The following is a 66,123-nucleotide window of genomic DNA, read 5'->3' on the forward strand; positions in this document are numbered from 1 at the left end:
ACCAGGGACAATTTATAGTGGCCAATTAACCCATCAACCCACATATCGTTGGGATGTGGGAGGAAACCGGAGCACCCAGGGGAAACCCATGCAGTCACAGGGAGAGCGTGCAAACTCCACACAAGACAGCACCTGAGATCAGGATTGAACCTGGTTCTCTCACACCGTGAGGCAGCGGCTCTCCTTGATGCACCGCTACGGTCTCTAACACTTCGAAGAACAAAGTGCCTGGGAATAGAACCATTTCCATTTTCCACATCCTGACTTGGAGAGATATTTACCCCTCTGAAAATTGTGGTCAACCCAGCAAAGTACTCTGGAATACCTTCAGCTCCTGGGCCAAGGAGGCAGCTCATCACCAGCATTTTAAGGGTAACTATGAAGATAAAAACTACATTTTAACCTTGCTGTTGAAGACCAACTCCATCTATGAACAAAGGAGTTAATTAGAATACCGGGAATACCAAAAATTGCTTACCCAGTCATTGTTGCATGAGGGATTTTCTTGTGTACAGACTGCCTGCTTTGTTTTAGCAAGGCATAGCCATCTATCCCTTTGTGGTAAATGTTTGGTGAGGCCCATTTCATACACAGGGAGATGGGTGCGACTTGCTTAACAAAGCAACGAGTCTGTGCACAGGAAGATCCCTTAAAAACAGTAACTGCGCAAGTGATATTTTGTCAGCTTTCTGAGGCAAGCCACATTGTTTCACATTAAAAACAACCATTTTCTTCCTTGTTGTTCTCATTTCACAAGAGCAGGTTATATTTAGTCAGATTGTTTGTGGAGTTAGGAAGTTGTCAGATCAGCAGGGGGTCAGGGATTCACATCCAATTTACACTTCCCCTTTTTGCTTCACCCGGAATCTTGAATTGGTTCAGTCTCAGACTCATCACTTCTGGGATGGTCTCTCAGTTCCTGACCTTTCTAGTCTACAGGCTCTTCGTGTGACACCTCTTCTTCAAAGCCTCCTCCATCCAAAATGAAGAAATGTTTTTGCGATGTGGACCTGGAGTTTACCGTCCCAAATGTGCAGCATATCGTTGGAGAAGAAGGACCCCAATGCACACTGTGCATCCGGAATCCACAGTCCTCGTTATAAACCTGGAACGTGCTATTTGTGGCACGTAGCTGAGTGCACAGTCCCAGTGATTACTGGACATCAGGAGCTCCTGAATCCCAGTGTACACTTGGAGCAGCCAAATCCAGTCCTCGACACTTGTCCAAACTCACACCTTGTATAACCAGCCTCCATTGCATTCCCGACATGCCTAGTTCCACTGTGCATTTGGAAGCACAGTTGACACTGGGAACCTGGAACCTCAGATCCAACAGTATACCTCCAATACCCAGTATTCATGAACTGCTCAACACCTGGAATGCTGTGGGTATTCTACACCAAGAGTGTCCAATCCTCACTGTACACACTGAGTACCCAGTCCCCACTGTACACCCGGCGTATCCAATCCTCACTGCACACACTGAGTACCCAGTCCCCACCGTACACCCGGCGTATCCAATCCTCACTGCACACACTGAGTACCCAGTCCCCACTGTACACCCAGCGTATCCAATCCTCACTGCACACACTGAGTACCCAGTCCCCACTGTACACCCGGCGTATCCAATCCTCACTGCACACACTGAGTACCCAGTCCCCACTGTACACCCGGCGTATCCAATCTTCACTGCACACACTGAGTACCCAGTCCCCACTGTACACCGGGAATATCCAATCCTCACTGTACACACTGAGTACCCGGTCCCCACTGTACACCGGGAGACAGAAACACACATGCACACACAAACACACACACACACACACACACACACACACACACAAACAAAAATACACACACACAAAGGTACACCTGGATAATTTTTCTGGTCCTAATAAAACTGTGGGAAAATGTAACGGAGGTGAGGCATGTGAAGAGCAATGTAACGAAAGAGATGAAAAGTTTGAAAATTCGAGAAAGTGTTTGGCTTTGAAGAGAAAGTACAGCGCTGTATTTCGAAAGAATGGATTTATCCAAATGGGGAAGAGGAGCGGCTCAGACTTGTGGGTGTTGTGTGTGATCTGATTCTGAGCAACAAAGCTGTGAAACTTTCCAAAATAACTTGTCTGCCTGAGACAACACTCAGGCTGCAAAGGAACTTTTCCAATGGAAGTGAGGTGGAGTGGTGCCTCAACAAAACTACCACATCCTGCACCAGTGACCAAAGGAGGCCAGTTAAAAGTGATATGTACGTCTTGACTCATCATCATGTTGCCAAATACAAATATTTTCACACTTAATAAAATTGTGAACAACTGATACCTTCGTTTAGTGTCAAATGTGGATCTTCAACAATGACTTCAACAAGAACCAAGTGCTGAAACAGACTGAGAACTGGAAAGAAGCCCTGGGTATCCTTGTCTAACATTTGTCCTGGATCATGGCAGAAAACCTATTAGGAGGTGAGATTGAATCATTTTGTTTTAAATAAATAGTCCATAACACGCACATGTAGAATACTAAGGAGAGAGCTTGATCTTGTTACTATTTGAAGTCAAAGTTAAATTTGAGTTCATTGCCACATGTCCATGTGTGCACAGGTGCAATGAAAAACTTAATTGCAGCAGCATCACAGGCACATGGCATCAGATAAGCAGCATTCACAAGAAAAACATAAATTAAACAAAAATTATTCACAGTTTTTACAAGAAAAAACATAATTAGAACAAAACAAAACAAAGTCCATTATAGTGCAAGGTGATCAAAGTGGTCATAGTGTTGCTAAACTGTATTGATCAGGGTTCAAGAACCAACCCATGCCTTTAAACCCATGTGGTCACAGGGAGAATGTCATCGAGAGTCATAGAGTCATACAGCATGGAAATAGGCCATTCGGCCCACCAAGCCCATACTGACCAATGGCCACCCATCCATATTAATCCCATCTTCCAGCACTTGGTCCATAGCCTTCTACACCAAGGCAATTCAAGTGCTCCTCTGGACACTTCTTAAATGCTGTCAGCAACTCTGCTTGCACCACTCTCTCAGGCAGTGCATTCCAGGTCCTCACCACTCTCTGGGTGACAAAGGTTCCCCTCCAATCCCCTCGATAGCTCTTACCCCTTTCCCTAAATCTGTATCCTCTAGTTTTATCGACTACTGATCTGTGGAAAAGTTTCCTGCAGTCGACCCTATCTATATCCCTCACAATTTTGTAGACATCAATCATGTCCCCTCTTAATCTCCTCCGCTGCAGGGAAAACAGACCCAGCCTCTCCGGTCTCTCCTCATAACTGAAACACTCCATCCCAGGCATCATCTTAATGAGTCTCCTCTGGACCTCTCCAGCGCTATCACATCCTTGTGGTATTGGTATTGGAATTGGTTTATTATTGTCACTTGTACCGAGGTACGGTGAAAAACTTGTCTTGCATACCGATCGTACAGGTCAATTCATTACACAGTGCAGTTACATTGAGTTAGTACAGAGTGCACTGAGGCAGTACAGGTAAAAACAATAACAGTAGTGTCAACAGGTGTCACAGCTACAGAGGAAGTGCAGTGCAGGTAGACAATAAGGTGCAAGGTCACGAACTCAGAGCTGTGTGGAAACAGAACTAGTTTCTCCAGATGAAGGGTCCCGATCTGAAACATCGATTGTCTGTTTCCCTCCCTAGATGCTGCCTGACCCGATGAGTTCCCCCGACATTTTGTGTGTTGCTGCAGATTCCAGCATCTGCAGCCTCCTGTGTCTCCACTAACCTCTGTGCCACTGTGCTGCCCTGGTACCAAGCACTCTTGATCACACAGACACATGTTTGCACACACACTTGCTCACACTTATATGCAGGCAAGTGTGGATAAATTTTGGCATAGACACAGACAGATTGCAAAACAAATTCACACAGCAACACACATTCAGATACATTCACCCATCGCCCTTTCACATGGGTACAATCAATGTCACACACAAATATCCTGTCACATGCATATGTTAACAACCCAGCCACACACAGCGCATCAGCAGCATCTGAAAACTTCAACACACAGGTGCAAGTGAAGTTACTATTTGAAGAGTTATACTCCAGTCAAAAGATCTGCCCTCTGAGAGGAAATGAGAAGTCTTTAGAAAAAATGATACTTCATTTCAAGAATCGGGGAAAGCACAGAACTTTTTTTCGGGGTGTAGTTTGGGTGTGCTGGGACTGATGGACGAAATGCAAATACTTTTTAAAAATTCTGCTTGTGCTGCAGCTTTGGCTCAGGGCAATAAATGCCAGAACCAAGCACACAGGAACTGTCCTTCAGCAGCTGGGGGGTAGGTTGCAAGGAAATGAAACATTCCAAGGTGAAATGCGAGCCGTGTAGATGGTTAAAGCAGAAAGGAGAAGTCCTGTACAGTCCCCACTACATACATCATTCACACATCACCAACAGGTGTCAACACTGGGTTAAAACAGTAACCATTTCCATTGGGCTGGGTGTCATTTGCAGAAGAGTCACTAATAGCACTGCAAGCGAACAGACTATTTTGGGCATATTGGAAGCTTTTGCTCTTTTATGCTTACCAAGATGTTACCAGAATCTTTCCTCTTTATAGAGTCAGCCAGTGCAGAATGAGTCTGAGATTCTTCACTTTTCGAAAGAGCTATGCAACTGGTCTTAAACGCCTGTTCTTTCCTCATGTTCCTGCAACGTATCTCTTTTCTAGTGTAAACTCCCTTTCGATTTAATGCCATCATGCTTTCAGTTATGACAACTGGCCATGTATAAAAAAAAGCCTCCTTATCTCCTCTCTCTGTCTTCTGCCAAATACCCTAAAATATATGTCTCCAGGTCACAGTCGGTCAGTAGACACATCTGCGTATTATTTACCAAAACCTTTCATAATTTTAGATGTTTCCATTAGAAATCTCCCCTTGATGTCTCTGCTGTTACAACTAACCCAGCTTCTCCAGTCTTTCCACGTGGTCTGCAGAGTGGCGCAGTGGGTAGAGCCACTGCTTCACAGCGCCAGAGACCCGGGTTCAATCCTGACCTCAGGTGCTGCCGGTGTGGAGTTTGCATGCTCTCCCCGAAAGTTCCCTCCCACATCCTAAAGAACAGCAGGCTGACAGGTTAATTAGCCACTATAATTATGTAGGTGAGTGGTCGAATCTAGCAGGTGATGATAAGAATGTGGGGAGGACTAAAAATATAGTGTAAATGCGCAAATGAGTCGGTGTGATCAGCACGGACTCGATGGGCCGAAGGGCCTGTTCCCCTGCTGTATCTCTCAATGACTGAAGGATCACCTCTGGCATTACAGATAAACCTACCCTGCAGCCTCTCCCATAGTGAACTAGACACAATATCCAACCAGGATTTGATTGGCTAGATAAAGCTTAAAGGCACAAGCTATCTCTCGAACAGCCTCCATGTATTGTAGGAACTAACCAAGCATGCAAGGACACATTCTATGAGAGCAAATAATTGGGCAATCCATAACACTGGGGAGAGATTAGACGTGTAAAATGAACAAGGTGATAAAGTGAGGCTTCAGGGAGGAACTTGAGCCACAGCTGTTCCTGGTGCGCCTTAAATAATCAGCCCAAAGCTTGATTGATCCTGAACCTTGCCACCATGATGTAAGGATGTCATTGGTCCATTCAAATGAGGCTCACTGGTTGGGGCTACAAGGATACTGGGCAGCTCCCACAGCCAGCCAAGCCATAGGTAGGTCCAGCTGGAGGGGGAGGTGTGAGCATTGGGGCAGATGGGAATGGGCTTGCACCCAGGAGAATGTGAGTTTGTAGTCCCTTCACAGTGCGGAAGAATTGGAGCTGACGTGCTTTGCAAACCAGGCCAAGTTGCTCACCAGTTTCAGTCAGAGTCCTAGAAATGTAGAGATGGTCAACAGCTTCAAGTTCCTTGGCATCCATATCACCAGCAACCTCTCCTGGTCCCTCCATACTGATGCAGTGATCAGAAAAGCACATCATACATACTTTCTTAGGCATCTGAGAAGATTCGGCTTGTCCATGAGGATTCTCTCAAACTTGTACAGATGCGCTATGGAAAGTATTCTGACGTGTTGCATCTCAGCCTGGTACGGCAACTGCTCTGTCCTTGACCGACGGAACCTGCAGAGAGTGGTAAACATTGCCCAGTCCGTCACAGGCTCGTCACTTCCTTCCATCCAGTCCATCTTCACGGTGCGTTGCATCATGAAGGCTAATAATATTATCAAGGTTGCCTGCCACCCTGGCTATTCTTTTTTCTCTCTTCTACCTTCTGAGAGAAGATACAGGAGCTTGGAAGCCTGCTCATCCAGATTCAAGAACAGCTTCTTCCCCACTGCTGTCAGACTCCTGAACCAAACACCTCCTTCACACCCCCTTCCCATGTTCTTGAACCGGCACGGTAGTGTAGCAGTTAGCGCGACGCTATTACAGCGCCAACGATCAGGGTTCGATTCCCGTTGCTGTCTGTGAGGAGTTTGTATGTTCTCCTGTATCTGTGTGGGTTTCCTCCGGGTGCTGCGGTTTCCTCCCACATTCTAAAGACGCACGGGTAGGTTAATTTTGGTTTAAAATGGGCGGCGTGGACTCGTTGGGCCGGAAGGGCCTGTTACCACGCTGTTAAGAAAAATAATCCTACCTCTCTTGGTTATTCCATCATTGTCACTTTAACATTTCTTTTTGCACTACTTCAGATTGTACAGCAATCCTTGCACCATTCTGCTGTTTTGCGTTTGTCGTTGTATTCGTTGCTTCATACGAACAAGGAATTTCATTGCACTCTGGCATATATGACAATAAACTAATCTAATTTAATCTAATCTAAATAGCACTAGAACCCCAGATTGTGTGTGTAAGGATTGGGTAACTATTCCAGACAAGTGCCAACTCACCTGATAATCAGCAGCTTCCAGTACAAGTTAGTCATCAATGGCTAAACTTTCTACTCTCCGAAAGGAACTGAATAAAGTGAGTCTGAACCTTTCACTCAAGGTCTGACGTAGAATCAGCTCAGTCTGAAAATGAGCGCCTACTGAAGTCCGATAGTGCTGCTGAGAATGTTCAGACCTGAAGCTCAAAGGTGCAGGGGAGCAAGGTGAAATAGTGACCCTGAAAATACATCCAAATCAGCGTCATAAGAAAGATATCAGCAGAGAAAGAAACGTTTGATTGGTTCTGAAGAAAAGCGAGTGTGTTGGTTGGATGGAACCACTGTCATCCAGTAGATGTGCCTTTGTCGCAGGAGCTGGAGTGTTGTGGCCAACAGTATTTCAGGTGCCATTGACTACGAAGGATGTGACCACAGAAAGGGAGCGGGTTACCAGTCTAGTAGCAGGCGTGAGATATGTGCACAGAGTGGAGGATCTGGAAAGGAATGTGCAAGAGCAGTGCTACGGGGAATCAATCAATCAGACCAGCCATAACAGAAAATACTCAGCAGGTCAGGCCACATCTGTGGGAAGAGAAACAGAGCTAACATTCCAGGTCAAGCACCCTTCATCAGAACTGGGAAGGAGACAAAAAAAAGGAGACACCAGCCACTGGAATCTGGAGCAACAGACGATCTGCTGGAAGAACTCCGCGGGTCGAGCAGCATCTGTGGGAGGGGAAAGGAACTGCCAACCCTGTGTGAGGACTCAGAGAAAGAGAGAGAGAGGTACCGATGCACGGCGGAGATGGTGGAGCGTAGGACACGGAGAGAAAACCGTCGGGGCAAGTGATGAATTGAATGCATGTACCCGAGATCCTGGCTGGTGCCAAATTGGGAGTCTTGTAAGCCATGTGCATCAAGATGGCGGTGAAGCCAGGTACTGAGGAAGGATACGTGGCTGCAGTCGTGAGTCTTGGCAAGAACGTGGTCAAAGAGCCAGAGAGCAGTGGAAAGCACAGATGGGGAGCGATGAGAGAGAGTCTCACAGAACTCCCGTCGGAGACAGGAGGGAAACAAGTTCGGCACACCTTGAAGAGACTTCACAGTGGAGCAGTACTTATGGAGACACAGGAGACCACAGACACTGGAAACTGGAGCGACACACAATCTGCTGACGGAACTCAGCGGGTCGAGCAGCATCTGTGGGAGGAAAGGAATTGTCGACGCTTTGGGTCGATATGCTGCATCAAAGTCAAAGTCAAGTTTATTGTTAAATGCACAAGTACATGCGTGCACAGGTGCAATGAAAAACTTACTTGCAGCAGCATCACAGGCACGTAGCATCAGATAAGCAGCATTCACAAGAAAAGCAGAAATTTTTACGCAATTTTTACAAGAAAGAACACAATTGGAACAAAAATAACCAACCATTTTAGTGCAAAGTGGTCATAGTGTTGATAAACTGTAGTGGTTAGAGTTTTGCCAGTCGGTTCAAGAACCACATGGTTGAAGGGAAGTAGCTGTTCTTGAACCCGTTCAAGACTGGGAGACAGAAAAAGCTTGTTAATTCACGGGGGGTTGGGGGGGGGAAGGGGGTTATGTCTCTGATGGGGTAAAACCAGCGAGACCATGGGGATAAGTTGTAAATAAGTTGTCAGGTCAATGAGTGAATGGGAGCAGTTAGAGAGCGAGAACACAGACAGGAGAACATGGGAGTTGTGAAATGCAGAGCAGGAGGACGTGCCCGGCAGGTTCTTCTGTTGATGTTCTCACTCTCCAGCTGCCCCCACTCTCTCGTTGACCAGATAATCTGCTTACGGCTCTTCCCCATTGTCACCCAGGTTTTACCTGCTCGGAGGCCTCTCTTCTTTCCCACCCTCCCTGCAACTTAAGGAACTTTATCTTCTTCCCAATTCTGATGAAGGGTCTTTGACCTGAAACGTTCACTCTGTTCGTCTTCCCTCAGATGCTGCCCAACCTGCTGAGAATTTCCAGCATTTTCTGTTTCTGTTTCAGTCTCCCAGCATCTGCAGAATTTTTAATCAGCTGATGAGAAATTAAAGGGATTAATCATCCCCTTCCAGGACATCACTACAGGAGTCCCTCTGGGCTGTGTCTTCAGCTGCTTTATCAATGACCTTCCACGGTAAGGTTAGAAGCGGGATTGGTCACTGATGACAGCACAATGAATGTTTTTATTTGCATTTCCTGCAAGCAGCAGGATCTAGACAGCACTCAGGCATGGGCTGGTAAGTGGCAAGTGATATTTGTGCTGCACATGTGCCAGGAAGTGACCTGCTTCAACAAGAGAGTGTGTCCAACCACCTATCCTTTGTATTCAGTGGCATTACTTCACTGAGCCCCCAGTATCAACACCTTGGGGGAAGGAGGGTGAACATGCACCAGTCTACATGGGGGGATCGGTGGTGGAGAAAGTCAGCAGCTTTAAATGCCTGGGCGTTAACATACCGGATGACCAGTCCTGGGCCCAGCACGTAGAAGCAATCACAAGGAAGGCACACCAGCCTCTTTACTTTCTCAGGAGGTTAAGGAGGTTCAGCTTGTCACCGAACACTCTGACGAACTTCTACAGATGTACTGTTGAAAGTGTCCTGACTGGTTGCATCATGGTCTGGTACGGCAATTCGAATGCGCAGGAATGTAAGAAGCTGCAGAGAGTAGTGGACTCAGCCCAATACATCACGGGCACGTCCCTTCCCACCATTGGTAGTATCTACAGGAGGCGCTGCCTCAACATCCATTATCAGAGATCCCCACCATCCAGGCCATGCCATCTTCTCACGGCTACCTTCCGGCAGGAAGTACAGAAGCCTGAAGTCCCACACCGCCAGGTTCAAGAACAGCTTCAACCGTTTGCTTCTTGAACCAACCTGCATAACCCTGATCAATATCTCAGTATAGCAACACTATGACCACTTTGCACTACAATGAACTTTGGTTTTTTTTGTTCTAATTGTGTTCTTTCTTGATTAATTTTGTACAATTTATGTTTAATTTATGTTTTTCTTGTGAATATTGTGTCCCTAATGCTATGTGCCTGTGATGCTGCTGCAAGTAAGTTTTTCATTGCACCTGTGTATACATGTACTTGTACAGATGAGAATAAACTCAACTTTGACTTTTGACTTTGACTTTGACCATTGAGAGGAGACTAGGACTTTATTCCCTGGAACGTAGGAGATTGAGGGGTGACCTGATAGAGGTGTATAAGATCATGAGGGGCAGAGACAGGGTGAAAGCACACCGTCTTCTTCCCAGGGAGGGGGTGCTAAAACCAAGAGGGCACAGGTTTACTATCAGAGGTGAGAGATTTAAAAGGGACATCAGGGGCAGCTTCTTCACGCAAAGGGTGGTGCATATTTGGAATGAGCTGCCAGAAATAGTGGTTGAGGCGGGCACATTAGTAACATTTAAAAGCCACCTAGGTAAGTACATGGAGGGGAGAGATTTAAAGGGCTATGGGCTAAATGCGGGCAGATGGGATTAGTTCACTGGGCAACACAGTGGGCTAGGAAAGTTGGGCCGAAGGGCCTGTTTCTGTGCTGTATGACTCCATGAGTCTATGACACTTGCCTGGACAACTGGAGCTCTGTCAATATTCAGGAAGCTTTACACAATCCAAGACAAATCAGCCTGTTCGATTGGCACTCTGGTCACTGCCTTAAACATTCAATCCCTCCAGACTGGCACACAGGGGCTGCAGTTACTCCCCCAGTCTACCTCCCAACCCCACAACATCTCAGCCAGCTCCATCACGGGCACAACCCTCCCCGCCATCGAGACATCTTCAAGAGGCGGTGCCTCAAGAAGGCGGCATCCATCGCTAAGAACCCTCACCACCCGGGACGTGTTCTCTTCACATTGCTACCATCAGGGAGGAGGTACAGGAGCCTGAGGACCTGCACTCAGTGATTCAGCAACAACTTCTTCCCCTCCACCATCAGGTCCATGAACACTACCTCATTATTCCTTTCGTTTGCACTATTTATTTTTGAAATTTATAGTGATTTTATGTCTTTGCATGGTACTGCTGCCACAAAACAACAAATTTCATGTCATCTAAGTCAGTGACAACAATTCTGATTCTGATCCGTCTCTCCTGTGACATCAGGAGAGTGGTATCTGAGTGTGGCATAGGGGGTGTCGCTTCTTGCCTGGTAATTCCCTGAACAACAGCCCTCCTGTTCATAGAACATTATGTGACAACTTAAAAATAATGAAAAAGGAACTGGGCAGTTTCTGCAACGGGCGCCTCACTTCTGACGCCGGCTCTTTGCACTTGGGCTAACTTAACAGTGGCGCTACTCGCCGCCACCCAACGACCCCTTCACTCACTGCCCCGGCCTCCCCGCCCTGGTTCGTTCCTCACTGAGCTCGCTCTATAATCAAAACTGCTGGCGTGTGATCTTTTCTCCTCCTTCCCCAGAACATCTCCCATATTGGCTCAGAGGTCAGTGGTGGTCCTGCTTATCAGAGGGGAAGCAGCAAGTAGTTACAGGTACCTACACTTGGTGCCAACATGGGTGATGTACAACACCTGACATGGACGGACACCTGGGGAGGCAGCTACCTTTATATATGCAACTAAATAAAACTTTTCACTTGCCTATTTCATACTGCCTACTGTGGTACCTCATTCTAAAGGAAAGTTAACACACAAGAACCATTATCTTGTTAACCCAACGATACTCTCAGAAAGCTAAGCTACTATCTGAAAGGACAAAGATATTCACAGAAGGATCACTCTGCCAATCAATAAACTGGTGCAGGACCACTATGAAGGACAAGGGTAAAAGGTGCACGTGAACATGACCACCTTTAGGTTCCCCTCCAAGTCACACACCATCCTAATTTGGAAATGGGTTGCTGGTCCTCCATCATTTCTGGGTCTAACCCTGAATTTGCCTACCCAACACTTCTGTACTTTCACCAGAAGAACTATAGCGTCAAGAAAGTGCCTCACCACCACCTTCTCAATGGTAATTAGAGATGGGCAGTAAATGCTGGCCTTGCCAGCGACGTCCATCGATCTTGATCTCCTTGTGGAAGTGTACATAATGGTGCATAATTCAGAAGACAAGTGAAATGTTTATCTCAAGAGAGTTGAAGAATAAGTGGAAGGATGCCTTGCGGTGGCTTGGGTGAGATCACACATTGACGACTGCATACAGTTTTGGTTTCCTAGTTAAAGAAATCTAATTGACTTTGAGGTGGTGCAGAGGAGGTTCACTGGGTTGAATCCTGGAATGAAGGAGTTGGTTGATAAGGAAGGATAGAGCTAGTTGGGCTTATTGGAATCAGAAGTGTGAGAAGTGATGGTAAAATATATAAGGTTCTGAGTGTGCTTGATGGGGTAGATGCTGAGGGGGTGCTTTCTCTGGTGGGGCAGACTAAAACTTCGGGACGTAGCCTTAGGGTAATGAGGACATGACTTCTCTCATGGTTGTATGAATCTCTGGAATTCTCTCACTGACAGCTGTGGATGCTGAATCCTTTTGTATATTCAGTGCTGAGATGGATTTCTGGGTGACAGGAGAATCAAGGATTTTGGGGATTAGGCAGGAATTTGCAGTTGAGGCCAAAAATCAGGTAAGCCTTGATCTTATTGAAATACAGAGCAGACCCAGGAGCCTATTTCATGTTGGTTTATTCAATCCTTCCACCCATTACCATAAATCTTGGGACCCTCATTACAGGCCACACCAATAAGAAAAATATCCAGTATATCCAGGCCTGTCAGTTGGTGGCATCTGGAGCCTAACATTGCAAACGAAGCAATCAGTGTGATATCTTTAGTGATCTTTAGAACATCTGGAGTGTTGTATCTGGAATACGACAGCTGAAAAGTATTGTGTGAAGTGTAGCATTTGGAGTGTCACATCAGTTCCCAGTACAACACACTGCTGTTAATATAACATTGTGCGTCAAATTAAAAATAACCTAAAGGGAAACTTGGCAGTTTCTGTAATGGGTGCCTCACTTCCAACACTGGTTCTTTGTACTTGGGTTTAATTAACAATGCTCCCACTCTCCACCACCCTGCAACCCAATCACCCATTGCCCCAGCCTCCTCACCCCGGTTTTGGCTCAGTTCATTCTGGTTGAGTTTGCTCTATAGTCAAAACTGCTGGCGTGTGATCTTTCTTCTTCCCTTTCCAGAACATCTTCCATATTGGGTCAGAGGTCAGTGGTAGTCCTGCTTATTAAAGAGGAGGAAGCGAGTAGTTACTGGTACAGACACTTGGTGCCAGAATGGGCGATGTGCAAGATCTAACCTCAATAGACTCCTGGGGAGTCTGCTACCTTTATACGTACAACTAAATACATTAGTTTACTTGCCCCCCTGTTTTATACTACCTATTGTGGTAACTCATTCTAAAGGAAATTTAACACACAAGAATCATTTGAAGCTGCTCTGTGTTTCCATGTTAACCCAGTGATACTCTCAGAAAGCCAAGCTACCATCTGAAAGGTCTTCTCAGAAGGACCTCTCTGACAATCAATAAATGGCCCAGAACCCCTACCGTCATCCATCAGTCAAATGCACCTGGGTACCATCAATCAAACAATAAGATCTCAGCCCACTGTCAATCAATCAGATCCCACCTACTGCCAATCAATCAATCCTAACCCTCTGTCAGATCAATCAGATCCCACACAACTATCAATCAATCACACCTGGTCAGCTGTCAATCAATCACATGCTACATGCTGTCAATGGATCAGATGGAATAAAACAGGGAGTGGTGAAAATAGCCAGCAGGTCAGGTAGCAGCAGAGGTGAGGTTTCCTTTCTGTCCGTGTTTTAGATTTCCAGTATCTGCAGTGTTTGCCTTTCAGGCTTGAGCCACCACCAAGTGAAGTGCCGCTCATATCCCAGAAAGGCACAGCAGCATTGGAAAAATCACCAAGTCCTCAGATCGCTCAATAGTAATTTCTCCCTCATACCCAGAAATCTATGCATGAAAAACTTCCCATGGAAACTCCCCATTATTTCCTGTCTGTCTGTGTTACAGAGTGCAGGGTAGCACAGCGGGTAGTGCTGCTCCTGCACAGCTCCAGCAGCCTGGGTTCGATTCTGAGCTCGGGTGCTGTTTGCGTGGAGTTTGCACGTTCTCCCCCTAGCCTCACTGGTTTGCCCCAGGTGCTCCCAAATCCCAGAGATGTGCTGGTTGGTTAAGTGGCCACTGTAAACTACCCCTGGTGTAGATGGGGGAGCAGGATAATCAATGTGTGCGGTAAAGGGCATGTGAATAGCTTATTCCCTCTAGTTTACAGGGAAAGTAAATTAGGGAATGGGATTGACGGGAATGTTCTGAGAGCTAGTATACACTCGTGCTGAATGCTCTCCTTCTATATGAGTGATTTAACATGTTAAATGAGATTGTACACAAAGATCTTGCACAACATCTTACAAACATTTTACACAAAGATCAACCCACCTGGCTTAAACAGTGTGAGAACATATATTCCCCCCTACTATTTCCTTCTAACTCAACAAGGGATGTTTTTTGTTATGTATTGGGGCAGGCACGGTAGTGTAGCGGTTAGAGCGACGCTATTACAGCGCCAGTGACCCGGGTTCAATTCCAGCCAGTGTCTGTAAGGAGTCTGTACCTTCTCCCCATGTCTGCGTGGGTTTCCTCCGGGTGCTCCGGTTTCCTCCCACATTCCAAAGACGTACGGGTTAGGAAGTTGTGGGCATGCTACGTTGGCACCGGAAGCGTGGCAGTGCTTGCGGGTTGCCCCCAGAGCACTCTACGCACAAAGGTGTGTTTCACTGTGTGTTTCGATGCACTTGTGACTAATAAAGAGATCTTATCTTAATAACTTAAATGAGAATGTAGGTGGCATGAGGAGTAAATTTTCAGATGATACTAAAACTGGTGGTGTAGAGCGTTGTCTAAGGTTACAATAGGATCTAGATCAACTGGGAGAGTGGGCAAAGAAATGACAGATGGAACTTAACTCGGACAACTGCAAAGTGATGCAGGACATACGCCGTGAATGGCAGGTTCCTAGAGAGTGTTGTCGAACAGAGAGACCTGGGGCTAGAAGTACATAGTTCCCTGAAAGTGAGGACACAGGTAGGCAGGGTGGTGAAGAAGGTGCGTGGCATTCTTGTCTTCATTAGCCAAGACACTTGAGTACAAGAGTGTCATGTTACAGTTGTGATAATGTTTGTTAGACCACACTTGTGTGGTTCCAATTGCCACACTGTGACAAGATGTCATTAAACTGGAGAGGGTACAGAAAAGATTCACAAGAATGTTGCCTGGACTGAAAGGTTTGAGTTATAAGGAGAGACTGGACAGGCTGGGACTGTTTTCTTTGGAGTGAAGGATGCTGAGGGGTGACCTTATAGAGGTTTATTAAATCATGAGGGGCATATGCAGGCACATGGGACTAGCTCAGATGGGCAACTTGGTTAGCATGAAGGTGTTGGGCGAAGGGCTGTATAACTCTATGACTCTAAGGGGCAGCACACAGTAGAAACAGCTGTCAGCTGTGTTGCCGTGTCGTTGCAGTGACTAAAATGGACCGACTTTCGTAACTTCCCCTCCCCGTCAAGCTTCCAGGAAGGGAAACCGCATGAAACTGAAAACAAGAGGATGTTGTAATGAGACCTCATTCCTCCCCCAGCTCCCCGCCGCTGAACCATCGGCACTCCGAGGCACCAGGGACTTCGCTGAGCTAGGTGGGAGAGTTCCAAGGACAGCAATCACAGGCAAGGTATGGATCAGATAGTGGGAATATGTAGCACCCTTCGTCTGAGTCCAGGACCCGTGAGGCTCCCAGGGATAATCTAGTCAACTGTTTTTGCTGAAGTCTTGAATGCTCGGGTTTTCGATTAAGGTCTCATCTCAGCTGGTAGCTCTTTTGTCGTTGAGTTGGAAGGTTGTGTGTTCAAGTCCCAGTCCTGACACGAGAGCCTGTTATCCACCTCTTGCACCAGTATGGTACTAAGGGAGTGTTGCGCTCCTGTCCCCCGGATTACTCATTGAACCAAAGACCTTGTGTTCTCTCTTGTAAAAGATGTCATGGTGCTTTTTCTAAGACAAGCAAGAAAATGAAATGGAAAATATTTCTCCCACAACAAGATTACCTGCTAATTATCCCGAGCGCCCAGCAGCTGCTGTTTTGTACATCACAACGATGACTGTGTTTCTAGTAGTAGCTTTTACTGGGTGTGAAGTGGTAGGCTCAGCCTTGCTGTATCAGATGAGCTACAGAAATGCAGATCCTTCCTTTCAACAGAACTAGGAATAAACAGAATGAGCGGTGGAGATATACGGCAAGTCTTAAAGTAAACTACTGGTAAAATAGGACCTGGGTTAAAAAGGTGGGGCGTTTGGTGGCATTGAAGAAAGGAGCCATTGGGCTCATCATGTGCTAGCCCTCAATCGTCCATTCCCCCTCCCTCTCCACAAAGTCGTGTGACTTTTCCTCCTTTACCCAGTTATTGAATTCTCTCCTGAGATTCCCTCCTAAATCTGCTTCAAGACAAGGTCTGGTGTGGAAATAATGGTTTGCTTCTCCTGGCTTTGGATCTTTCATAATTACTGTAAATCTGTTTCCTTTGATTGCGAATCCTCTCAACAGCCGCAAATAATCTGCCAGAGGAATTCAGCACGTCTCTGTTTGCCCCTTTTTTTTGTCTGCCTCTGTCTGTCACCCACCTGCTCTGTCTCCCAACCGCACCCCTCCCCCTCCCCTACCTGGCTCGATCCGCTTATCGCCCTTCACCCGTCCTCAGTCCACCATTCATCCACTGACCCTCGTCTCGGCCCTCCCCTTCTCCTCTCTGTACCGGCCATCTCCCCTCTCCACGTTCAGTCCTGATGCAGGGTTTTGACCTGAAACGTCGACAATTCCTCCACCCACCCCCACCCCCACACACACACAGACGCCGCTCGACCCGCTGATTTCCTCCAGCAGATTGTTTGTTGCTCCAGATTCCGGCATCTGCAGTCTCCTGGTGCCTCCTCTCAACAACTTCACTGCCCTCTCCCCTTCACCAGAACCCTGCAGAGCGTTTAATATTACCGTTAAATCTCCCTTTAGCCATTGCTTCTCTAAATAAAACAGTGTCAGCTTCTCTGTATGCTCCGTGCCACTGAAACCCCATTCTTATTCATTTATTTAATTAGTACAACACAGGAGACCACTCCTATAACCCTCCTCTGTGCCCTCTCCACATCTGGGTCAGTTTAAGATTCAGTCTGGGTCCAGAATATTTCTCAGAATTTCTTAAACCAGAGGTAGGTGGATTCTTGACAAGCAAGGAGGTGAAAGGTTAAAGGTATTAAAGTGGCAGAGAAAGTGGGAGGTGGAGGGGAGAGTAAGAGGGGATGTGATGAGGTGTGAGGCAGAGAGATTAAATAACCATTGGGGTACGGGATGGGAGAGGGCGGCAGTGGGCAAATAGGTAGAGAGAGGAGGACAGAGACGGAGGGGTATGGGGAAATGCAGAGCCAAGGTAACTGTCAGATGAGGCATGACCTCACAGAATGCTGGGTTAGAGCGAGCGACTGGCTAACGCCTGCCCCTAATTCATGCGCTAGTACGTGTGCATGTTCCTCCTCATGCATCAGTCCTGCATCCAAGCACGCTAACTGCGTCTCGCCCAGTGAAGGGGCTCCAGCCATAACTTCCAGCTGCCCAGTTATGCCCCTCGCACACCCTGTCTTCAGCGGATGGGGCTCTGAGCACATGAGGTGGGATGTCATGTGACAGCTGTGCAAGGCGGCGGTGAGACCGCACTTGGAGTATGGTGTGCAGTTCTGGTCGCCCAGCTATGGGAAGGGTGTCATTAAGCTGGAAAGGGTGCAGGAGAGAATGTTACTGGGACTGGAGGGCTTGAGTTACAAGGAGGGACTGCATAAGCTGGGAATTTTTCCCCTGGGGCGTAGGAAGCTGAAGGGTGACCTGACAGAGGTTTATAAAATCATGAGGGCCATAGATAAGGTGGATGGTCACAGTATTTTTTTCCAGGGTAAGGCAAGTCTAAAACTAGAGGGCATAGGTTTAAGAAGAGGGGGGAAAGGTTTAGAGGGGACCTGAGGGTTATCACACAGAGGGTGGTGGGTCTGTGGAAGGAGTTGCCAGAGGAAGTGGTAGAGGTGGCAATATTTAGACAGGTACATGGATAGGCTAGGTTTTGAGGGATATGATCCAAATGAGACTGGCTCAGGTCAGCATGGACGAGTTGGTCGCAAGGATCCGTTTCCATGCTCTATGGCTGACCTGTTCTGCGATCCCAGGACTGACAGCTGATTCGAGCCATCCGTCTGGTCTTGTGATTGACGGCATTTCTCCAACGTGCCACGGTGTTACTGAGGGCTTGTGTGCAGGTTCATGGCGCCGGCTTCAGCAGGCGGTGAGCTTTGCAACCTTGTGCTCAGGTTATTCAGAGTGGGACTGCCCAGGACGGCTGTCAGGGGAATTCCACCATTCTTATCACAGGCTGGCGAGGCAGGGGGATTTGCTGCACAGAGATTGTTTGGGCGGAAAGGGGTTTCACCTGGCATAGCTGTTGGATGGCAAATACATGGCCACTAAACAAGATATTCTTGAACGTGGAAACATGCAGGGCTATAAGCTAAGGGTGTGGGCATTCTATTCATTGGAGAGTTCCACATGACCAGTATAATGGTCTCTCTCTTTCTGCTTTAACATTCAACAAACGTTACAGTTATTCACTGAGACTGATATGAATTGTTTATTGCTGAACATGCATTCATTCACACCAGACATGGTCATTCAGCTGAGGGACAGAGGGTTTGATTTTATAATTCACTGGCTGTGAAATTGGCCAGCATATAAAGATACACACTAAGGTCGTCCTTGGTGAAGACCCTCACAAGTTACTTGTGAGGTGTCTGGAAGTGATTCTCATAGCCCCACAACATACATGGGCATAGGCTGTGAGATTTGCGACCCTCCGACAAGGTTGAGGGGATTAGTTATATGCGATGTTGAGAGATGTCTGGGAAGAGTGGAGATAGAACTGTACAGTGCCTTCACGGCTTAGAGCAAATGTTCTCAAGTGGAACCCGTGCTCCACAGAGTGGGGTGGCTTTGAGTTAACTGCACCGAAAAGTACTGGAGGGAGATGGGCTGTGTGTGGGGTGTAGTACTGGGGGAGATGTGTGTGTGGGGGTGTGTGTAGTACTGGGGGAGATGTGTGTGTGTGGGGGGTTTGTGTAGTACTGGGGAGATGGGTGTGGGGTGTGTAGTACAGGGGATATGTATGTGTGTATATGTATGTGTGTGTGTGTGTGTGTGGGGTGTGTGGGGGGTGTAGTACTGGGGAGATGTGTGTGTGTGGGGGGTGTGTAGTACTGGGGGAGATGTGAGTGCCATGTAATTAATATTTAAATTAATAGTAAATTAATATTTACTACACTATATTAATAGCAAATAGTATTTGCCTCATTTAGATTGTCTGGAATTTCAGGATAGATGAGCAGCAGATACCTCAGCAGAAGTGGTTCTCGATTTTGAATGAGATGTTAAACCACATCAGGGGAAATATGACCCAAGTCTAGATTAAGTCATATCTACCCAAAGGCCCCAGGAGCTGGCGTTCTGACCTATAGGTCAGGGTTCACTGAGGGTCACATGAGGGACTTGAGCTGAGGTCGGATACAAGTAGCAGGGTGATGTCAGCCACAATACCGTGAGGTGGAGCAAATGCCCAGAAAACAAGCCTGGTGATAGAAGCAGGCCGAAAGTGGTTTGTGTGTCTCACTTTCTTGGTGTTGGGACTTCATGGCATATCTCTCTAATGCTGCTTTAAAAACCCTTAAAAGATGGCAATTTTATGTAGAATATTTGAAAACTAGTGTTGTTGGGATCTCATACTGTCTCGGGAACTGCAAGGTTAATGAAAAACTCTTGATCAACTGCTCGCAGCTGCCAGCACTTGGTAAGCAGCTGAGAACTGTTCAGTCACTCCTCATAGACACGAGTACACAACAAACCCTGGACACTCCCCCATCCGCAGGTTCCTCAGGGCTGGGGGGGGGATGGGGTGCGGGGAGAGAGAGAGAGACCATCACACAACCTGCTCAAAGAGGCAGTGGATACCTCCCCTGAGCAGGCATCCCGGCAGGAGGCTGCCATGTGTGGTCTATGACCTCCCGCACCTTGACTTGCCCACAAAGCGACAAAGCCCATGGTGAGTGCACCTGCCCCAGCAGGCTGATGGAGAGGAAGTGAAGCCCGGCCTGGTGGGGTCAATGAGAACCCCCCCGAATGAGGCAATGATCAGCAGACGGCGACACGTGATGCACATCAGCAGATGTGGAGGAGTGATCCTGCGGGCAGTGCAGGCACATGTGTGAGCTTCTACTTGAGGTTACATAAGGTGGTGGATGTGAATGAGGGCACCTCATGGGTGTAGGGTGAGGCAACATTTCTCCCTGAGCTGTAGGGAGGAGGTGGTTCCATGTGAAGGCTGGGTGGTAAGGTGTTGGAACATCAAGATGCTAAGAGGCATAGATCGAGTGGACAGTCAGAGACTTTTCCCCAGGGCGACAATGGCTAACACGAGGGGACGTAATTTTAAGGTGATTGGAGGAAGGTATAAGGGGGATGTCAGGGGTAAGTTTTTTACACAGAGAGTGGTGGGTGTGTGGAACGCACTGCCGGCAGAGGTTGTGGGGGCAGATACATTAGGGACATTTAAGAGATAGTCACATGAATGATAGAGAAATGGGGGGCTATGTGGGAGGGAAGAATTAGATAGATCTTAGAGCAGGATAAAATGTCGGCACAACATTGTGGGCCGAAGGGCCTGTACTGTGCTGTAATGTTCTATGTTCTAACACAGGGACAGGTCCTTCTGCCCACCATGTCTGCACTGACCATGGTACAGATCTAACCAATCCTATGGTCTGTATCTCTCTATTCCCTGCCGATTCATGTGCCTGTCTAAATACCTCTTCAACATGATGAATGTATCTGCTCCAACCACCGCCCCATGCAGCACGTTCCAGGCAACTACACTCTCTGTATAAAAAACTTGCTTCATAAATCTCCTTCAAACTTTCCCCCCTCTCCTTAAACCTGTGCTCTCCAGTATTTGACATTTCCACTCTTTGAAAAAGAGTCTGACTTTCTACCCTATTTATGCCTCTCATTAGTTTAAATACTTCTCTCAGGTCCCCTCGCCCCCACCTCACCACCCACCACCCCCCCAGCCTCCGACGCTCCAGAGAAAACAATCCAAGTTTGTCCAACTCCTCCTTATAGGTAATACACACCAATCCAGGCAACATCCTGGTGAACCTCTTCTGCATCCTCTCCAAAGCCTCCACATCCTTCCTATAGTGTGTTGACCAGAATTGCACACAGTACTCCAACTGTGACCTAACCAAAGTTTCATACAGCTGCAGCATGACTTCCCGACTTTTATACTCAAGCATGCCGTATGCCTTCTTTACCACCCTATCCACCTGTGTTGCCACTTTCAGGGAGCTGTGGACTTGTACCTCAAGTTCTCTCTGTACATCAATGTTCTTAAAGGCCCTGCCATTTACTGTATACTTTCTTCTTCCATTTGACCTCCCAAAGTGCACCACCCCTCACTCATCCGGATTAATCTCCTTCTCCCATTTCCCTGCCCAAATTTCCTACTGATCTGTATCCTGCTGTATCCTTTGACAACCTTCCTCACTATCCACAATTCCACCAATTTTTGCATCATCTAGGAACTTACTAATCAGACCAATTACATTTTCATCCAAATCATTCATATGTATCATAAACAGCAGAGGTCCCAGCACTGATCCTTGCAGAACACCACTGGCCACAGACCTCCATTCAGAATAACACCCCTCTACCATAACCCCCTATCTCTGTGACTAAGTAAATTTTGTATCCGATGTAACTTAATCTTCTGAACCAGCCTACCATGAAGGACCTTGTCAAATGCTTTCCTAAAGTCCATTGTAGACAACATCCACTGCCCTACCACATCAATCATCTTTGCTACCTCCTGACCTCCCCCTCATAAAGCCACACTGACTTCCCCTAACAAGTCCATGCTTTCCAAATGCAAATAAATCTTGTGCCTGGGAATCTTCTCCAGTAATTTCCCTCCCACTGATGTAAGGCTCACCAGCCTATAATTTCCTAGATTATCCCTGTTGCCCTTCTTAAACAAAGGAACAGCATTGGCTATTCTCAAGTCTTTTGGCACCTCACCTGTGGCTAAAGAGGATACAAAGATCTCAGTCAAGGCCCCAGCAATGTCCTCCCTTGTCTCCATCAGTATCCTGGAATAGATTCCATTAGGCCCTGGGGACTTATCCACCTTGTTTTTCAAGAGACACAACACCTCCTCCTTCTTACTATTGACATGCCCTAGAATATCCCCTCCCTGATCTCACTATCATCCATGTCCTTCTCTTTGGTGAACACTGATATGAAGTACTCAGTACCTCTCTCATGCACGAATTCTCTCCATCGTCCTTGAGTGAACCTACCCTTTCCCTAGCTACCCTCTTGCTCCTAATGTGCATAGAAAATGCCTTAGGGTTCTCCTTAATCCTACCTGCCAAGGACATTTCATGACCCCTTTTAGCCCTCCTTGTTTAGGTTCTTTCCTGATTCCTTTATATTCCTCAGGGGCCTTGTCTGATTTCAGCTTCTTAAACCTTCCATATGCTTTCTTTTCCTTTCTGACTAAATTTACAATATCTCCTGTCATCCAAGGTTCCCGAACTTTGCCATCCTTATCTTTCATCCTCACAGGAACATGCTGGTCCTGAACTTTAACCGGCTGGTCTTTAAAAGACCCCCACGTGTTAGATGTGGATTCACCCCTGACAGCCACTTCCAGCTCCTGTGACCCAGTTATACCTGCACATAATCCGTGAAGCAGGGAGTAGGGTCTGGACAAAGAGCGGTGGCAGTTTTGGCTGCAGCAGAGTGAAGATACCAGAGGGGTCAGTGTTGAGTGCTGAGTGTGTAGGGTGAGTTCTGAGTGTGTAGAGTGGCATGCAACAGGCTGGCTCTCAATGTTGGCCTTTAATAACATTGTTACTGAGTCTTCGATGTTGGTGAAAGCTGGTTTCCCAGTGAGTGAACAGCAGGTCTTGGTTTTCGGACCAGTGTGGTTAGACGTCTCACTTATGAACTTTTTGCATTGCACAACCAATGACATCATTCCAGCAAGTTTGACTTAATAGGTTCATGGAAACAGGCCTTTCAGCCCATTGATTCCACACTGATCATCCACACCCATTTACACTAATCCTACACTAATCCCATTTTATTCTGTGCAGCCCACATTCCCATTAAGCCCTCCATATTCTACCAGTCACCTACACACCAGGTTCAATTCACAGCAGCCAATCAACCTACCAACTTTTGGGGATGTGGGAGGAAACCGGAGCACCCGGAGGAAACCCACGCCGTCATGGGGAGAAGGGGCAAACTCCACACAGACAGCACTGGAGGTCAGGATTGAACTGAGTCTCTGGAGTTAGTCACCGTGCCGGCCACAGTCTTAATGAGTGAACTCGACCATGTTGCCCAAGGCTGAGAAAGCAGTGTTAGTGACTGACACCGGGGCACTTTGAAATGTACAAAAAACATCTTCACACTACATCAATGAGACTTTCGTAAATTGCAATGCATATTTTTTGTGGTTGCAAGGATGGATCTTGTGTCCAAGAAATGTCATTTTGTAATGACTAATTTTTGTGGAATATGAGTCATATAAGAATCTAATGAAAGAAACAGATATGAAAATAATGACAAAGGATCTAGCAACTTCCTCAAGATGTGGGAAGATTCCTGTGACATATAGAATAGCCAATTGGATAAGGGCAGGTTGTCACCCAGGGAACACAAAGAGTCACTGCTTTATAATGTGTCACTTACAGAGTGTCAGATATGTACACTCAGTACTGCCTTTTGCAAATGACTCATCAGTGGGTTGCAGTTTCCAAGTTCTCTCTTTTTCTTTCTTTCTTTTGGTGCTTGAACTTCCTTTACCATTTGACTTGCAAGTACAACTATAAGAGATGCACCACGTTTCTAAATACAAACTTTCCACATTGATGTCATAAGCTGAGGGACGAGATTTTGCATTGCGCTTCTATAATGAGAACCAAAGACCTGTCTTATCCCACTGTCCCATTCTCTCCCTATGACCCTGCATCAGTTCCAGACTCATCTCAGTCCCAGCCTGTGTATCAAAGCTAACTGCCCCAATGCTCTCCCCTCAGTGCTGTACCTATTCCAACTATGTCTCCACAGGCCTGCATTAATTCACACCAATCTCCCTCTCACCTCATCGTGTGTCCCTTCCAAACCAGTGCCTTGGCCCTGTTCCCGTTCTGTAATTCTGAATCAAACTCTGCCTCAGATATTTAAATACACTTCCCTTAAACATTGTCTGTGCTTCCATTCTTCCGTTGAATTGTTCAGTGCTCCAACTCAGGCCTGCGTAAAGGAATTTCTCCTTACCTTGGTGTTAAAATAAATGGACTTTCTGGCCAGTAGAAATGGATTTCCCCATTCACCATTCAGATGGCTGTCACATTAGTTGACAGATAATCCATCAGGGTGATATTGATTTCTCTAGCAAACATTTTAGGCAGCATGAAGGCAAATGAGATTTGAAAGAGGAGTTCTTACAGTATTTGATACCAAGTGCACTGAATTAAAAGATTTGTGTGCAAGCTGACAACACTCAGGATAGCAAGGTGTAAGTCAGCAGAAACAGAGATTTAAAACTTCCACTGCCATTTTCCAACTCCCCACTCTCACCACTACCCTGGCTAAGTGCGACATTACACCAATATAAAGAATCTAGGTTACCTAAAGAATTCCAGTAAATTTAAACATTATTTCCTGAACTGCATCTTCTGGCTGCTGGAAGTTTTGTACCTATATTTGTTCTAATGAAGGATCCTGAACCTGAAACATTAACCACAGACGCTGCGCAACCTGCTGAGTGTTTCCAGCATTTTCTGGTTGAGTTTTATTCACTTAACGTTTATGTTTTCTTTACTTGGCTAATGTCTGTCAAGTCTGCACGGTGTGGTCTTGCCCTTTCTGCACTACTTCCTCTCAGTAACTGGTCACTTCTACTAAAGGAAAAATCATCTTACTTTCAGCTTTGGCCAATGTTTGAGATGTCATCACTTGGTGAACAGATCATGAATGAAATCAGCCAGTTGCTGCAATCCTAAAGCAGGGCAAGGACTGCATTGTCAGTGGCTGACAATGTGATCAGGACTCTTAATTTGCTTCTTGCTTACTGTAAAAACCCACTTGGGACACAAATGTCCTCCAAGGGAGGAATGCTGACATCTGTACTCAGACTGGCCAACATGTGACTCATGACTCACCCCTGTGATTGGTCCTTGAAACAGCCTGGCAATCGATGACAGTGACACCCAGATTCCCCCAAAAGATAGATAAGAACAAAATTTCACCAGGTCATTGCCTGAATTAGAGAGTATTAGCTACAAGGAGAGGTTGGACAAACTTGGATTGTTTTCTCTGGAGCATCAGAGGCTGAGAGACAACCTGATAAGAATCTATAAAATTACGAGAAGCAAAGGTAGAGTAGAGAGTCAGAATCTTTTTTGCAGGGTGGAGATGTCAAATACTAGAGGGCATAGATTTAAGGTGAGGGGAGAAGTTTAAAGGAGATTTACGAGGCAAGCCTTTAACACAGAGAGTGGTGGGTGCCCGGAACACACTGCTAGGGGAAGTGGTGGAAGCAGATACAATAACCATGTCTAAGAGGCATTTAGACAGACACATGAACAGGTAGGGATCTAGATGTCCTGCAGGCAGATGAGCAGTTTAAATTGGCATCATTGTCGGCACAGACATTGTGAGCCAAAGGGTCTGTTCCTGTGCTGTACTGTTCTATGTTCTAAAAGATGTGAACACAAAGATATACATGGTTCCCCTGTGACATAGGGTACCATTGACTGCACTCACATTGACCAACCATTTACCTCAAGTAAGAGGGATTTTATTCCCTCAATGTGCACTGTCTGGACAAATGTGGGCAGGTCATTATGTAGGATGCGATCCATCCTGGGAGTGGAGAACTTTAGTCTGGTCCCTTCTCTCTCAAGTCTAAGGCTGGTTACTCCTCATGACATGGTTCATGACTCCAGTAATGAACCTCTGTGCACAGACACACCCAGGTTTATGTTGAAAGCACTGTTCCCACAAAGAACATCACTGAACACACCATTGCCTCCCCAAACATCACTTGCACTGTGTGGAGACTCTGCTGTACCCAGATGAGTGGACCTTAGGAGGTGTGGTGGCTTTCCTTAAGCTGCACTCCTTGTTTTTATGAAGAAACAACCGATTGCCACTACCTACTTCAAATGTTAGACTGTTGTCATGGTGCAGAGAGAGGGGATGGTGAACAGTGTCTGTTTCGGGCATCTTCACACGTAATGGCTTTCAGATGAGCTGTGAAGGGGAGGTCTCAGTCTGCTCCCTCGGGTAAAAGCCCCTTCTTCTATCTGGAAGAGCAGGAGGGTTTGTTCAGTATCCTTGGGTAATATTTGTCACTTGGTCAGCATCACATGCGCAGACTGTCCACCATTACTACTCCACTGTTTGTGGGAGCTTGCTGTGCACACATTCAGAGCTTTGTTTCTCACGTTACCACACAGTCTGCATGGCTAAAAATATCTCACTGACTGTATTGGTATTGGTTTATTATTGTCACTTGTACCGAGGTACAGTGAAAAACTTGTCTTGCATTCTGTTTGTACAGATCAATTCATTACACAGTGCAGTTACATTGAGTTAGTACACAGTGCATTGAGGTAGTACAGGTAAAAACAATAATGGAATAGAGAGTAAAGTGTCAGAGCTACAGGGAAGTGCATTGCAGGCAGACAAGGTAGATTGTGAGGTCAAGGTAGATTGTGAGGTCAAGAGTCCATCTCATCGTATAAGGGAACTGTTTAATAGTGGGATATCACCGTGGGATAGAAGCTGTCCTTGAGCCTGGTTGTACGTGCCCTCAGGCTCCTGTATCTTCTGCCTGATGGGAGAGGGGAGAAGAGAGAATGACCCAGGTGGGTGGGGTCTTTGATTATGCTGGCTGCTTTACCAAGGCAGCGAGAGGTATAGACAGAGACCATGGAGGGGAGGCTGGTTTCTGTAAAGTGTGTTGGAACCACCTAAAGTGGTGAACTAAACTTTATAAGTCTTTCCCATCGATAGCACCAGTTACAACAGAGGTTAGATGCAAAGCAAAGCTCCCTTTGCACATCATGGCAATGCTACAGTGAATCATATTCCCACAGAGGCTCCATCCTTCTCTTTCTGTGTTCAATACAAATTTCCTTATAAAGCCCTCTTCTCTGGTTTAAAACCATTTCCTCCCCTTCTAGACTTTTACAACCACTGGTTGGTAGATTGCTGACAAACGCTGAGCAAACTATGTTAATCTGGTAAAGTCCTATCTGCAGGGTTCATTTGACTCAAATATTAATCCAGAAAAGTTCCTTCTATATTGGTCAATTGACTCAAATGCAACAAACAATTTATGTCTATGACTCACTGGTTAATTTTATACACCTCATGAAAATCTTAAAATAAACGTATTGCTTTGGCTATCAGCTTTTCTTTTACAGACTGCCTTCAATCATAGCAGCCTTCGTGGCAACGTAGAGTTATAGCATCAACCAGCACAGAAACAGAACCTACAGCCCACCATGTCCATGTTGACCGTCAAGTACCCATTTATACCAATCCCATTCACCACTGCTTTGTCTGCAGCCTACTATGTCTTGGCGATTCAAGTACTCTTCCAGATACTTCTTGAATGTTGTGAGAGTCTCTGCCTCCACCACCCCCTCAGGAAGTGCATCCCAGACTCCAACCACCTTCCGGGTGACAACGTTCTACCTCAGATTCCCTCTAAGCCTTCCCTCCCCTTTAACCTAAGCCCATGTCTTCCAGTTTTGACACGTCTGTTACAGGGAAAGGTTTCCTATTATTTACCCTGTCTATGCCCTCCTAATTTCGTATGCCTCAATCAGGTCGCCCCCCAGTCTCCTCCACCCCAAGCAAAACAAAGCCAGCCTCTCCAGTCACTCCTCACGACTGAAAGGGTCTTGCGGGTGCTCATTTTTTTCTTGGTGGAAACCGTACCACATCAGTTAATAAATAATGGCTGTCAATAAGGGGGAGCCTCTTTGAATACAGTGCAGGATCCAATTACTTCACCTTTACTGAAATGTGGTCTCATACAAAATCAATTGGCCAGCATTCCCCTCACTGGGATCTGACGAGCCAGTTAACTAATCAGCCACATATCGTGCTCCACTGTTGGAGTGACCAATGTCAGTGTCCTCACCCAGGTCAACCTCCCCAGAACTGAGGCTCTAATTACACCGTAACCTCTGACGGGCAGCTCATTTAACTTGCGTGCTTGACACCAGACTCCCAGAACAAACACTCCACTCGGCTCAGGTGGACAAAGGAAAAGATTCAAGGGTAGTCTCAAGGCCTCCTTGGGAATGTGTAACAACTCAGTGACTGGTGGACAACTCTGGCCCAGTAGAGCTCGAAATGGAGAAGGTGTGTTTGGGATGGTTTCGGCACGGTAGTGTAGCAGTTAGTGTAACGCTTTACAGCTCCAGTGACCTGGGTTCAATTCCGGCTGCTGTCTGTAAGGAGTTTGTACGTTCTCCCTGTGTTTGCGTGGATTTCCTCCAGGTGCTCCGATTTCCTCCCACATTCCAAAGACGTACGGGTTAGAAAGTTGCGGGCATGCTATGTTGGCACCGGAAGCGTGGCGACACTTGCAGGCTGCCCCCAGAACACTCTACGCAAAAGATGCATTTCACTGTGTGTTTTGATGTACATGTGACTAATAAATAGATATCTATCTAATTACTAATATCTAACTTGACCCATTCATCAGGAAGCCAAACATAATTGGTGGAAGAAATGTACCACCTCACAAATTACCCACCCACCTGCCCCATCACACCCCTCCAGCCCAATCTGGGTCCCACAGTAGCCTCATTGCTCACAGAACTGGAGTGGAAGGAAATCATGGTCAACTTTGTGAAAAAAAAACCTAAGCTGATTAAAAAAACACAATAACCTCTATTTTCTGAATCTTTATCACAGCAAAACATCCCAAAACACTTCCAGAACTGTCAAATAATATTTGACTCTGAACCAAATTAGGAAATAATGGGGGAGGGGCCCAAACGTCTCAGCAACAGTGTAGGTTTTGAAGAGTATCTTATACCATTATATGAGACACATATACATGATAGGCAACAAGGTTTAGGGAGGGAATTCCAAATTTAGGATTCTGACAGGGGAAAGTGCAGGCACCAATGGTTTGCGTGGTCAAGGCCAGAATTAGAGAAATGCATACAGTTGTCTTAGTGAAAGAGAAACCATGTTTAACTAATTTATTGGCGTCTTTGAAGAAGTAACATGCTGGGGGGCCTGATGGATGTAATACACTTAGACCTCCAGAAGGCAGTTGATAAGGTGCTGAATCAAAGATAATTGTGCACCATAAAAGCTCCTGGTGTCGAAGGTGACATTGGTGTGGATGGAGGATTTTGGCAGGTAATATAGGAAGGAATTATATTGAAATGGTGAGAGATGGCAGAGTTCTGAGAAGTAGAGGAATCTGGGGTCCTAGTACATGGTTGACAAAAGTGTGCAGGAACGGCGATTAATTAGAGAAGGTAACAGAATGTTGTTGCTTATTAGGAATACAGTACAAAGCAGGGAGATTATGCATCCATTTTAGACAGCCTCAAATGGACTATTCTGTACAGTGTTGGTTTTCTTAGTGTTCCAGTGTTGGGCTGAGAAGTGGCAGATAGAGTTCAACCCAGAAAAGTGTGAAGTGATACACTTTGGGAGATCGAATTTGAAGGCAGAATGCAAGGTTAATGGCAAGACTCTTAGCAGCGTGGAGGAACAGAGGGATCTTGGGGTCCACGTCCATAGATCCCTCAAGGTTGCCGCACAGGTCGATAGGGTTGTTAAGAAGGAGTATGGTGTGTTGGCCTTCATTAATCAGGGTATTGAGTTCAAGTGCCACGAGGTGATGTTGCAGATCTATAGAACTCTGGTTACTCCACACTTGGAGTATTGTGTTCAGTTCTGGTCGCCTCATTATAGGAAGGATGTGGAAGTTTTAGAGAGGGTGCAGAGGAGATTCACCAGGATGTTGCCTGGATTGGAGAGCATGTCTTATGAGGATAGGTTAAGTGACCTCGGGCTTTTATCTTTAGAGAGAAGGAAGATGAGAGGTGACTTGATAGAGGTGTACAAGATGATAAGAGGCATAGATCGAGTGGACAGTCAGAGACTTTTTCCCAGGGTGACAATGGCTAACATGAGTGAGCATAATTTTAAGGTGATTGGAGGAAGATGTAAGGGGGATGTCAGGGGTAAGTTTTTTACACGGTGAATGGTGGGTGTGTGGAACACACTGCCGGCAGAGGTTGTGGGGGCAGATACATTAGGGACATTTAAGAGACTCTTAAATGGACACATGAATGATAGAGAAATGGAGGGCTATGTGGGAGGGAAGGGTTAGATAGATCTTAGAGCAGGATAAAATGTCAGCACAATATTGTGGGCCGAAGGGCCTGTACTGTGCTGTAATGTTCTATGTTCTATATTTACTTAAGGAAGGAGATTAGTGCTTCGGAAGCGGTTCAGAGAAGGAATAACAGATTCACACCTGGGATAGGCAAGTTGTCTTATGAGGAAAGGTTGGGCACGTAAGGGATATGGGCCAAACGCAGGCAAATGGGACTTGCTCAGGAAGGCACCTTGGTCAGCATGGATGAGTTGGGCTAAAGGGCCTGTTTCTGTGCTGTACAACTATCACCCTACAACTATGGCTTGTATCCATTGGAGCTTAGTAGAGCAAGAGTGAAATGTATAAGACCTTGAGGGGTCTTGACAGAGCAGATATGGAGAGGAAAGTCTAGAACCGGTCCTCACTGTTTAATAACAAGAGGTTGCTCAACTACGACAGAGATAAGGCAAAATTATTTCCCTTTGAGGGCTGTGCGTCTTTGGAACACTTCCTCAAAGAGTGGTGAGGTAGAATCTTTGAATAAGTTTAAGGCAGAAGTAGGTAGATTCTTGATAAGGAAGCAAGTGAAAAGTTATGGGGGTATTAGGCAGGAATGTGGAGTGGAGCATCCAATAAGATCAGTCATGTTTTATTGAAAGATAGAAGAGGCTTGAGGGGGTGAATGGCCTCCTCCTGCACCTAATTCACACATTCTTGGAGATTACAAAGATTGAAAGGGATGAGAACACAGAGAGATTTAAAAGCTGAGAAGGGAATTTTAAGATCAATGAATGAATCCTGGTGTGGAGTTTGCACATTCTTCCTGTGACTGTGTGGGTTTCCCCCGGGTGCTCTGGTTTCCTCCCACATCTGAAATATGTGTGGATTGGTAGGCTAATTGGCCGCTGTAGGTTGCCCCTACCGTGTGGGTGAGAGGTGGTGCTCTGGGGAGAGTTGATGGGAATGTGGGGAGAATAAAATGGGATCAGTGTAAATGGGTGGTTGTTGGTCGGCACAGACTCGATGGGCTGAATGGCCCTGCTGTATGACTCAATGACTAGCTTGACTGCTAGCAGATATGCAGCAAGTGGTGTGTGTGTGTGTTTTTGGTGTGTGTGTCTGAGTGTCCGTGTGTTTCTGTGTGTGGGGGGTGACATGGCAGTGAATGAACATACTGCTGAAGATAACCATCTCGCAAACATGTGAGGCTCTTGCAGGGCTCTCTTGCTTGTTTGTATGCTGAAGTGTGCAATGTCTTGTAGCAGGAAGTGAAAAGCAGGATGTGGGCATACACTGAGAACAGAGGAGTCAGCTTGTAACACAGTGAGGTTCTGCTAAGGCATCAATGTGATCACGAGGCAGAAGCCTGGGGTGGAGGTTGCACCGCTACTTATTTTGTCCTATGATTTCCGATACCCCAATTTCCTTGCATCTTCCTTGGGTAATTTGCTTTTCTACATATCACTATAATTCTATAGCAACTCTCATCATTCCGAGATGCCCCAAGGTACTTTACAGCAAACAAATTTCCTTTTCTGATTGGTTGTCGTCATTGGAAACATAGCAGCAAATGAGCACACAGTCAGCCCACACAGGCAGCAATGACATCTGGGACTGGACGGTTTTGTTTTAGTGACTGGTTGAGGGTTAAACATTGGCCTGGAGACCTGGGCGATTCCCTGATCTTCCTGGAATTGTTTTATTTTTGTCGGTCACTTGGGAGTGGAGATAGTGCCCCAGTTTAACATGTGTGGAATTTGCATGTTCTCTCTTCGACCTCATGTGTCTCCCTTGGGCGCTCCAGTTTCATCCCCACATCCCAAAGACGTCAACATTGGTGTGGAATGTCAGCCTCCATTACTGATCCAGTCTCTTGAGTGGGACTTGAACCCACAATATTCATACCCAGAGAAGAGAACGGTACCACTTCAGCCCCTCCCTTGTCCCCGAGATCGCGCCTTGACCCAACTTAAAGTGACCACGTTACACATTCTGCACCGAGGAATGTCTACACAGAGTGTCACTGTATGTTGATCCGATGGAGGGACTTCAATCAAAAATGTTAACTCTGTCTCTTTTTCCACTGATGCTGCCTGACCTGCTGAGTATTTCAGACATGTTGTGTTTTTATTTTGCAAGCCATTGTCTGATCAGATTAGTCATTTTCTTAGATTTGTGTGAAGTCCATCCTGTTTATTTCTTGTGTAGGTAATTCCTCCAGCATTTCCTTCAATAATAACCCATGTTAAACATTCATTTAAAACCCCCCGGTTCCCCACAGCAGACTGGGTACTGAAGCTGGATATTTGTATTAAGAAACCAATACTTTAGCTGCCTGGTCCTTTTAATACATGTTTATTTTAAGTTAAGTGCCCCTCCACAGACTCTGTCTACACTTCTCACTGCCTTGGTAAAGTAGTCAACATAATCAAAGTCCCCTCCCACCCCGGTCATTCTCTCTTCTCCCCTCTCACATCGGGCAGAAAATACAAAAGCCTGAAAGCACGTACCAAGGACAGCTTCTATCCCGCTGTCATAAAATTATTGACGGGCCCCCATGTGCGATAAGACGGACTCTTGACCTCACAATCTACCTCATTGTGGCCTTGCATCTTATCGTCTGCCTACACTGCACTTTCTCTGCAACTGTAACACTTTATTCTGCATTGGGTTATTGGTTTCTCTTGTACTACCTCGATGTACAGATGTGATGAAATGATCTGTATGGATGGCATGCAAAGCAAAGATTTTCACTATGCCTTGGTACATATGACAACAATCAATTTATATGTGTTCTTGCAGTTAGCCTGCAAGAGGAAGAGACCACGGGTCAGTCAGCCTAATATCTGTTGTTGGGAACGTGCTGGAGTTCACTGGGGGAGATCTTCCACTCAAAAATCTGCAGTTCCCCTACGATCTGCCAGTCTTACCCACTCAGCTGAGTAATGTAGGGGAATAGGTCCTCCTTCCACTGAACTCATTGCCGATCCCAGGAAACCCCTGCTATGGCACAGTGTTCCTACTGGAGTCGAGGAGGAACTTCCAAGGAATTCTTAGCACTTAATGGTGGGAAATTTGTCTGTAGAACCTGCACCAATCCACAATAAGATAATGAAGACTTGGAATCTGGAGAGTGATATTTCAAAACACAGACAGATGCAGATAGAACGTGGTTGATTAATCCATTGATGCTTAGAAATAAACTCTGCAAGGGCCATGTTGCTAAATAGCCCGTTCTATATAAAGTGGCAGAAGCAGAAACTGTGTAAGCTAGTCACAGAGAGAGGTACAGCATGGAAAACAGGCTCTTCAGCCCATCGAGTCCATACTAACCATCAACTACCCACTTACACTAATCCTACTTTAATCCCATTTTTTATTCTCACCACATTCCCATCAACACTTCCCCAGATTTTACCACTCCCCTTCACACCAGGGACAATCTGTAGTCACCAGTTAACCTACCAACCTGCATGTCTTTGGGATGTGGGAGGAAACCGGAGCACCCGGGGGGAAACCCCACGCGGTTACAGGGAGAAGGTGCAAACTCCACACAGGCAGTGCCCCAAGTTCAGGATTGAACCCCGGTCTTTGTGCTGGGAGACTGTGGCTTTACCAGCTTCACTTCTGTGCCCACCCACCCCCCTCCCCCAGTCTTTAGCACTGTTTCCCTCCTGCTGATCACGGAACAGTGGCAAGCAATGAAAGCTATACAGATGGAGTTGTAAAATCATCATATACACTCAGACTGAAATAAATTAATTTTCAGATTTTATTGGAGACAACGGTGATGGTCATTGAGCAAGAAGGTGGATTGAAGGCCAATGAATGGTCACCCATATTCTGACCAAATGACATGGAGAACTCAAGGAGCCGCATGGCTCCTCCTGCTCCTGACGTTATGTAACGGGAGATAGTCTCCTTGATTTTCTGTCCTCCGCCCTGTTCCCAAGGGTTCTGAGGATAAATGTAGTGGTTAACTCCTCCCTAACTCCCCTTCTCATTCCTCCATTTGGTTGAGAACAGGTCAGAGCAAGCATGGCAACTGCTGGCCATTAAAACCAGTACCCAGTTCACCGTAGAAAGTTTCCCCTGACTGGTGTACGGTAGTCCTATGTCATAGTCAGTGTGTGCTTCTGGTAATCCCCTGCTCTCTCCAACTATCAAAGCTGTAGATAAGAATGCAAGCTGTGCATCCGAGCAATGAAATAAAGTGAAAGCCTGTGTTTATAGGGTTGAAATGTGCTTGAGAGATTGGGCTGTGTCTGAGGAGCTGTGCAATGTCTCTCAGGCTGGGTTTTATTGACAGAGATGAGCTGTGTTTGAAGGACCAAGCCTTGTACATTGTGCACAACGTCGGTCTCTTATAGGATGTGGAATAACAGTGGTCTTCTCTATTGCAGGTGTGGAAGTCTCAAAATGGCTCTCGGATGTTTAAAGACTCTGAAGTATATGCTATTTGCATTCAACTTGATATTTTGGGTAAGTATCAGAACAACTTCCATGCAGAAAAATTCCATGGGTGAAAGTAATAATTCATCCTGCACAGTGAGCCACTGTTACAGTACATTGTGGGATGTTACAGGAGTGCCCGAGAGTACAAGATACCAGTACTGCAGTGTTTATTTACACTGTATGTAACTATTGCCCTGCATGTACCCTGATCCAGTGTGGACCTTCCCACTGTATAATGCCAGTGTTCCACACAGCATGCTGACCCAGAGTCCTGCTGCCTTTCCTCCACTGTATGTCCCATGCAACATTGTAAGCCAGTGCCACTGCATCACTGTATGTCCTATGCACAGAGCGAGCCAGTGCCACTGTCTCTCCTCTCTGTTTATTCATGGTGAACCATGATGAACATTTCCATCAGTGTGGATCGGTGATGCCTAATCTGGAGCCACTGTATATTGATCCAGTGTTACACTGTAAAGGGAGCCAGTGACTGGGGTCACACTGGGTTTCTTCTTGCTATGTTAGACATTGTATAGTTAGCCAGTATCACATGCTGAACTAGCATACCATACTGTGCATATCCCAACATGTGTACCTCACTGTACAGTGAGCCAGTGTCTCACACACACCATACAGTGAACTAGTGTACGATACTGTGCATATCCCAACCTTATTCCTTGCATACCTCACTGTACAGTGTGTCGGTGTCACACACTGTCCGGTGCAGACTGTGGAATGCGAAATGAAAATTGTCATCAAGGTTTCTGGTTCTGATAAGTTCCTGCTCTGCCTTTAATAGTTTTCCATCTGGCCATGAGGTGCTGTGACTGGAGGCGTTGACAAATGCACCTCTTACGTCACCTACCCTACCCCAGCGTACCTTAAGTGGGTCACCAGCCCGTGTTGAGCCCAATGCTGTTTAGTTGGTTAGCATCCCAGCTTAAGAAACTGGAGCACCGCTTTAGACCAACCAAAGCAATTAGATTGAATTTTAATTTAAAAAAAACAGTGGCTCCTCTGCTGAATCTCTGGATGCCCTCACCACCCCCTCCCCCCCCATGCCCACTTTGCCATCTCCCTCCTGCCCTCATTGGTAGTGGTATTGGTTTATTATTGTCACTTGTACCGAGATACAGTGAAAAACTTGTCCTGCATACTGATCGTACAGGTCAATTCATTACACAGTACAGTTACATTGAGTTAGTACAGAGTGTATTGATGTAGTACAGGTAAAAACAATAACAGTACAGAGTAAAGTGTCACAGCTACAGAGAAAGTGCAGTGCAATAAGGTGCAAGGCCACAACAAGGTCAGAGTCCATCTCATTGTATAAGGGAACCATTCAATAGTCTTACCACAGTGGGGTAGAAGCTGTCCTTAAGTCTGGTGGTACGTGCCCTCAGGCTCCTGTATCTCCTACCCGATGGAAGAGGAGAGAAGAGAGAATGTCCCGGGTGGGTGGGGTCTTTGATTGGATGCTTGGCACCCTGACGTGCCTGTGGAAAGTGTAGATGAACTTTCTTTCCGAAGTCAGCCCTCCCAGAGGACCACAGGGTGGGTACAAAGTGAGGGAGGGGGAGGGGAAGAGAAGGCAGGTGGGACACCATTTAGGTAGCACTGAGGGTGATTCTGATGCTATTTTGAGCAGGACATGTATCTTAGTGGCACTGTGGCGCAGCTGGTAGTGTCCCTGTCTCACAGCGCCGGAGACCCGAGTTCAATCCTAACCTCGGCTGCTGTCTGTGCGGAGTTTGCACGTTCTCCCCATGACTGTGTGGGTTTCCACTGGGTGGTCTGGTTCCACACCCCCCCCCCCACCCACCAAAGGGGTGCAGGCCAGTCGGTTAATTGGCCGCTGTAAATTGCCTCAAGGTGAGTGGTAGAGTCTGAGGGGAGTTGATGAGAGTGTGGGGAGAATAAAAAAAATGAGGTGAACGTAGGACTGGTATAAATGGGTGGTTGATGGCCGGCACAGACTCGGTGGACCGAAGGGCCTGCTTCTGTGCTTGTATCTCTCCCTGACTTCTCCACAGTTGGAGAAACTGTTCCCCCTCTCTCTTCCAGATCTGCGGATGCACCATCATGGGATTGGGGATCTACATGCTGGGGATGCAGAATGTCGGAGCTCTACTCTCCAGCCTCCCATCCCTCTCCGTCGCCAACATCCTGATCATCGTGGGATGTATCACCATGGTGGTGGCTTTTCTGGGCTGCACAGGGGCCATCAAGGAAAACAAATGCCTGCTTCTCTCGGTAAGTACTGCTCGATGTCCTCCCTGTAGAGAGTAGGAGTAGGCCACTCAGCCCATCTAACTGCCCCATCATTCACCATCACCACGGATGTTCACCAGCACCCTGTTCCCACCCCTCTCCACATCCCTCAATCCCTACGGCATTAAGAAATATAGCCACAATAAAACTCCAATAATCCGGCACACTCCGGACTTGTGTTGACTCCGGACTCTGGACTCCTGGTGTTGTTTTGACAGATTTTTCGGTTTATTGGATATCAATGCCTCAACAAACTTTTAATCCACTTTCCTTAGATGTTATACAGTAGAATATTAAATTTTCCATAAAACCCAGTAAGCTCAGAGGAAGTTTGGTAACTAGGGTTCTGGTGTGTGATAGGAAGTGTGGGAACTGGGTTCCCAGTGTGTTAGAGGGAGTGTGGGAACTGGGGTCCCGGTGTTAGAGTGTGGGAACTGGGGTCCCGGTGTTAGAGGGAGTGTGGGGACTCGGGTCCCAGTGTTAGAGGGAGTGTGGGAACTGGGGTCCCAGTGTGTTAGAGGGAGTGTGAGAACTGGGGTCCTGGTGTTAGAGGGAGTGTGGGAACTGGGGTCCCGGTGTTAGAGGGAGTGCAGGGCCTGGTGTGTTGGAGGGAGTGGAGTGATCCGGTTGCTGATCTGTGGGGATTTCTGAACACTCACGGGACAGATAATCCGAATCTTACTGCATCTCCTTCTTGAATATGGATCATAGAACAGCACAAAACAGGTAAAGGCCCTTTGGCCCAAGATATCTGTGCCGACCATGATGCCAATTTAAATGCACATCTGCCTGCAGACGGTCCACGTCCCTCCACTCCCTGCTGGTTGACATGCCTGTCTAAATGCCTCCTAAAAGTTGCTTTCGTAATATAAATACAAAATGATTTGACCTCCCCTGCCTTCTGTGGTAAAGGATTCCACAGTTTCCCCATCCCCTGGGTGAAGGGATTTCTCCTGACCCGCTGAGTGTTTTCACCAATCTGTGTTTCAGATTTCCAGCATCTGCAGGTTTTTTTTAAAATATTTTCGTTCATTAAACAGTTTAGCTGGTTGTTGCTATGTTGCTGTGTCCGGGAGTTTCTTGAGTTCCAGTTGGCCACAGTATTCCCTTCGTTACAGCAGTAAGACATTGTATTTGAGGAGATATTTCATTAACCATAAGCAACTGTGGAATGTGCTGAGAACATGCAGAGAGCCACACAAGTGCATGTTCTTCCTCTTCTGATTTAAAGGGGCATTCCTTTATCCTCTCGCTAAGGCTGCCCTTCTTGCTCCTGAGATCTTAACCAACGGAACGACGTGTCTGCTAGGATTAGCCGGCCGCTGGCCTCTCACCTGCAACCATTCTCTATGTCTGAGCCGGAATGCCTGCAAGCAGGTCAATTGTGGGAGGTCAAGTCACAAAGTAATTGAAGAGGGTTAGCAAGCAGCTGCTGTCACTGCAACGGGTGTCACATTCAGACAGCTCAAACCATTAGAGTTTGGGAAAGGGCTCAACTTTGAGTCATAGAATCTTAGAGTCAGAGAGTCTTTCAGCACAGAAACAGGCCCTTCTGCCCACCGTGTCCATGCCAACCCTTTTGCCCCTCTACACTAATCCCACTTACCCACATTAGGGCTGTATCCGTACAGAGTCATGGAGAGAAAGACGAGGAACAGGCACTTCGGTCATTGAGCCTGCGTCAACCATTTACAATCGTCAGGCATTAATCCCATTCTTTAATTAATTATTTTATTTTAACTAACGTATCACACCCTACATGGACTCCACTCCCTCATGGTATATATTTTGAGAATAATTACGTATTTTGTATGCATAATTATCCTAAAATTTATTATTCAAACACCAGACAATTTATCCATCAGCACATGGATAACCGTACAGCACTGTAGACCAAGCCTGTCTCCATCAACCCCACAGATCAGTAGTTGGCCCTTAACACTGACACACTTGGTGACACTGCGTTCCTCTTTGTTCCACAGCTCGGTGGTTTGTAGGTGATGTATTTCATGCTGGCCGCACTTCTTCCAACCGACCCTCTCATTTGTGTCTAACACCACTTGAGATTTCAATCATTGTCCCTGGGAACAAATTGCCATCTCCGATATTTGGAGACATGCGTTTGCATGTGTGTGTGTGTCAGTGGGGTGTGTGAGAGATCACATGTACATGTGGTGTGTGTGTACATGTAGGATATGTATGAGTGTGTGCACGTACACGTGACGTTTGTGTGCGTGTACAGGCATTGCATGTGTATGCACATACATGTACTCATGTGTAGATATGAGTGTGTGATTGCACACGTGTGGTCTGTGCATGCATGTGAATGAGATGGGGAAAAGGGGATTTGTGTGGGAGAAGGACGTCGCCTGGTGTGAGGGGATGAAGTTGTCACTCACGGACCTGTTTCCCTCTCCTGTCACTCTAGTTCTTCATCCTGCTCCTCCTGATCCTTCTGACTGAGGTCCTGGCCGCCATCATCCTCTTCTTCTATGAGAAACAGGTACGTCCGACAGTACTGGAGGGGTCAACACGTGCCAAGTGATTGGGGCACAGCATGGCCAATCCGATCACAGGCAGTCCTTGGTAGAAATCTACTGGAACAAAGCAGTGGGCAACTGGATTCCAGCCAATTGCATGGTGGCAGTGATGCGTTGCTGCTTCAGGTCGTCAACTCTCGGCTTCTATCAGTTCCATTTCAGTCACAGCTGCAGTTTTGGCTGCTAGATTGGTTTATTGTCCTCCTCTGGGACTCTGGGTCAGACTCGTCCTGTTCTGGGACTGTCCGGTGGCCAGACACCCTCCTCATTACCTCAGCATCACTCTGCATCCCAGTCCAGTCCATCACTCTCCATCCCAGTCCATCACTCTCCATCCCAGTCCATTACACTCCATCCCAGTCCATCACTCTCCATTCCAGTCCATCACTCTCCATCCCAGTCCATCACACTCCATCCCAGTCCATCACACTCCATCCCAGTCCATCACTCTCCATCCCAGTCCATCACTCTCCATCCCAGTCCATTACACTCCATCCCAGTCCATCACTCTCCATCCCAGTCCATTACACTCCATCCCAGTCCATTACTCTCCATCCCAGTCCATTACACTCCATCCCAGTCCATCACCCTCCATCCCAGTCCATTACACTCCATCCCAGTCCATCACTCTCCATCCCAATCCATCACTCTCCATCCCAGTCCATTACACTCCATCCCAATCAATTACACTCCATCCCAGTCCATTACACTCCATCCCAGTCCATCACTCTCCATCCCAGTCCATTACACTCCATCCCAGTCCATCACTCTCCATCCCAGTACATCACTCTCCATCCCACTCCATCATACTCCATCCCAGTCCATTACACTCCATCCCAGTCCATCACTCTCCATCCCAGTCCATCACTCTCCATCCCAGTCCATTACACTCCATCCCAGTCCATCACTCTCCATCCCAGTCCATCACTCTCCATCCCAGTCCATCACACTCCATCCCAGTCCATCACTCTCCATCCCAGTCCATTACACTCCATCCCAGTCCATCACTCTCCATCCCAGTCCATCACTCTCCATCCCAGTCCATCACACTCCATCCCAGTCCATTACACTCCATCCCAGTCCATCACTCTCCATCCCAGTCCATCACTCTCCATCCCAATCCATCACTCTCCATCCCAGTCCATTACACTCCATCCCAATCCAGTACACTCCATCCCAGTCCATCACTCTCCATCCCAGTCCATCACTCTCCATCCCAGTCCATTACACTCCATCCCAGTCCATCACTCTCCATCCCAGTCCATTACACTCCATCCCAGTCCATCACACTCCATCCCAGTCCATCACACTCCATCCCAGTCCATTACACTCCATCCCAGTCCATCACTCTCCATCCCAGTCCATCACTCTCCATCCCAGTCCATTACACTCCATCCCAGTCCATCACTCTCCATCCCAGTCCATTACACTCCATCCCAATCCATTACACTCCATCCCAGTCCATCACTCTGCATCCCAGTCCATCACTCTCCATCCCAGTCCATTACACTCCATCCCAGTCCATCACTCTCCATCCCAGTCCATTACACTCCATCCCAATCCATTACACTCCATCCCAGTCCATCACTCTCCATCCCAGTCCATCACTCTCCATCCCAGTCCATTACACTCCATCACAGTCCATCACTCTCCATCCCAGTCCATTACACTCCATCCCAGTCCATCACTCTCCATCCCAGTCCATCACTCTCCATCCAATCACTCTCCGACCCATCACTCTCCGACCCATCACTCTCCGACCCATCACTCTCCGACCCATCACTCTCCATCCAATCACTCTCCGGCCCATCACTCTCCGACCCATCACTCTCCGACCCATCACTCTCCGACCCACCCCATTACTTTCCCTCCCACCCCCATCAGCTTCCACAGACCCCCAGTTCCCTTTGCTCTGACACACACCACTCCATTTCTGCCCCTCTCTGGGCACTAGCTGCCTTAGTAACTGCCCATTCACCTCTCTGTTGAACTATAGCTGCATGATCATTCCTGAATTCACGCAGATTGTGGCAAATGGAATGCAAGGAAAGGGATGAAAGTCCCCGTAACAATCTTGTTTCTGTTCTGCAGATAGACAGTTACATTGAAAGCGACATGAAAAGGGCCTTGGAGGAACTGGAAACCACAAATAGCAGCGGAGTGAAGGAAATTTGGGATAAAATCCAGGCAGGGGTAAGCTGAAGCTGCCACAAAGGCAGGCGATGGTTGGTGTGGAACTGGAGGGTGGAGCTGCCACTTCTGTCCCTGAGATGGCGGTTAAGCAGGGACCCTGACTTCCACTGATAGAACAGTGCAGGACCTAGGTTTGTCTAAACTACTCTCCCACTGCGAGTCAAGGACCACTTAAAGACCTTGATGCAGGGCCCTCGCACGTTGTCTCTGCTGAGGCATGCCACTTGGAACAGTTCACGTCACAGGTCACAGACCAAGAGCCTTCCGCTTCTGATGAGCATGACCTTTGGATCCACGCTGAGAGGAACCGTGCATGGCTGCTACTGCCTTCACAGAGCCCTCCTCGGCAACTGCCTACCGTGAGGAGGCTGCCTCCAGTGTGGCTCATCAGAAACCTCTGCATCCCCCACATTCCCGCCACCCCCCTGCCCACAGGTTGGCTCCAACGCCTAACCCCCACCCTCATCCACCCAATCCTTGCCAACGCTCACCAGCAGCTCCTATTGTGGTGTTACTCTTTCACCAGCCACGTTCCGTGGGCAGAGCCGTGTGATTAACAGGAGATTCAGCCCCTTGTCTGTGGTTTCTGAAACAGAATGGAGTCACAGAGAGTGGTCACCGGCCAGTGTTCTGGGACGGGCACCAATGAATTCCATGACATCCTGAGAGCCTTCTTGTGACATTAGGAGGGAGACTGTAACACTGCCTTAACTCCAGAAAATCAGGGCAGAAAAGTTTCTGGGCCTCTGCATCATTTTTGGGATCCAGAAAGTGGATGTTGTGTTCTGGATTTTACCATGTCTGTCCCTTCGATGAGTTAAGAGCAAGCTATGGGTTGAGCAGTATCTGTGGAGGCAGAAGGTTGGTTGAGGTTTCGGGTCCAGACCCTGTATCCAGACTGTGAAGGGGAGGTAGCCGGTATAAAGGGGTGAGGGGAAGGGATGGGGCCAGGAGCTGCTGAGTGACAGGTGGTTCCAGGTGAGGAGGGGGTGTGCAAGAGGACCTGGGTGGGTCAGGAGGAGAGAGAAAGGAGTGCATGAGTTAAGTTTCACACTGGCAACTCTAACATTACAAATAACTCTCCGTGGCCTTAACATGTCAGGGATATAGATCTGAACTACTTGGTGACCGTAAGCCCAAGCGCTGTTACCACAAGAGAGGAAATTGTGCAAAGTTGACATATACACAGGACCTAGGTTCTTCACAGTGCATCTGCCTGGTTAAAAGGACCTCATGCAATAGCCATATCTGGACCTCCATTATAAAGAGTCATAGAGTCACACAGCATGGAAACAGGCCCAATTTGTCTGTGCCAACTGTGTTGCCCAATGAGCTAGTCCCATCTGCCAGCATTTGGCCCATTGCCCTCTAAACCTCTCCTATCCATGTACTTATCTAGATGGCTTTTAAATGTTACTAATGTGCCCCCCTCAACCACTATTTCTGGCAGCTCATTCCAAATACACACCACCCTTTGTGTGAAGAAGCTGCCCCTGATGTCCCCTTTAAATCTCTCACCTCTGATCTTAAACCTATGCCCTCTTGTTTTTAGCACCCCCTCCCTGGGAAAAAGACTATGCATTTACACCCTGTCTATACCCCTCATGATCTTATATACCCCTATCAGGTCACCTCTCAATCTCCTACGTTCCAGGGAATAAAGTCCTAGTCTGCACAACCTCTCCTTGTAACTCAGGCCCCCGAGTCCAGGCAACATCCTGATAAATCTTTTCTGAACTCTTTCTAGTTTAATAACATCTTTCCTATAACAGGGTGACCAAAACTCTGCACAATACTCCAAGTGCGGCCTCACCGGTGTCTTATATAACTGCAATATAACTTCCCAACTCCTATACTCAATGCCCTGACTGATGAAGGCCAGTGATCTAAAACAATCTAAAGTCAGTTAACTTTGATCAAAGTGTTAACTACTGTGTCCATCAGTGGAGTTGCCCACCTGATACCTTCATCATTGGTTAAGACAGTGGTCCCCAAAATGATCCCTGCAAAATGCCATGGGATCAGACCAGGATGGCTAACCCTTAAGGAAGACTCAGGAATTGTAAGTTGATCTGCTGTAAAAATCCTCAGGAGAAAAAACATGTCATTAATAAAACTAAAATTAGTATTTTTTCAGTTACCCAAAGCGTATTTGTTTGTTCATTAGAACTATTTTGGAACAAGAGAAAATGCTGTTTGATTATCCATTAATAACCCCACTCAGCTTCAACATGTGCACTGTCCCCTTACAATCAGACTGCCAATCCCCTGGGATCCAACCTTAATGTACACTGTAGGTATAAATTCCCCAGTGATTTTCCCCAAACTTTGAAAGTGGGAGAAACCACAGGGAAACTCCCCCCACACCCCATATTTAACCAACACCAGGTTCCAAATCAGTGATGATGCAGAAGAAATATCAGCATTGTTACTCAAAGCTGTGAAGTTCCCAGAGGGAATCCATGAGACAGCCAGATTGTCATAAACACCCAGATGATTCATTGCTGCCCTTTAGGGAGGAAAGTGCCTCATCCTTATCAAGCCTGACCTATAAATGAATCTAGCCCCAAATCTAAATATCTCTGAACTGCCAACTTAAGGTTGCCTAACCAAGTCTCTTAGTCTTATAAACCTTCTACAGAGGTCCAGCAATACCTTCTCAAACCAATAATCATGCCTGATTGTCCTAGGAGCTTCCATTGGCTATGGGAAGGCAGGGTTTCATGAAGGTGGTCCTGAAAGGTGATAAAACACAAGGACGGGTGCTTGGCAGCATTTAACAAAACATCCAGGAATGCGTTCAACCAGAGGTGGCAATTATGGAGTCCTGGAGTTACACAGCACAGAAACAGGCCCTTCAGCCCAACTGGTCCATGCCGACCAAGATGTCTAGCTGAGCTGATCCCATTTGCCTGCATTTGGCCCATATCTCGTTAAACTTTTCCTATCCATGTACCTGTCTTTCCAATGTTATAATTATACCCACCACAACCACTTCCCCTGGCAGTTCATCCACATACCCACCACCCTCCATGTGAAAACCTTGCCCCTCAGGTCCCCTTTAGATTGTTCCCTTAAACCTCTGCCCTCTAGTTTTAGATACGCTGGGAAAAAGATTGTGACCATCCACCTTATCCATGCCCCTCCATGATTTTATAAGGTCAGCCCTCAGCCTCCTTCACTCCAGGGAAGACAGTCCCAGCCTATCCAATCTCTCCTTGTAACTCAAGCCCTCCAGTCCAGGCAACATCCTTGCGAATTATGCCCAACTAGCGATGGGCAGAAATATTGACCTTGCTTGAAAGTGAGAATGAATGCAACTGTATACGTAGGAGAATGTTGTACACTGATGAGTGTGCAGCTCTTTGTACAAGGGTAACTTTGTCCTTTCTCTGTCTCCTCTCAGTTGCAGTGCTGTGGTGTTGTGAACTACACTGACTGGAAGGGTAACATCCCCCAGTCCTGTTGTCCAGAGAAAGCCTGCAACTCCGGAAACTATTTTACCAAGGTGAGATGAACGAATGAACTCTTCTGAGCATGGAGCAGCGTCATGTTCTCTGGGCTAAAATAAGGAGTGTGGGCTGAAGGATGTTTTCAAAACATTTTCCAATCCTTCAGAAATTATGGAGGTGTTGGGGTGTTTGTATTGTTAAATTGGAGGTACAACGAGTTGAAAATAGATTTCAATCTTAAGACTTTTAATAAAAGTCACTATTACATTTCCCGCCAATTTTGGTTTGTTAAAATGCAACCTTGTGGAGATCACTGCGGCTGTGTCGTTGCCACTAGCGACATTAGGAGGCATGTCAGAATGTCTCCATGGAAACCAGCAGAACTGCCATAGAATTTAGAAGAAGGGGCAGGGCAAGTGTCATGGGGCTCCCTCTTACCCCCAACTCCCAATGGTAACCATGGATCAGTTCCTTTGCTGAGAGTGGCCCTAGCCATAATGAGGTGTGGGCTCATTGTTCAGGCAGAGATCACTGCATTGATCTGTGCACTGAAAAGCTGGTGTAAGTCCTCTGATATACAACAGTGCAGTGACTACCCTGGCAGGCAGGATCAAACAATAAAACACTGGTGTCACAGTGAGGATGCTTAAATTTGTCTTTGGTTGGTGACAGGGCAGTTCACTCCTTGTTTTAGTGTGAGTGAAAAACGCAGGTCATAGGTTGCACGTTAATTATCACTGACAAAATAACGTAGAATTATTGCAGGCGAGAGTGCCGGTGTGTTTTAGGCTCTGAGGTTGATCTCAGTGGGCTGTAGACATGGACGCCTTAAAAAGGGCAACTCACATTTGCTTTATTTTGCTGAGAAACAGCTTCTGAAATCCTTGCCCTTTTGATCCCCAGGGTTGCTACGGCCTGATCCGAGACTGGTTTGAGTCAAACTTTCTAATCATTGGAATCACCGTCATCTGTGTATCAATAGTCCAGGTAAAGCTGCCGCGGATTTGAGAGGAAAATGGAGGGATACGGGCATTCTGTAGGGAGGAGGGAATAGCTATATTGGCACAACATTGTGGGCCGAAGGGCCTGTTCTGTGCTGTACTGTTCTATGTTCTATGATCACTGGAAGTGGTTAAGTATCATGTAGGCAGCCTGGTTGACAGGAATGCCTGCTCACTGAAGTTAGTCTGAAGGAACTCAAAACCTTGCATCTCCTGCTTTATGCAATCCTTCCCAAGCTCATTAAGGTCACACATTTTAGGTGTAAACAACCCATTATACAAAACACAATTTTCTTTTGGCCTTTCCGGTGACGGGCGTTACATTTGTGCTCTATTTCAGGATTAGATTAGTATTTGTATTGGTATTGGTTTATTATTGTCACTTGTACCAAGGTACAGTGAAAAACATGTCTTGCATACCGAGATGAAGAAAGTGTTTTCACCCCGAGGGTGATAGGGATCTGTAATTCACTGCTTACAAGGGTGGTAGAGGCAAAACCTTCATAAGAACACAAGGGAATAGCAGGAGTTGGCCATTCAGCCCTTCAAGCCCACCCCGTCATACAATGTGATCATGGCTGCTCTGCCCCAGGCCCCCTCTCCTCTTCTGTGCCAGTTCCCCACAGCCCTTAATTCCCTGATCTTTCAAAGTCAAAGCCAAGTTTATTGTCATATTGCTACATTGGCACCGGAAGCGTGGCGAGACTTGCGGGCAGCCCCCCAGAACACTCTACGCATACGATGCATTTCACTGTGTTTTGATGTACATGTATCTAATAAAGAAATCTTATCTTATATGCACAAGTACATGTGTGCACAGGTACAATGAAAAACTTACTTGCAGCAGCATCACAGGCACATAGGATCAGGTATGCAGCATTCACAAGAAAAACATCAATTAAACATAAATTACACACAACTATACAAGAGAGAACACAATCAGAACAAAACAAAAACAGTCTGTTGTAGTGCAATGATAGTTCTTAGATGTGCCCCAAAAGAGCTGTAAAATGCAGCTTGGTGAACCTTATGCTGGAAAGCAGGATTCTGTCAGGTGGATCTTTTGTGACTGGCACAGACGTGACAGGCCAAATGGCCTCCTTCTCTGTTGTGAATTGTCTATGGTTCAATACCTATCCCGTTTCCCTCAGCAGAAACTTGCAAACACAACCAAACTGATGCCAGGGTTCAGAGGCTTAAATTGTGATTTTGTCAAACCACTTGGCATCTAGACCCTTGAGTTAGACAGAACCGTGATCTGAGCAAGAGAGAGAAATGATTTCCTTTTGTGGCGGGGTGGGGGGGGGGTGGTGGGGGTGGTGGGGGGTAGAAGGGCAGGATGAAAAAAGTCACAACCTCGCAAAGTCATGGAGTTATACAGCACGGAAACAGGCCCTTCGGGCCAACTTGTCCATGCCGACCAATGTGCCTACCTGAGCCAAGTGCTTTTGCCCATGTTTGGTCCATATCCCTCTAAACCTTTCCTATCCACGTACCTGTCTAAATGCCTTTTAAACGTTGTAATTGTACCCACCTCTACAGCTTCCTGTAGCAGCTCATTCCACTTACACACCCACTGTGTGTGAAAAACTTGCCCTTCAGGCCCCCTTTCAGTCTTTCCCCTCTCACCTTAAAACTACGCCCTCTAGTTTTAGACTGGGGAAAAAAAACATTCACCTTATCTATGCCCCACATAATTTTATAACCTCTATCACGTCACCCCTCAGCGTCCTTCGCTCCAGGGAAAACAGTCCCAACCTATCCGGCCTCTCCTTATAACTCAAACCCTCCAGTCCCAGCAACATCGTTGTGAATTCCGCACCCTCTCTCGCTTCAGTTTGAGGTAGGCCATTTAGAAGGGAGATCAGAAAACATCTTTTCCAACATATATATATTGGTAACCTATTCCCTTCTACAGCCCTGACCCCCACCATCTCTCACCCGCCTCTCCCCTTCCAACCAAAGTGAAAGGCAGGTATCCTGCACAATGAGTGACGTTCCCAAACCTGAGTGATAGATTTTTTGTTGATCATGAGGGATTGGGATCAAATGCAAATAAGTAGATCTGATGTGATCAAATTGAATGAAAAATCCAACAAGACCTATCCCTGATTAAAGTTCAATCAAGTTCAGTGGCTGAGTGACCCACTCCTCTTGCTCTGTTCCTATAATTGATAGCCCAGCTCAATGGGCTGAATGGCCCACTCCTGTTGCTCTGATCCTGTAATTGATAGCCCAGTTCAATAGGCTGAATGGCTGACTCCTTTCATTGTCATCCTGTGAACAGTGCACCAACTGAAAGGGCTGGATAGCCTGTCCCTCTGTTCCTGTGAATGGTGACCCAGCTGATATCCAAAGTGACAAGTGGTCCAATGGTGGCTGGTGATCAATCCCTCCTACCATGGCCACAGGGTGAAGCAGTCTGACGTTTTCGTTTCTCTGCCTTCAGGTACTCGGCATGTCGTTCGCCATGACATTGTACTGCCACATATGTAACAACTACAAGTCATACGGAGAGTGAGCCAGTGCCGTCCCTCCCAGCGAGGAAGCCCCCGCCCTGTGGGATTGTAAATGTATCTGCGATTGTGGGTTCTGCTCTTCTGAAGACTTGGACTTTGTCTGTTTCCTGCTGCTGTCAATGAATGGATGGTGCAAGGTTCAACCATGCAAACCAGGTCCATCTACACAAGCCCTGCACTGGTTCCACCCATCCAGTGCATGTACATCACCTCTCATTCTCTCCCTCGCACCTCTGCATGGAGCCATTCTCCAATCAAATAGACTGCTCTAGAAGAAAGGGCTTCGCAATTCTATATCACAGCTTGGAAGAGCCATGGGCAGGCCCCTGGATCTTCCCACAGAAGACTTAACATTTCATGGAGTGACATGGCCATGTCAGAATGCATCCTCAACAGTTGTCCTTTCCTTCTTCATCTCGATAATACATCCTCCTAGTCCTTTCTCTCTCATTTCTCAAGCTTCCCCTTAAATGCATCTGTTCACCTCTGCTGACAAGTACCACCATTCTTCATGACACATTCCCTGCTAACATTTCCTGGATTTAAATTCCCTCGCATTTGGAATCTTCTTCCCTAAGCTATTAAATCTTTCTATAAACTCAAAGCTCCTTTTGGTCAGATCTCAGACTTCTATTTTCTAGAGCAAATAACCCTTTGATCAGTCTTCCAGGAAGGTTATAACCCATCGATTCATCCTTGTACATGAATTTTTCATCCTCTATGGAATATTCTTAATTTATAATATGGAGACCAGAACTGTTCCCAAAACTCCAAGTGAAGTCTATCTAAAATTTGATACGTGTACTATAACGTCCCTGCTCTTCATGTTTATCAGACTAGAAATAAACTTCATTAACTTGCTTCATTTAATAATTTGTAGGTTTGTGTCCCAGATTACTTTGCTTCAATTCACCATTTCCAACCTTATTTTTCAAAGAATATTTCTCCTTTTTATTCTTCTGAATGATCGGCCCAGTTGCCTTTATTGGAGTGAATTCTTACTTAGCTGGCCATTCTAATAGTTTACCTCCCTGATTATGGAGGAAAACAAATCCCAGGCTGAGCCATTAATCTCTACCCTTGATAGTGGGCTGATTGTAACTTGTCCACAAATGACCATTCCCACAAGGGAGCAGCTTTCAGTTCAGGAGCTGCACCACTCTGTCTAACCAATGGAATGCATACAGATGGCATGGTTTGGATGCTGGTTCAATCCACCATTGCAACCAGATCTAGAGTGCCTCACTAACTGTGGAGTGCATTGGGATTGCCCAGTAATTGTGCTGGGAAAGTCTATTCTTTCCTGCAATCTGCAAGTCGGCCTGGATTTGTGAGGTTGATGTTTCTCACTGATTGGGATGGTGCTTGCCTGATAAACAGGAGATTCCCAGCTCTGTTGCTAATCCTGAGGGATTGTCTTGGGATTTCCAGAAATTAAAGATTAAACTCACAGTGAGGTTATGTGCGACCCAGTAGGAGTGTTGAAAATGTATATTATCCCTTACTTGAGCACTCCCGCCTGGTTAATGGGGTGAGGTCATTGGAAATGGGAGGTCATATGATGAAGGCATCAAAGCAGAGTTGGCAGCTCAGTCTGACCACCCTGAGAATAAACCTTGCCTATTAAATTTGTCTGGAAGTGCTGGAAATCTGAAACAAAAGCAAAAGAAGCTAGAAACTCTCAATGGGCCAGGCAGCTTCTGTGGACAGAGAAACAGAGTTAATGTTTCAGGTGGAAGAAAACTCATTTACCTGAAACATGAACTCTGCTACTCCCTCCACAGATGCTGCCTGACCTGCCATGTCTTACCAGGATCCTCTGTGACTAAGTTTGTATTAGGTTTTGGTTCTTCCAAATTCCTTTTGTTCATCTTGAGGGCACTATTTTAAGTTGAACACCTTCATTGAATTAATGTTGTTTGTTCAAATGCAGTGATAGGTGCCTCACCCACCCACCCCCAGTGCAAGGTAACAAGAGGCAAAAGGTCCAAGCCTGCAGCTGGTGTGACATGGCAACACGGGGCTGTGTCTCTGAAGCTGACTCACACTGTAGCTCTATGAATCAAAGTCAATGAGTGAAAAGGTCCATGTTGCAGCAGCCAATCAACATCAGGCTGCCAGCGGCATGACTCTCAGAATGCGATTGGATGTCGAGATGAGAGATTTTTTAGAACAAATAGCCCCGACAGGTTGAATGCCCCCTTTTCTCAACTTTGACACAGTAACCACGGTGAATTTTTTTTAACTGATTGCAAAGAATCCTAGGTATAACACAGGGCTATGCTTGAACCAAGATCATGGGGGTCATTAGAATTTAGCTGAGTTCTGTTTTCCAAATTTCCACAGCTTCACTCGATGGTTAACCCAGTGTGTTCACAGTGTCAGCCAATCAATCGTGCACTATAGTTCCTGTTCAATGGGTCCAGTTGGGATGTGATATGTAATGATGACTTCAAAATCCTTTGAAATGGCTAATTCCCATTTTGATGAAACAGCTACAGGTTGAATCTCTCTATTCTGCCTCCACTGGGACCACAGAAAATGCCAGATCACGAAAGTTCACCCAAGAACTCCCTACATAAACATATGCCTAATCTCTAGGTTTGCTAATTGCATATTTATTGCTATGCATATAAAGTAGAATAAAGCTCAAAACTGGAAATAAAACTATTAACGCTGTCTGAAATAGTTTTTATGATTTTGTGAAATCATATGTTTTGTGAAATCTTATGTTTGAAAAACTGTACTGTACTTTCATTTATACTTAATGCTGTTGAAACATTTGTATATATAATAAAGCTTAAAAAAGAAAATAAATTTGGGCTACAAATATAAACACACTTGGAGCTTGGCACTGCTTATACGTCACCTTGGTGGTTACTCTGCAAACTAACGGCACTGGATTCAAACCATGCTGGAGTTGTTGGACCATAGGACACCGGACTGCAGAGTTTCAACCTGTAATACCATGCCAATCAGTGGTTGTTGCAACCAAATACAGTTAGCTATACACACCAATGCAGTGGTAAATATTAAAGACAGATTATCCCATTCCTTTGGAAAGCAATTTATTCGGTGTTGAAACAATCTGCCTGCTTAATGACTTGCTCCTTGATCTATGTACTTCCCTTAAGAGTCATAGAGTCACAGAGCTATGCAACAGGCCTAACTCATCCATGCCAACCAAGAAGTCTATCCAAGCTCATTCCATCTGCCTGTGTTTGGCCCATATCCCTCTAACCCTTTCCTATCCATGCACCTGTCTAAATGTTTTTTAACCATTGTAATTGTACCACTTCTTCTGGCAGCCCGTCACCCTCTGTGTGAGAAGGTTGTCCCCCCCAGGTCCCTGTTAAATCTTTCGCTTCCCAGTTTAAATCTATGTCCTCGGGTTTTAGATTCCCCTACCCTGGGAGAAAGACAGTGACCATCCACCTTATCTATGCCCCTCGTGATTTTATAAACGTCTATAAGGTCACCCCTCAGCCTCCTACCCTCCAGGGAAAGTAGCCCCAGCCTATACAGCCTCTCCTCATTACTCAACCCCTCCGACCCCAATAACATCCTCGTGAGTCTTTTCTGTGATGTTTTCCAGCTTAATGACATCTTTCCTATGGCTGGGTGTCCAGAAATGCACACAGTACTTCAAGTTACTTGTTTATGGCTAAGTTCAGTGATGTTGTTATCCTATCAAGAATGACACCAGCAGACAACACAGTTGGAAGTGATTGTGGTTAAATTTTACACATATAATTTATATTGTATTACCGAGCTTTAACTGGATTAAAAAAATTACTCTGCTTTTATCAGGAGAATTTGCTTCAGCCAGTGGCTTTTTGTACAGCACTGAGACTTGTTTGAAATAGACTCTGTAGACTGTTTGCTGCTGTACATTGTATCATAAGATTCCTTTTGCCTAGGAACTAAGTTTTATTTGCTGTAGACTGTTGCCCACTAGTTTGGTCACATTAGGATTAATTACATCAACACAGATTTAAGAAAGAGAAACCACATTTGACAAATTTTTTAGGAGCCTTTTAAGGTTGTAACCAGCAGAATGGGTAAGAGGGGACTGGTGGATGTGATGTATTTGGATTTTCAGAAGGTGTTTGATAAGGTGACAACCAAAAGGTAATGAAAGAAAATTAGAGCACAGTATTGGGGGCAATACTGTGGAATGTGTTCAGAAAGAATAAATGGGTCATTGTCCATTTAGAAGGCTGTGAATAGTGGTGTGCTGCTGTTACCATAGGTGTTTACAATCTATAACAATGACTTAAAGGTATCAAGTGCAATATATCCAACCTGCTGATGATGGACGGTTGGATGGCAGTGTGGGCTGTGAGCAGGATGCTGAGAAACTTTGGGAGACGGACGTTAGAGAGTAAGCGAATGAGCAAGAACATGTGGGAAAATGTGAGATCATCCACTTTGGTGGAAAAAATAAAAAGCAGAATATTTTTTAAATGGGGAGAAGCTGCAAAATGTTGTTGTTCTGAGGGAACTGTGTGTCCTTGTACACAATTTACTGATAATTAGATAAAGCAAGGAATTAGGAAGGCAACATTGGTCTTAATACAAGATCATTTATTACAAGACACTCTCTTACAATTATATATGGCCCTGGTGAGATCACATTGGGAATTTTGAATTCAGTCTTGACCTCCATGTTCAAGGAAGGATATATTTGTAATGGTAGGACTGTAACAAAACTCACCAGATTGGTTCCTGATTTAGGGCGGATTGTCTTCTGAGGAGAAATTAAACAGATTGGGTCTATACTCTCTAAAGTTTAGAAGGAGAGGAAATGTCATTGAAATATATAAAATTCTTAAAAGGCTTAACAAAGTGGTTCCCATGATGATGTTTTCCCATGGCTGAGGTATCTAAGACCATCTCAAAATAAGAGATTGGTCATTCAGGACAGAGATGGGAGGAAATTTCTTTACCCATGGAGTAGTGAGTCTTTGGAATTCTCTATCTAAGAAGGTTGAGATAGCTCCGTCACAAATACTTCCAAGATGGAGAGCGATAGGCTTTTGGGTATTAAGTGAATCCAGTACAGGGAAGTGGTACTGAGGTAAGCTGGCACAAGAGTCAGAAAACCCTTCTGTTTCTTATGTTATTTTGTGCTTAAGGCCAGTCTATCTGCCATTCCATCCGTGGGAGTTGTATATTTGGGGATGGAACTTTATAGGTAGCAGGGGCAATGGTTTCCCATCCAGCCAACAGTCAGGAGCATGTGGGGTCACTCTCTGGAACTTGAGAACCAGTAGGAATAAATATTGGAGCTTGGGAAGGGAAGACGTCCAGATCAGGGATTCAGGTGAAAAGGGGAATGAGAGATGGTGGGTGGAAGGGAGATGGTGAGGGAAAAGTTGTGTAGGAAAGGAGACTGCAGGGGTAGGGAAGATAGTGTTAAAGGGAAGGGGGACTGCAGAGAGACTGTAGAGGCTAAGGGGAGACTGCAGTTCATGGGGATGGGAGATCACCAGTGGTAAAGAGATTGTGAGGATATGGGGTCCCATGGAATGAATGGATTTCACTGTGAAGGAACAGGGATTGCAGAGAGGTCATAGTGAAAGGAAATAAAGTTCATGGGGCTGGGGCAGAGTAAGTAAATGACCAGAGAAAGAGAGATCATGGGTGGGGAGAGTGGCCAGAGGTAAAGGAGTCAGTGTTTCTAGGGGAAGTGAGGTAACAAGGAAGTAACTGGTTGGAGAAGGGAAGGGACATTGCAAAGGGATTAAAATGTTGAGAGGTCATGAGGAAAATAATTGCAAAGGGTGGGGAAATCATAGAAGATGGTTAAGGAGATCATTGGGTGATAGGGAGAATGAAAGTGGCAAGGGAAGAGAGGCTAACAGAGAAGGGAACTGAGTTAATTCTGGAAGGGATACAGCATTCGAGGCAGTAGAAGGTAGAAAGGGGTAGAGGATGGGGATAGTTGACAGAAAGGGAGAAGATCAGGGGGAGATTGGATGTTGTTGTTGGTGGTGGTTAGGGGGATCACAGGGGAAGTGTAGGGGATGAGCGATCAAGGAACACACGGAGACAGGCTATTTGGCCCAACTCATCCATCTTGGCGTTCCTGCTCCACTCAAGCCTCCTCTTGTCCTTGAAAATCAACAAGCTGCAGATGCTGGAAACCTGAGATAAAACCAAAAGCACTGGAAAAACCCAGCAGGTCAGGCAGCATCTGCGGAGGGAAACAGAGTTACATTTTGGGTCCAAGGCTCTCCTGTCTTTTTTCATCTGTCTCCACCTGTAAAAATCTCCATTCCTCCCTCCCTAGTACTGGCGGCGGACCCCGCTTAAGTGTCATTTGCCTCAACAAGTCCCCGTAATAGTAGATTCCACATGTTCACAAACCACAGGCAAAGACATGCTTCTGTATTCCAAATAACTGGTTCATATCAACCACTCCTGGTCTTACTCAGCTCTGAAGTGCAACCACCCCACCAGTCCACTCCTTCAAAACCTTTCACAGCTTTAAGCACCTCAGTTTGGTCGCTCCACATCCATTACTTTTCAGTAGAAAAGACATTTAGCCTGGATTGAGTTAGCTGGCTTAATTTCGATTCCTCCCAGAATTATATTTTTGCTCTCCAACTGCTTTAACCTTTTTTACTTTTGGAAAAACTGTGGAGAAAGGTCAAAGGGAGAGCGTGTAGGAAGAGTTTGGTCAGCTACATGGACGGGAAAGGTTTAGAGGGATATGGGCCAAACGCAGGCAAATAGGGATAGTTTAGAAAGGCATCTCGGTCAGCATGGACGAGTTGGGCTGAAGGGCCTGTTTCCATGCTGTATGAATCTCTGTGAAAATGCCTCTCACTAATGTCAATTATGTGTGTGTTTTCTCTCATCCTGAGGGGAAGATCGAGGAAGTGAGAGAGATCTGATTATCATTGACATGGAGGCCCATTGGGCCCCCTCAGAACCATCCCATCAGTTCCATTCACCCTCTCGTTTCCCTGTAACCTTTCCTTCCTCACACGTTCATCCATTCCCCTTTGAATCTCTTTGCATCTTTACCTGTGCTGGGGGCAATCGACAGCAGCCAGTTAAACCACCAGCACATCCTTGGGATGTGGGAGAAAACTAGAGCACCAGGGAAAAACTGGCACAGTCACAGGGAGAAGCAGAAGTCAGGATTGAACCCGGTCCCTGGGGCTGGGAGATGTGCTACCCCACTATGGTACAACAGAAGATCTTCTGCTCCCCTGAGCTTCTCACTAACGCAATGGTTTTACTGGAGATCTGTGCGGGAAGACTTTGTTTCACTAAGGTGGGATACCTTTCAAAGGATAACTGTTAGTATGGGCTCCAGAGCCCATACTTCACTGACTGTGGCCCTGAATATTATCTCTGTGCTCACCTTCTGTGCACACGAGCCTTCGCAGCCAGCGTGGTCTCAAAGTCAAAGTCGTTGCAGCAGCATCACAGCCACATAGCATCAGAGACACAACATTCACAAGAAAAACATAAATTGTACAAGGAAGAACACAATTAGAACAAAAAAAAAGTTCCATTATAGTGCAAAGTGGTCATAGTGTTATTATACCGAGGTGAGTGATTAGGGATGTGTCAGTTGGTTCAGGAACCGAATGGTTGAAGGGAAGTAGCTGTTCCTGAACCTGGTGGTGTGGGACTTCAGGCTTCTGTACCTCCTGCCTGATGGTAGCTGTGAGAAGATGGCATGGCTCAGGTGGTGGGGATCTTTAATGATAGATGTTGCCTTCTTAAGGCAGCGCTTCCTGTAGATACTTCAGTTGGTGGGGAGGGATGTGCCCGTGATGTATTCGGCTGAGTCCACTACTCTCTGCAGCTTCTTGTGTTCCTGCACATTCGAATTGCTGTACTGGACCACGATGAAACCAGACAGGATACTTTCAACAGTACATTTGTTGGAATGTTCGATGACAAGCTGAACCTCCTTAACCTTCTAAGAAAGTAAAGACACTGGTGTGCCTTCCTTGTGAACAGTGAGGGTCTGAATTCACTAGGCTGATGGGTACAAAACACTGAAGGATGACAGAGTCAATCCACCTTGACATGACCACAGCTCGTTGAAGTGAGACTAAGTCCAGAGCCACACTGGACGGTCTGGATCAATATTTTCTCTAGTATTGACCATCCCTCCCAACAAGTGTCACGGTAGTGTAGCGGTTAGCATAATGTTTTACAGTCCCAGTGACCTGTGTTCAACTCCGGCCGCTGTCAGTAAGGAGTTTGTACATTCTCCCCATGACTGCGTGGGTTTCCTCCGGGCGCTCCGGTTTCCTCCCACATTCCAAAGATGTACAGGTTAGGAAGTTGTGGGCATGCTATGTTGGCACCGGAAGCGTGGTGACACTTATGGGCTGCCCCCCAGAACACTCTACGCAAAAGATGCATTTCACTGTGCGTTTCACTGTACATGTGACTAATAAAGAAATCTTATCTTATGAATTTAGAAAATACATTTTAGATTCCAAAGTAACTATGTATATGATGTTGGTATCATTGGGCCTGCATTTAAATGCCTAAGCTAATTGCCCTTGAGAAGACTACGTAGTCAGCTGCCTTCTTTGACCTATGTAGTCCATGTGGTGAATGTATTTCAACAGTGCTGCAGGGTGGCCAGGATTTTTGGTCATAATATGAATGGATCGCAATATATTTCCAAATCCAGACGGTGTGTGCATTGGAGGGGAGCCAGCAGCTGACAAATCGTCACTGCTGGTATGCTTCTTGTTGGGAATGCTCCTGGGTTTAGAAGCTGTTAAAGTAGCCTTGGTAAGTTACCACAGTGCATCTTCTAGACAGCAAGCACAGCAGCCACATTGTGCCGTTAGTGGAAAGAGTGAACGAGTGGAATTGAACATCGAGCAATCATCACCAAAGGAGCTGGTGTCTGAGCCTGGGACACTGACTGAAATCTGGGATGACATTATTGACCTCTGAAGAACTACACCCATGTTCTTTGTGTTGGAGTTGGCTCCTAGTGAAGAGTTTCCCACTGTATTTTAGTGTCAAAGAGTCAGAGAGAAAGACAACATGGAAACAGGTCCTTTGGCCCATCGAGTCCGCGCCAACCATCCATTTACACTAATCTACATTAATCCCATTTTATTCTCCCCACATTCTCATCAACTCCCTCCAGATTCTACCCCTCACCTAAGCACTAGGGAGAACTTACAAAGGCCAATTACGATACTATTCCTTACGTCTTTGGGATGTGGGAAGAAGCCGGAGCACTCGGAGGAAACCCATGAGGTCACAGGGAGAACGTGCAAACTCCACACAGACAGCGCCCGAGGTCAGGATTGAACCCGGGTCTCCGGTGCTGAGAGGCAGCGGCTCTACCCGCTGTACCACTGTGCTGCATTCTAGCCAGCCTTTGTTGAATGCTGCCCTGTTGGTCATTTGTTGATCAATTCCGTTAACAACTGCTCAGATTGGTGGCAATTGCGGTTTGACAGCGCTGTTGATGACTCATTCCTTAATTTTTGTTAATCACTGACTGCAGATGGAATTTATGAAAATGTACAGCTGGGTAACTCCCTGCATCATCGCAAACTGTACTGGGACAGCTTCACTGGAGTTACAGCTGGTTCTGGATCAGAAGTCTTCAGCAACACACCCAAGGTGTGGTCTGGTCCACAGCCTTTGTTGTATCCAGTGCTCTCAGCCATTTCTTGATATCTCGTGCAGTAACCGAAGGGCTGAAAACTGTTTACCGAGGATCATCCACAGAGCAGCTCCAGCAAAAGATAATTACACCTGCTTCTGTTTTAATGCCAGTCATTCATTCACCTCTTCCTCTCATGAGCTGTTTTGTAGTCCACCGACATTCACGTGTGCGGTTCTGGTCGCCCAGCTGTAGGAAGGACGTCATTAAGCTGAAAAGATGCAGAAAAGGTTCACAAGGATGTTACTGCTGGTGGAGGGTTTGAGTTCTAGGGAGAGACTGGATAGGCTGACTGTTTTCCCTGGAGGCTGAGGGGTGACTTTATAGAGGCTTATAAAATATAGGGGTGGACGGTCACAGTCTTCTCCCCAGGGTAGGGGAGTATAAAACTAGAGGGCATAGGCTTAAGGTGAGAGGGAAGGATTTAAAGGGGACCTGAGGGGCAAGTTTTTCCATACAGAGGGTGGTGGGTATATGGAACGAGCTGCCAGAGGAAGTGGTAGACGTGGGTACAATTACAACATTTAAAGGGCATTTGGACAGGTGCATGGATAGGAAAGGTTTGGAGGGATATGGGCCAGACACAGGCAAATGGGACTGGCTCAGGAAGGCACCTAGGTTGGCATGGACAAGATGGGCCGAAGAGCCTGTTTCTATGCTGTATAACTCCATGACTGCAGGTGGCAGGATTGCAAACCTGATCTATTGGTTGTAAAATCATTTACCTCTGCCTGAAAATGAAGAACAAAATGGCACATGAATGATAGAAAAATGGGGGGCGATGTGGGAGGGAAGGGTTAGATAGATCTTAAAGCAGGACAGAACGTTGTGGGCCGAAGGGCCTGTACTGTGCTGTAACGTTCTACGTTCTATGTTCCAAATGCTGCAGATGCTGGAAATCTGAAACAAAAATAGAAACTGCTGGAAACACTCAGCGGGTCAGGCAGCAGATGTGGGAAGAGAAACAGAGTTAGTGCTTCAGGTCAATGACCTCCTGTCAGAAAAAGCAGTGCCCTGTAGGGTATGTTCTCCAATTCTGACTAGGGTTCTTTCGCCTGAAACATTAATGGTTTCTCTTTCCACAGATGCTGCCTGACCAGTTGAGTGTTTTTAACATTTTTGTTTCCGCTCTGTCTGTAGAACGTTGCTCCAGGCTGTTAGCAGATAGATGGGTCTGTTTCTAGCTTCACCGCATTGCCATCTCATTTTTGGGTAATCCATTGCCGTTCCTGCAATTGAACCAGAGTTCATTTTCCAGCTTGATATTAAGAGTAGGGCCAGACCGTGAGGTTACAGATTGTGGTGAAGTGAATCCCTCCTGCGGCTGATATCAACAACAACCTGCCAGCTCTAATTCTGCCTTTCTACTGTCTCTTTCCCCACTTCTGTCCTCTTGTCTCCCTGCTCTCTGTGTATCCAATACACATCTCTTTCCCTACTCTTAGTTTTTCTGTTTCCCTTTTTATTTGGTGTCACATGTACATCAAAACACACAGTAAAATGCATCTTTGCTCATTCCTTGTTTCTTTTTTTTATATATTTATCTTTGACTCTATTAAATGTTTTAATATTTTTTCCTTCTGCTCTTCTGGTTGCTTAGTACTCTCTATTTTATTTTTTGAAGTTCTATTATCAATATTTCTCCTCATGCAATAGTTGCCCTTTTCCATCTCCCTCCCTGCCGTTCAGGAAAAGAGGTGGTTAATATACTGCATTTGCTGCTCCTGATAAGATAAGATCTTTATTAGTCACGTGTACATCAAAACACACAGTGAAATGTATCTTTTGCGTAGAGTGTTCTGGGGGCAGCCCGCAAGTGTCGCCATGTTTCCGGCGCCAACATAGCACGCCCACAACTTCCTGACCCGTACGTCTTTGGAATGTGGGAGGAAACCGGAGCACCCGGAGGAAACCCACGCAGACACGGGGAGAACGTACAAACTCCTTCCTTACAGAGGAGATGTATGTCTCCTCAACACTGAGGAAGAAAACACCAACTGAGTAATCATAGAAAATAAAACAGTACAGCACGGGAACATGTCCTTCAGCCCACAATATCTGTGCTGACCATAATGCCAACTTAAATACACATCTGCCTGCACATGGCCTACGTTCCCTGCCTATTCATGTGTCAGTCTAAATGCCTCTCTAACACCACTATCGCTTCTGCTTCTACCACTTTGCCGGGCAGCAGGTTCCAGACACCCACTAATCTGTGTGAAAAATCTCCTTTAAACTTTCCCGCTCTCACCTTAAAGCTATGCCCGCTTATATTTGACATTTCCACCCTGGGAAAAAGACTTTGATTGTCTACCCTATCTAAACCTCTCAGAATTTGAGGAATGTGGGAGTTGTGAAACGCAGAGCAGGAGGACGTGCCTGGCAGGTTCTTCTGTCGATGTTCTCACTCTCCAGCTGCCCCCACTCTCTCATTGACCAGATAATCTGTTTACGGCTCTTCCCCATTGTCACCCAGGTTTTACCTGCTCAGAGGCCTCTCATCTTCCCCACCCTCCCTGCAACTTAAGGAGCTATCTTTTGTCTTCTTCCCAATTCTGAGGAAGGGTCTCTGACCTGAAACGTTCATTCTGTTTCTTTTCCCTCAGATGCTGCCTGACCTGCTGAGAATTTCCAGCATTTTCTGTTTCGGTTTCAGTTCTCCAGCATCTGCAGAATTTTTAACCAGCAAATGAGAAATTGAAGGGGTTAATCATCCCCTTCCAGACATCACTGCAGGAGTCCCGTGGTACAGGAGGCCACAGACTGATAGGTCATAATTGTCTTGGCTTCCTGCTCTGCATTTCACAACTCCAACATTCTTTTATCTATGTTCTCACTCTCTAACTGCTCCCGTTCACTCACTGACCAGATAACCGTGTTTATAGCTAATCCCCATGGTCACCCTGGTTTTATCTTATCAGAGACATCCTCCCCTTCGTCCCTGCAGCTTTACAAGCTTCTTTTGTCTCCTTTTCAGTTCTGACAAAGGATCTTCAACCTGAAACGTTAACTCTGCTTCTCTTCCCGCAGATGCTGCCTGACCTGCTGAGTATTTCCAGCATTTTTTGTTTTCGTTTTAGATTTCCAGCATCTGCAGGTTTTTTTTCTTGATTTTCAGTTTTGTTTCTTTATTTCCAGTAATCTACTGAACTAGTCTGTGGTGGAATTATTTCCATAAACTACATTATGTTATGGTAACTATTTTCTGCATGTTCCCCTACTTCTGATTTCCATTGTGATTCAATTCCACCAGTATCTTCCTGTACTTGGTTTCTTACATAATGTTTAGAAAGAGTCGGGTTCACATTGGTTGAGCCCTTCTTACCTACTTCTTCTCATCATTTTAGATAACTGATTACTTATTTTCTTTACTCTTTTCCCTGATTGGCTGTGAATTTCTTCTTCCATCTTTCTTCCATTAGATTGCTTATTGTCCATCATCGTTGGTGCTCTCGATCTTTTGCTACCTTTTGTTTTTATCCACATGGTTTCTTGATCATTATTTTCAGCTGGTGTTATGTGATCTCTAAGGAAAACAGCTGCGCAGCAAGCACCAAGGAGGAAAAGAGTCACAGAGTCATACCGCACGTAAACAGGCCCTTCAGCCCAACTGGTCCACACTGACCAATGTGCCCACATTTGACCCACATCCCTCTAAAGCTTTCCTATCCATGTACCTCTCCAAGTACCTTTTAAATGTTGTTCATGTACCTGCCTCAACCACTTCCTCTGGCATCTCGTTCCATACACAAAGTTCCATACACAAAGGTCAAAGTTGCCCCTCAGGTTCCTATTAAGTCTCTCCCCCCTCACCTTAAACCTATGCTCTCTAATTCTTGATTCCCCAACCCTGGGAAACAGACTGTGCGCGTTCACCCCATCTATGCCCCTCATGATTTTATACACCTCTATAAGATCACCCCTCATTCCCCTACACTCCAATGAATAAAGTTCCAACCTGCTCAACCTCTCTCCATAACTCAGTCCCTCAAATCCTGGCAACATCCTCGTAAATCTCCTCGGCTCTCTTTCCAGCTTAATGACATCTTTCCTATAACAGAGTGACCAAAACTGAACACAATATTCCAAATCATTCCAAATCAGTCATGCGGAGTCCAGGGTGGTAGGGCGGTGCGGAAGTTAGTACTGCTGACTCACAACTGCCTGGAGTGAGCTGGGTCCAATCCTGACCTCCAGTGCTGTCTGTGTGGAGTTTGCACGCTCTCCCTGTGACCGTGTGGGTTTCCTCCAGGTGCTCCGGTTTCCTCCCACATCCTAAAGGGATAGGATAGGTGCCGGTAGGTTAATTGACAGCTGTAAATTACCTGTTAGTGCGGGTAAGTGGCAAAGAATCAAACGGGAAATTTTGAGCATGGAGGAATGGACTTCAGGGCAAATAAGGAGAGGAGGGAATGGGGCTGATGGGAGCCGGCATGGGCTTGATGGGCCAAATAGCCTTTTTCTGAGTCTCAGTAAGTAAGAAAGTAAGGGGAGAGAGATCACAGGGGAAGAGAGACTGCAGAGGTGGGGAGGTGAGGAGCGAAGGCAGGATTACACAGGGAAGATTGCGGTGGGGAGGGTCATTGGGGAGGGTCAGAGGGACAGTAATTGCCCGTCCTTCCCAGGCTGGGGTAAGAAATTACCCCCAGAACGTGACACTTTCCTTCTTTCGCTGTGTGACATTCGCATGATTGTTACATCCTCCACCATAGCCGATCAGTGGGGTGGTCACCACGTTAACCCATATATGGACCTGCTGGCATGTCATTCCCTGTCACATGCCCAACAGACGTAACCGTAAGAGAAAGGGGAATGATCAGAGTTCAGTCACTCTTCATGCTGTGCAAAGCTTTAATGATCAAGCAGCATTTGATGTTGATATTCAATTCTTAATTCACAATACCAAGCTGGCACCGGAGCGTGGCGACTCATTGCAAGCTGCTCTCTACAGATCTACTCATTACCCTTACTATAATCATTCTACACTTTTAAATTTAAACTCTATGTCACTAACTATTACACTTTACTCTGTACTGTTACAGTTTTTACCTGTACTATGTCAATGCACTCTGTACTAACCCAATGTAATTACACTGTGGAATGAATTGACCTCTACGATCGGTATGCAAGACAAGTTTTTCACTGTACCTCGGTACAAGTGACAATAATAAACCAATACCAACACCCACTTGAATCAGAGGTTCAAAATGGTTGCAAATCTATAATCATGTTCAGTTCTAACTGTTGTGATTGGTGCATTCAATAAAATGCATGTCAGTCACCAACTGCACAGCATGGACTGAGACACAACCTGCCACTTCTTTTCGTTGCAGATGTTACACTTCTGGTGATGACTGACTGTTTATTTGCAACGCAGGTTGTTACAGCAAACTATTCCCAGAAAATGCAGGTAATATTCAGCAAGTCAGGCGGTGTCTATGGAGGAGGAAGCAAAGTTAACACTTCGGATGATAAGAATTTCTGCTTCCACATATGGGACCTGATTTGGTGAATGCTTCTAGCATTTCTAGTTTTTGTTTCCGATTTCCAGAAGCCTCAGTATTTTGCTTTAAGGCTGTAAACAATTGTGTAAACATTTTATAACTGAGGGTTTTTGAGATTTTCCATTGGATGAGCAGCAACATGTCCATATTTCCAGCCAGCCTTCAACTATCTCACCTGCTGCGTGGTGTGTGTACATCACCAGCTTGTTGGAAAGTCCAGCAGTTTTACAAGTAGTCTGTTGGACTATGGAAAGTCCCTTAGCTCAAGATCCCCTCAAAGTCATGACTTGGTAATTTATCACCGTTCTTCAATTGCAACTGTTTCAAATGCATGAAACCTCCTGCCCAACAGCACTGCGGGGGTACTTTCTTTGTAGCCATGGACCCAAAGTGGATACAAGGGCAGGACAGAGGCTAGGAATCCAGAGGTGAGTGACTCACCTCCTAACTCCCCAAAGCCTGTCCACCACCTACAAGGCTCAGGTAGGAGTGCGATGGAACACTCTCCACTTGCCTGGGTGAGGGCAGCTTCAACAACACTCAGGAAGCTCGACACCATTCAGGACATAGCAGCCCTCTTGACAGGCACCTCATCCACCACCATTCACTCCCTCCACCACTGACACACAGTAGCAGCAGTTTGTACCGTCTACAGGACGCACTGCAGCAACTCACCGAGACTCAGTAGACAGCACCTTCCAAACCCACCACCTCTACCGGCTAGAAGGACAAGGGCTGAAAAAGCACAGGGACACCACCACCCGAAAGTTGCCCTCCAAGCCACACACCATCCCGACTTAGAAATACATCGCCGTTCCTTCACCGTCACTGGGTCAAAATCCTGGAACTCCCTCCCTAACAGCATTGTGGGTGTACTCACACCTCAAGGAACACAGCGGTTTGAGAAAGTAGCTCACCACCACCTTCTCAAGGGCAATTAGGGATGGGCAATTAAATGCTGGCTCCGCCTGCAGAGCCCACATCCCTTGAATGAATAAAAGAAGTTCTTAACGCAACTTTCACTGTGAAGCCTAGGATTGGCCTAAGATGCCAATATCCTGACTAACAAAGTCTTTGGGCCATTGCATTTATGTATCACAGGCCGTTATATTCAACTTATTGTCACAGGATGTGGCCATTCAGCCCAGTAAGTCCATGCTGGCTCCCAGCAGAACAACCCCTTTCCCCTTCTCACTGCCCTACAGCTCTGGCAACCTATACTGCCTCACAAATGCCCATCAACTCCACTTTGATTCTTGCTGCCACTTACCTACTGCAGGGCTAATTTACAGCAGTCATCTTTGGGTCATGGGGAGGACACCAGTGCATTGGGGAGGAAGGGGGAACACACGGCATCACAGGGAGAACATGCAAACTCCACACAGGCAGCACCCAAGGTCAGGATCGAACCTGGTTTGCTGGCACTGTGAGGCAGCTGCTCTACTGGCTTTACTCGGCTAGTTCTAAACCTACAGACAGGTGATGGCAAATTTCCCCTCCCCTCCCAAGCATTGTCCGAGGATGGTGCATTTGACCTCACAAGACTAAGGGTGACCAAGACCATCTGGGGATGTTGTACTTGCCCTTGAACCATCAGAATATTATGTATTTAGTCATAGCTCATTAAAAGTGCAGTTCATTTATGCTTAGAGTCTTGTGGGTTGTGGATCCACCCTTGAACCGACAACAGATGTTGTATTTGCCCTTGTAGAATGTGAAGTATTTTGTTCAAACCATCAGGAATAGCGGACACCTCCCCAAGCAACCTCGGGTGATGCATTTACCACCAGGACACAGCAGATTTATACCTAGACCTCCAAGCTGGTTTATTTACTCCAAATTCACCTTTGGTGTATTTATGCCACCAACAAGTTGGTGTACTTACCACGTCTACCATAGCACTAAATCACTGGAGTTTGGTCCATTTAGACCATCAGGAGATGATACAGACGATTCCTGGGTTACGAACACCTGATTTACAGACACCCCTACAGACGAACGAGCTCCCATAATACTATTGTATTCAAAGGTCCAACATACGTTCAC

General features: G+C 46.3%; 1 protein-coding gene across 1 annotated transcript; it reads left to right on the forward strand.

Annotated features, from left to right (window-relative positions):
• Positions 1-15,505: 15,505 nt before the first annotated feature.
• LOC127580689 (leukocyte surface antigen CD53-like) lies at positions 15,506-51,717 on the forward strand. The gene is made up of 8 exons (XM_052034445.1): positions 15,506-15,624; positions 34,873-34,951; positions 36,989-37,177; positions 39,624-39,698; positions 41,827-41,928; positions 45,335-45,436; positions 46,284-46,367; positions 48,831-51,717. Exons 2-8 carry the CDS (start codon positions 34,889-34,891, stop codon positions 48,900-48,902), a joined length of 687 nt encoding a protein of 228 aa, XP_051890405.1. The 5' UTR covers positions 15,506-15,624; positions 34,873-34,888; the 3' UTR covers positions 48,903-51,717.
• The last annotated feature ends 14,406 nt before the right edge of the window (positions 51,718-66,123 follow it).

This window comes from Pristis pectinata, chromosome 20, assembly GCF_009764475.1.
Source record: "Pristis pectinata isolate sPriPec2 chromosome 20, sPriPec2.1.pri, whole genome shotgun sequence".
In the NCBI taxonomy this organism is placed as follows: domain Eukaryota; kingdom Metazoa; phylum Chordata; class Chondrichthyes; order Rhinopristiformes; family Pristidae; genus Pristis; species Pristis pectinata.

What these genes read in the sequence shown, in the direction of transcription:
- LOC127580689 (XM_052034445.1), top strand. Translation starts at nt 34,889, where the DNA reads ATGGCTCTCGGATGTTTAAAGACTCTGAAGTATATGCTATTTGCATTC. An exon ending in TCTTCTTCTATGAGAAACAG is followed by an intron (nt 39,699 to 41,826) that starts GTACGTCCGACA and finishes TCTGTTCTGCAG; the next exon opens with ATAGACAGTTACATTGAAAG. An exon ending in TCTGTGTATCAATAGTCCAG is followed by an intron (nt 46,368 to 48,830) that starts GTAAAGCTGCCG and finishes CTCTGCCTTCAG; the next exon opens with GTACTCGGCATGTCGTTCGC.